Below are 57,442 nucleotides of genomic sequence, written 5' to 3' on the forward strand. Positions count from 1 at the left end.
CGTTTTACTACACGGAAAGATTATCGGTTATATTGGAGCAACAAAATTCAAGAACACTCCCCTTTCAATTTGCGAATGAACAGGGAACGGCTAACGACATCTTATTCAAACAAACGATGTGCGAACGATGTGTAAAAGACAAACGATAAAAATAGATTCAAAACCTATTAAACGACCAGCGACCAATCGTTCGTCGTTTAATCGTTGTCTACTATTACACTTAAAGATAATCGTTCAAATACGACCGATTGAACGATTATTCGAACGATAATCGCTTCGTGTAATACCACCCTAACCCCAGGGGGGATAACCCTAACCCCAGGGGGGAATAACCCTAACCCCAGGGGGGCTTCTAGTATAAGTGTAAAAGAAAAAAAAAAGTGTTGCTATAAATAAATAAATCCTCCCCTAATAAAAGTTTGAATCACCCCCCCCCTCTTTTCACATGTTATAAATAAATAAATAAACATGTTTGGTATCGCCGCGTGCGTAATTGCCCGAACTATTAATTAATCACATTCCTGATCTCGCACGGTAAATGGCGTAAGCGCAAAAAAATCCCAAAGTGCAAAATTGCGCGTTTTTGTTCGAACCTAGATTTCTGGATCAAACCTAGAAAAAATGTAATAAAAAGCGATCAAAAAGTCGTATATGCGCAATCAGGGTACCGATAGAAAGAACACATCATGGCGCAAAGAATGACACCTCACTCAGCCCCATAGACCAAAGGATAAAAGCGCTATAAGCCTGGGAATGGAGCGATTTTAAGGAACGTATATTTGTTAACAATGGTTTAAATTTTTTACAGGCCATCAGATACAATATAAGTTATACATGTTATATATCATAGTAATCGTAACGACTTGAGGAATACAATAAAAAAAATGCTTTTCTTTTTTTTTTTTTTATTTCACCACACTTTGAATTTTTTTCTGGTTTCGCAGTGTACTTTATGCAAAAATTCAGCCTGTCATTGCAAAGTACAATTAGTGACGCAAAAAATAAGTGCTATGGCCTTTTATGCACAAGGAGGAAAAAACGAAAACACAAAAATGCTAATTAGCCCTGTCCTTAAGGGTTTAAAGGGATACTCCAGCCAAGACCCCTTTTTTAGCAATACCTGGGGGGGGGGGGGGGGAATTGTAACAGCCGGGGAGGTAAACTAAATGAATGTTACTGTTTTTTTTGTTACCTCCTCCCCGGCCATTGCCAAAAAAGTGGTCCCTGCCGGAGTACCTCTTTAATGATTCATATCAGGATGAAGGAGCTTTCCCACATTCTTTCAGCTCCTTAGTATGAGCTACACGTCCTACACTCCAGAAGGCCGGCATAAAGAGAGGATCCTTGTCAGGGGGGTCCTGTGTCTGAGACCCCATTCACACGTTTTTACTGTCAGGAAATCCTGATCAGGAGGCCTCAAATGGCATCAGGAAAGCATCAGGATTTCCTGACAGTAATCCATTTTTACCTTCAGGAAACCATCAGGAAACCATCAGGAAAAAAAAAACAACAGATTTCAATATGGTCTAGTATGCCAACATACATCACACGTACCCACACAGCCCCTCGTGTACTGTGCCACCATGTCCCCCTCATGTGCCGTGCCACCGTGTCTCCTTCATGCCATATGTCATCCTCTAATCTGTTGCAGAACTACAACTTCCACTACGAACTGCCAATAGGACATGATGGGAGATGTAGTTCTGCAACCTGGATGGCCATCCAGGTTGCAGAACTACATCTCCCATCATTACCTGTCAGCAGGGCATGATGGGAGTTGTAGTTTTGCCATCTGCGACCATCCAGATTGCAGAACTACAACTCCCATCATGTCCTGCTGACAGGTCTTAATAGGAGTTGTAGTTCTGCTGCCTGGATGGCCAATCGGTGCAGGAGGACGGGGACTGCCTTCTTCACTGGTCCAGTGAGTTTCAGAGGGTTGGGGGGTGGCGCTTTAGGGGTACCCTGCTATAGGCAATAACCGCACTGCTATACACTCATTTTGATAGAAAGTAGTTGCCAGTAGCAACCAATCATTCCATTGCTTTCACTTTACATAGGGCCTCTGGCTAATGAACTATGCAATGTGATTGGTTGCTATAGGCAACGACTGCACTTCTATAACCAACCAATCCTATCGCTGCTTTCCCTTTCCATAGGGTCTCTGGCTAATTAGCAGTGTGAGGTGACTGGTTGCTATGGGCAACAGCTCCTTATCTTTCCACTAGTTTTGGGAACTGGTCTCAGTGTATATATGGCCCCTGCAGTACAGGAGGAGGGATGCGGTTATTTCCGCACAGTGTGTACAGGAGGAGGGATGCGGTTATTTCCGCACAGTGTGTACACGGCCCCCCGCAGTGCAGGAGGAGTGTAGCGTGCGGTACCGCCTCCTCCCCGTCCATCTTCCCTCCCTGCAGCTCCAGGCAGAGACGTCAGAGAACCGGGGAAGAGCCGTGTGACCGCCGCCTGTCCCCTCCATGAAGCCCGGCGACAAGGACGGCTGGAGGACTCGTCACTGAGCAGGTGTCCCGGCTGTAATGGCGCCGTGTGCCCCTCCATAGCCGCCATACTGAGGAGGAGGAGGAGGGGGATTACAGGGCTGCATGGGGGGATTACACTATGTGCCCTATGGCACACTACAACTACTACACCCAGCATGCCATGATGGGAGTCACTGGAGATCCCTGTGTACAGTATAAGGGGCTCTGCACCATGTTACACATGTCACCCCTATAGCCCCTTATAGGACAAGTCTATATACCAGGAATAGTGGGGGCACAGGGGGCATCTTACTCCACTACATATGGGGGCAAAGGGGGCATCTAACTCCACTACATATGGGGGCACAGGGGGCATCTAACTCCACTACATATGGGGGCTCAGGGGGCATCTTACTCCACTACATATGGGGGCACAGGGGGCATCTAACTCCACTACATATGGGGGCACAGGGGGCATCTAACTCCACTACATATGGGGGCACAGGGGGCATCTAACTCCACTACATATGGGGGCACAGGGGGCATCTAACTCCACTACATATGGGGGCACAGGGGGCATCTAACTCCACTACATATGGGGGCTCAGGGGGCATCTTACTCCACTACATATGGGGGCACAGGGGGCATCTAACTCCACTACATATGGGGGCACAGGGGGCATCTAACTCCACTACATATGGGGGCTCAGGGGGCATCTTACTCCACTACATATGGGGGCACAGGGGGCATCTAACTCCACTCCACTACATATGGGGGCACAGGGGGCATCTAACTCCACTCCACTACATATGGGGGCACAGGGGGCATCTTACTCCACTACATATGGGGGCACAGGGGGCATCTAACTCCACTCCACTACATATGGGGGCACAGGGGGCATCTTACTCCACTCCACTACATATGGGGGCACAGGGGGCATCTAACTCCACTCCACTACATATGGGGGCACAGGGGGCATCTTACTCCACTCCACTACATATGGGGGCACAGGGGGCATCTTACTCCACTCCACTACATATGGGGGCACAGGGGGCATCTAACTCCACTCCACTACATATGGGGGCACAGGGGGCATCTTACTCCACTCCACTACATATGGGGGCACAGGGGGCATATAACTACACTACATATGGGGGCACAGGGGGCATCTAACTACACTGCACTACATATGGGGGGCACATAGGGCATCTAACTCCACTACATATGGGGGCACAGGGGGCATCTAACTACACAACATATGGGGCACAGGGGGCATCTAACTACACTACACTACATATGGGGGCACAGGGGGCATCTAACCACACTACACTACATATGGGGGCACAGGGGGCATCTAACTACACTACACTACATATGGGGGCACGGGGCATCTAACCACACTACACTACATATGGGGGCACAGGGGGGCATCTAACTACACTACACTACATATGGGGGCACAGGGGGCATCTAACTCCAGTACACTACATATGGGGGCACAGGGGGCATCTAACTCCAGTACACTACATATGGTGGCACAGGGTGCACCTAACTACACTACATATGGGGCAAAGGGGGCATCTAACTCCACTACACTACATATGGAGGCACAGGGGCAACTAGCTACATTACACTATATATGGGGGCACAGGGGGCATCTAACCACACTACACTACATATGGGGCACAGGGGGCATCTAACCACACTACACTACATATGGGGGCACAGGGGGCATCTAACCACACTACACTACATATGGGGGCACAGGGGGCATCTAACCACACTACACTACATATGGGGCACAGAGGGCATCTTACTACACTACATATGGGGCACAGAGGGCATCTTACTACACTACATATGGGGGCACAGGGGGCATCTAACTCCACTACACTACATATGGGGGCACAGGGGGCATCTAACCACACTACACTACATATGGGGGCACAGGGGGCATCTAGCTACATTACACTACATATGGGGGCTACACTACAGGTGACCGCCATTCTTGTAATCAGACTGGTGCCCCCCATAAATCCCTCCATATACAGCAAGCCTTGTCAGGATGCCGGGAAAGCTGAGTGATCACCTGATGCTGGATGATAGATACACACAGTATATGATATATCAGGAGGTTGTTACCCAGATTTCCCAGGCCGCCATATATCCCCCATATCATAGAATAGTCAGATTTGTTATGCAGGAGCCAGGAAAAGCTGGGTGAGAATCCCTGGGACAAATCTCACATGTTAATTCTAACTCTATGTAGTTAGGCAGATTTACTTTTCAGGGCCCTGGGAAAGCTGTGGAGTGTAATAGAGATGGCTGAACATTAAATCTACCTACATAATACTTTCTTGCTGCAGGTAGATTTGCCTTTCAGGAACCCAGAAAAGCTAGGTAACTTGCACACTATATAGAGAATGTATATAGCTCCATCATGTATGTCCCATTTACCTAGATACCATCAATGAAAAATACTCCCTGCCTAAATAGGTAAGACTGACATTCAGGAGCCCAGGAAAGCAGGGTGACACTGTCAGTAGGGCTGCACTGGATGCTGCAATAAGTGTAAACTAACAGTACTATATAGCATACATACACATAGGGGCAGATATTGAAGTGAATGCTGACAGCACGGATGGGTCAGTAGCTCTACCAGTCACCTATCCTAATGCCGCCCCCTGCTAAGCAGTCTGGTGGCTGACACCAGGGGAATCCATGGATTTATTTAAAGGGTCACTCAAGTGAAAATCTTTTTCTTTCAGTTATATAGTATATAGTTATACAGATTCTTTATTTACTTCTATTTAAAAATCTCAAGTCCTCCCAGTTATTTCTTATCCTCAGCATAGGGGATAGCTGGCTGATCGGTGCAGGACTCCAACTGAATTGAGTGGTAATGCCCATGTGCGGCCATCTCTCCAGTCATTCCTTATGGGGCTACAGCACTGGCTGGACTTTTGTAATGCTGCTCAGGATCTGTGGGGGTCCCAGCAGTCAGACCCCCTTCTTATCTACAGGATAGGGGATAACTTTTTCCATAATGAGAATACCCAAGGACGCATTGGTGTGAATAGAGCCAGTGGTAGCCCCCATGGTCTCCTAGTACACTACCCCTTCCTATACCGTGACATGAGAGATATGCCAACACATACTGGTACAACATATGCCAACAAGACTGGCATATAGTGTGTGAATGAAGCACATAGATATAGTATAGGGTTGGTACAGATGCACAAACATAGGCATTGATTTTTAGAGATCACTCCCATTCAGGAAGTCATTGACCTCTATGGAGAAGCGGTGTGTGGTGCACAGGTAATACAGGGCCAGGGTACCAGACATGGCAGCAATCCCTGGCTGCAGGATGCCCTCTGAGCAGATGCCAATAGCTAGTGCACCCTCACAGTCTACATACCCACTCTGCCTGACCATGGCTGCTATCCCCTTACTAGCATATAGTAATGGGATATGTATACAAAGCATTGCACAGAGTTCCAGCAGCACCCCTAAAAAGGCCACGAGTCCCCTCAGTAACACAGGTGCTGCCACTGACAGAACACATGTCCTGGGTGCTGCCACTGACAGAACACAAGCCCTGGGTGCTGCCACTGACAGAACACATGTCCTGGGTGCTGCCACTGACAGTACTGACAGAACACATACCCCAGTGCTGCTACTGACAGTACTGACAGAACACGTCCTGGGTGCTGCCACTGACAGTACTGACAGAACACATACCCCGGGTGCTGCCACTGACAGTACTGACAGAACACATGTCCTGGGTGCTGCCACTGACAGTACTGACAGAACACATACCCCGGTGCTGCCACTGACAGTACTGACAGAACACATACCCCGGTGCTGCCACTGACAGTACTGACAGAACACATGCCCCGGGTGCTGCCACTGACAGTACTGAAAGAACACATGCCCCGGGTGCTGCCACTGACAGTACTGACAGAACACATGCCCCGGGTGCTGCCACTGACAGTACTGACAGAACACATACCCAGGGTGCTGCCACTGACAGTACTGACAGAACACATACCCCGGGTGCTGCCACTGACAGTACTGACAGAACACATACCCAGGGTGCTGCCACTGACAGTACTGACAGAACATATACCCCGGGTGCTGCCACTGACAGTACTGACAGAACACGTACCCCGGGTGCTGCCACTGACAGTACTGACAGAACACATACCCCGGGTGCTGCCACTGACAGTACTGACAGAACACATACACCGGGTGCTGCCACTGACAGTACTGACAGAACACATACACCGGGTGCTGCCACTGACAGTACTGACAGAACACATACCCCGGGTGCTGCCACTGACAGTACTGACATAACACATACCCCGGGTGCTGCCACTGACAGTACTGACAGAACACATGTCCTGGGTGCTGCCACTGACAGTACTGACATAACACATGCCCTGGGTGCTGCCACTGACAGTACTGACAGAACACATGTCCTGGGTGCTGCCCCACGTCTCCAATCACTGTCTATTACTCATTTACAGAATGGAATTCCCAGTATAGAAAAGCTCAAAGCTGTCGTGTGACCTCGGAAATATCCCATCAATCATTAACTCTTCTTATGTGACCATTTATTTTTATTATTGTAGACGCTAGATTGGACTCCTGTATGCTGCCCGGTGGGATATATACCTGCAGATACTGACTGGTGAATTCTACAGCATGCCTGGTACGTATCATATACCTGTGACGGAGTGAGAGGGAATCATTGATCGACTGGATTTGCACATAGAGCAGCGGTGCACAGCCTGCCGCTCTACAGCTGTTGCACAACTACAATTCCCATCATGCCTTGGTAGATAAAGGATGTCCGGGCATGATGGGAATTGTAGTTTTGCACTAGCTGTAGAGCCGCAGGTTGTGCACCCCAACGCACAGCACCAAAAAACTATTGGGGTGTCAGCCCATTGCCTGCTGTGGTGAAAAACATCAGGGGCCAGAAGAGAGATACATAGGGGGGGCAGCCATACTTCTGTTAGTTAGTTGTCCCCAGTTTTCATCAGATTTTTGTGTAACACTTTGTGTTTTTTATTCTAGTCACAGACCAAGCATACGTGACCCTCTGCACAAATGACATCTACTGTCAAGGTGCCTTGGTTTTAGGGAAATCCTTAAGGAAGCATGAAACATCCCGCAAGCTGGTGGTAATGATCACGTTTCAAGTCTCCCCTCGTATGAGGTAAGACCGGACACTGGCCGCACTACAAGCGCACTGCAGCCCAGTGAGCGCCATGGGCCAACAGCAGGTCTATTAACCAGAACTGTTATGTATATATAAAGCTAGTGGGCACCACTAATAATCATGGCATGCTAAACCAATGCATATAAGTAGTACATCATCCTCTCAAAAGAAAAAAAGCATATGCACAAAAAATGGTAGCACATCACGAAAATCTTTATTATAACACTGACATAGATACAAAAATACCACATAAATATATGAATGTACAGGAGTAGTAAAATGAGGGAGACAACACCCCAAATACTGCTCTACATTAAAAACACTAAAATGTCACCATAAGTCCTGCTGGTGTTCCAGCCGGGACTAATCTACCACTCTGACTCTGGACTGTATGTACAATAACAGAAATCCAACATCTCTACCTAGACAGAGACCCAGTAAAACAAAATATAACCACAAATAATGGAGCATAGGAAAAAATTGGAAAAGATCACCATGTGCAGTCCAACAGAATGAGAGTCAGATGGGATTGGATAGCTGCAAAAAAGAAAAGGAACAGCGCACGGCGCACATAGCGTGATACTGCAGAGCTGGACTTGTGCGTATCTATGAATAGGTGTTGCTCACCTTGGGGGGTCACGCTACGAGCCCGACACCGCCTGATGCTTTGTAGAAGTTTTGTTCTTTCCGCTCGCTGCCCGTCCGAGGATCCGAAGAAATCGGTCAGGAAATCAAAGAGAAGATTCACTCATCGGAGGCAGGATGTGTGGGGTACTCGGATGCCTGGCGCAGAGCGGCTTGTTCACAGAGTTCAAGATGAAGGATAGGAGTTATGGTACAAGATTCTCCCACTTCTTTATTGTAACGACGTAAAAAACAGTAATACGTTTCGAGGTGCAACCCTCTTCGTCAGAGAATTAAAAACATGCATACATGCCCTACATTCATAGTCATGTCTATGAATGTAGGGCATGTATGCATGTCAGAGTGGTAGATTAGTCCCGGCTGGAACACCAACAGTGTTTTTAATGTAGAGCAGTATTTGGGGTGTTGTCTCCCTCATTTTACTACTCTTGTACATTCATATATTTATGTGGTACCGCAGTACCGCACAGGATAAACTTAATTTGTGCTCAATTGGGCGCATCCTTGTGTGACCACATCCCAATTTACCATAGCATACAATGGAAAGTGTGGCCGGAGCCACATTCCATTGTGTGAAGCGCACATGTTATGTGCGGACGCTATTCAATGACTAGTGGCCGCACAAAACTGACATGTCTATTCAATGACTAGTGGCCGCGCAAAACTGACATGTCAGTTTTTCGTGGGGGCCGGTTGGAATCCTGGCCGGAGTGTATACTATGAGGGAGATTTATCAAACATGGTGTAAAGTGAAACTAGCGCAGTTGCCCCTAGCAACCAATCAGATTCCACCTTTTATTCCTCACAGACTCTTTGGAAAATGAAAGGTGGAATCTGATTGGTTGCTAGGGGCAACTGAGCCAGTTTCACTTTACACCATGTTTGATAAATCTCCCCCTATGTGTATACACTCTGGCCGGGATTCCCTCTTCTATGGCAATGTATCTTTTGTATTAATCACATCCATTGTTGCCAATCAGCAACAGCAGCCAGGATTAATACAAAAGATACGTTGTGTGAACATAGCCTCAAGGTGCTTCTGTCATTTGCTTTAACCTAATGAGATTGCAGATAGAATAACATAGGCCTTAGTAAAGGCATACATGGGGTGCGGGGAGGAGGCATGCCCTCCCCCCGTGCCTGATTTACCATAATTTACGCCTGGCAGAAATCTACACCTGCTCAGGAGCAGGTGTAGATTTTTGCGTCCGTTGAACAGCAGGCGCAGGTTAGGCCGGTTTCACTAACAGGTGTGTACCTCTTAGTAAATCCGGTGGCGTAATTGGATGGCGGGGATGGTCTTCATAAATATCCCCCAGAAACTTTGCCCCCCTGCTACCGCAAAACTTACTGACAAGCTCTAGTCCAAATCGTAATTGCAGCACAGATTGTCCCATAGAAGTCGATGGGAGTGTCTGTAATTTTTACGGGAAACATTTTTTGTAGATTGCGAACATCATATACTGTCCTGAAAAACTCCTGAACATGTGAATGCAGCCTTAGGCAATAGAGCAGATTGTCCACCGTACAGCAGCCATTGCTCAGTTTCCGTATATTCTTCTGTTCCAAGGACAATTCTCGGGAAAGTGTTTGATGAAGTTTTGGAGGTGGACATGCTGGACAGTGCGGATTTGGTGCGATTGTCTTTACTCAAACGTCCGGAACTTGGAGTGACTTTCACCAAAATTCAGTGCTGGACCCTCACACAGTATACGAAGTGTGTGTACATGGATGCGGACACTATTGTAAGTGTCATTACCTATGATGGTTCACATAATAATCTAACCATAGATGACTGTACAGAAAAGCTTGTATGGTACGAGGCATGGCGATCTCATGGTGTATCTTCTATGTGACAGGCTCTGTGTAACATTGATGAATTATTTGATCGGGAAGAATTCTCCGCTGCTCCTGACTCCGGTTGGCCTGACTGTTTTAACAGCGGAGTCTTTGTCTTCAGACCTTCGCTTGACACTTTCGGTCGCCTTCTACAGTATGCAGAAGACCATGGCAGCTTTGATGGTAGGTTTATAATCATAGAATACTGAATGTGCAGCACAGCATATTGACCTTTTCTTGAGTTTGAGCATGCTCGAGTCCAATCATTCGGCATTTGAATACCGGTGGCCTATGGCTGTATCCATGCTTTCCCAGACTCCCCAGGATCCATCCAACTGGTAATCAAATGCCGAACCATTGGACTCGAGCATGGTCGAATTGCGCTCATGAAATTATTTAAAGTCTCCCCAAAGTTATTAATAGTCACAGCAAAAAAACATGATAGCTTCTTATATGTTTCTCCATTACTTATTTGCAGGTGGTGACCAGGGTCTGCTGAACAGCTTCTTTAGTAACTGGGCGACGTCGGACATCAGCAAACATTTGCCTTTCATCTATAACTTGAGCATAAGTTCTGTTTACACATATATACCTGCCTTTAAACAGTAAGTACCAGTGATCAAGCTGAATGGTCTTAAGCCACATCCACACAATGTTAGTACGCATGTAATAGATATAATGGTGGCTAATACATACAGGAGATGTTTTTGTCCCCTTTCATATCTTACACAGCTTTATAGCCAGTATGTAATCCCAGTTCATGGTGTGGATTTAGTATGGTTGGAAGATGGCACTCCGCTTGTTGGTAGTGATTGTGTAAGAAAGATCCAGAGTCTCGGCACTCAGTGTAGCACATCAGCAGCAAATAATGAAGATGCGTTTCGGTGACCAACTGAGTTAAGTTGATGAAGGCCACTTGGTGAAATCTGTCTTCATTATCTGTCGGTGATGTACTACACTAAATGAAAAACAATAATCTATGCGTGCCAGGACTCTTCACTACATGGTGTGACCTTGGGGTATTCCCATCTCAGCTAATATAGTTATACTTGTAGAACTCATAACTAGAGATGAGCGAAGCTGGAGCATGCTCGAGTCGATCCAAACCCGAACTTTCGGCATTTGAAGTTGGATAAAGCCCTAAGGCTATGTGGGAAACATGGATATAGTCATTGGCTGTATCCATGTTTTCCAGACAACCTTAGAGCTTTATCCAACTTCAGCAGCCACCGCTAATCAAATACCGAACGTCCGGTTTCGGATTGACTCGAACCCGAACCCGGTTCGCTCATCTCTACTCATAACCAAAGAAAAAAAAACAAGATAGAAAAAACTATACACATCCCAATGTAACACTGTAATATACTTTATTGAAGATAGCAGACTAAGAACCAACTGTATATGAGAATGTAAAAATGACCTGAGGAAGGACACAATATCAGCCCTACATCACTAGCCAAGGACACGCTTACATGCAATGTATTGCCTCCCCCAGCCTGCTCCCCTTAATATCACATAATAATGTCACAGAGGAAGTGGGCACCATGCTATATGCACTAGAATTATAAAAAAAATAAATCATAAATACATATAGACCATAAGTGCATAAAGTGAAAGCAAGTACAATGGTAATGATATACACTTAGTTATTTTTAGTACAATAAAAAGCAGGTGCAATGAACAACCTCACCAATGGATCATAATAAACCCAGTAAGAGGAGGAAGAGTGGTCCTGGCACTACACTGCCCCACACTTTCCACCAGTATGAACCTGACTTCATCAATGAAGTTAGGTTCATACTGGGTTTACTCCTTTTACTGGGTTTATTATGATCCATTGGTGAGGTTGTTCATTGCACCTGCTTTTTATTGTACTCATATAACTAAGGGCCCTTTTCAACCGGACGATTATCATTCAGATTATCGTTAAATCATTTGGATCTAAACGATAATCGTTCGCTTGAATAGCAGTTAACAACTAACGACCGAACGAGAAATCGTTGATCGTTTAATAAGACCTGGACCTATTTTTATCGTTGCTCATTCCCAAATCGTTCGCATTGAATAAGAAGTCGTTCGGTCTTTCGCAGTAGTGACTAACGCAATAGCGACGGCAAGACAAACGCAAGAACGATCATAAGTAACGATTATCTTTCCATGTAAATGGGTGAACGGTTTCAGGTCTTTCGTAATAGCGGTCGTTTGGATCGTTTATCGTTAACGACTATGCGAACGATAATCGTCCTGTGGAATAGGGCCCTTAGTGTATATCTTTACCATTGTACTTGCTGCACTTTGTCACTTTATGCATTTATATATGACATATGTATTTATGATTTGTTATTTATAATTCCTGTGCATATAGCATGGTGCACACTTCCTCTGTGACGTTATTATGTGAATACATTGCATTTAGGCGTGTCCGTGAGGTAGGGCTGATATCTGGCCTTTTCTGGCACCAGTTGATTTGAAAGAAAAAAAAAATTTGGTCAACAACCCCTTTAAGACCGGCATTTTTTTTTGCATCAGTCTTAAAAATTTCCCAGAGCCTCTCTGTTAGTTGTAATGGGACTACTCCCTTAATGATGACCCATGTATTATCTGTGTTTATTTTTTTACTATAGATTAACCCTTCATGCAAAGCTCTCCCAGCTTAAAATGAGATTGGAGATTAACTGAGAAATCATGTGAAAATTTATACCAAATGCTGCAAATTTCTCTATGACAGGTTTGGGTCAGAGGCCAAGGTCGTTCACTTTATAGGTACCCCAAAGCCCTGGAATTGTAAATATAACCCCCAAACCAAATGGATTGTAGAGGAGGAAACAACAAACGGAGACCAGCACCTTTTATTCCTCGCCCACTGGTGGGAAGTTTACATTTCTGATATCTTACCTTTATTGACGGAACAAGAGGAGCTTGATGGTACAGATAAGGTAATTCAGCAAAATAATAAAAAAATACAAAAAACAAACATCCAGGCGTATTATGGCTGCTGTTAACGGTGGCAGTGCCCTCGCAATCAGAGCAATGTAATAAAAGGCAGAGGTGCTGAGGTTTCTTGCCTGTCTCATACATTTATGGTCACTGTCGTTTCAAACTATTTTTTAATGGATTAAGATTAGAGATGAGCGAACCGGGTTCGAGTCCATCCGAACCCGAACATTCGGTATTTGATTAGCTGGGGCTGCTGAACTTGGATAAAGCTCTAAGGTTGACTGGAAAACATATATACAGCCAATGACTATATCCATGTTTTCCACATAGCCTTAGGGCTTTATCCAACTTCAGCAGCCACCGCTAATCAAATGCCGAAAGTTCAGGTTCAGATTGACTCGAGCATGCTCCAGGTTCGCTCACCTCTAATTAAGATCCTAGCATTTCTATAAATCACTTAATTTAGAAAATGTGACACCTTTAAGGACAACTCCGGCATCAGTAAAAAAACAAAAACAAAGACACAGATCCTATACTCACCATCCCTTCTAAATTGATCGTCATTTGAAAATCCTGCCGCCCGCGGTCCCCGTCAACCCCCGTTCGCATCTTCAGATCTTCTTTACTTCCAGGTTCCCATGGCATGAAGGAGAGCGAAAAGGCTGCCGATGTGCGTGCGCATCGGCAGCCTTTTCATTGGCTGGATCGCATCACATGGCTTTCAACTTGCTCAGCCAATCAGAGCTGAGCAAGCTGGAAGCCATGTGATGCATTCCAGCCAATGAAAAGGCTGCTGGTGCGCAGCAGCAGCCTTTTTGCTCCCTTTCATTCTAAAGGAAGAAGGGGACCAGGCCCGCCCCCCACTTGTGATGACATTGTCACAAAATGGCGGCGGGAGAAGAGGACGGGGTCGACAGTAAATGAATAAGTATAGTTTTTTTTACTTCTGGAGAGGGGGGGGGGGGCGGGCGAGTGAGGAAAAGAGGCAGAACGGCTCCACGCAGATGACTAACACACATTACAAAGTTATATAACTTTGTAATGTGTGTTAGTTAATGGGGGGAAAAAACGTGGGAGTTGTCCTTTAACCCAGAAAAAAAACAGCTTTAAACTTTTGCCCATCAGGTGCCTTAGTTCTCTGCAATCGTCTGCCTGTTGTTAGGGAAATTTGTCTCTAGTAACATAGACAGAAAGACAGAACACATAAAGTACAGTATAAGGCTGGGTTCACACTACGTATATTTCAGTCAGTATTGTGGTCCTCATATTGCAACCAAAACCAGGAGTGGATTAAAAACACAGAAAGGCTCTGTTCACACAATGTTGAAATTGAGTGGATGGCCGCCATATAACAGTAAATAATGGCCATTATTTCAATATAAGGCCCCGTTCCCACTGAGGAAAGGTAACTAACGGCAGACTAACGGCATTCCGCGGTAGACAATTCCGTCGCGGAATTCCGCTACCTTTCCTCAGTGGGAACGGGGCCTAACAGCCGTTGTTTTAAAATAACAGCAAATATTTGCCATTAAATGGCGGCCATCCACTCAATTTCAACATTGTGTGAACAGAGCCTTTCTGTGTTTTCAATCCACTCCTGGTTTTGGTTGCAATATGAGGACCATAATACTGACTGAAATATACGTAGTGTGAACCCAGCCTAACAGAACACATAAACCTAAATTTAGGTTTTCTCTATCCTTCTGGGGATCTGTACTGGTCTGGAAAGGTAAATCAGGGCTTCCCTCTCATCTCAGCAGCATTTTCAGTGTTTAGTGTAACCCCTTCCTTGCAGTGTTGTTGCTGTATACACACAGTCTTTACATAGTCCTCTGTGTAATCCCGCCATTTAGTTGCAGGATTGTTGACAGCAACCGCTCAATGTAACCCCTTCCTTGTTGTGTTTTCTTGCAAAGCAAATGCATCAGTAACCACATCACCCCCAACATGCCATTTGTAATACTGGACTGTGTAAATTGTCAGCCTAACTCAGTGCCGGCTTGCTCATTGCACTTTCACAAGCACTATGTGCTGTGTTGGGATTGGACATTAAGGCTGGGTTCACACTACGTTTTTACAATCCGTTTTTGGAAGAAACGGATGCATGTGTGTGCATCCATTTTGATCCGTTTTTCCATTGAATTCCATTATAAAAAAACTCGGATCCTTTTTTTAACGTACACAGAAACTTAGTCGACCTTATTCTTGTGTCCGTTAAAAAAAAAATAATTTTTTTTTATAATGGAATTCACTGGAAAAACGGATGCACACACATGCATCCGTTTTTCATCTGTTGCATCTGTTTTCATCTGTTTGAAAAAAAAATTATGAAAAAATGGATGCAACTGTGAGCATCCGTTTTGATCTGTTTTTCCATTGACTTCCATTATTAGAAAAACAGATCAAAACATACACAAAAACGTGGTCGACCTTATTTTTGTGTCCAATGAAAAAAACGGATCCGTTTTTTTCATCAGTTTTTCATGCGTTTTTTTGGTTTTTGTTTTGCAAAAAACGGACTGCAAAAACATAGTGTGAACCCAGCCTTATTTTTTTAGGGGTTCAGTACCAGCAGTAAAACCCAAAAACCGCCTTGGTTTGTTAATATACCCAAATAACGCAGGTTTTGTTGACACTTATAATAATGGGAAAGTTTTATTAAGCAGAATGTAAAGGGATTGTGATGCATATTGGATATGTATAGGAGAGTATACGCCTCTGTATTACACACACAAGTCCCGGCTGACCATGCACCGTGTTCTTCCTGCAGCATCAGTTTGGAAGAATGGAACTTCAGATGAAAAATGAGAATCCATCCCCTGACTGCCCCAAGGAAACTAACCCAGACCATCCCGGGAACTCATATGTAAGTCCATACGCCTCTGGTGTTACCATAAAACATAATGTTTTGGACTCACTCGTGCTGTATGTGGTCTTTATATGGAATTAGAATCCATCTTACCTATTTACCTAGTAGTGTTTTGCAGTGTGCATGATGGATTTGCTATAGTATATATATAATATATATATATATATATATATATATATATATATATATATATATAGTGAAAGAGTAGTAGACGCTTAGAACAAACTTTCAGCAGAGGCGGTTGGTAAACCTGCCTGATATATACAGTACATATATCTATCCTAAGATAATAAAAAAAGGAAATAATATAGTAAGAAAGGAAATAATATAAGGGCAGACTAGATGGACCTGGGTTTTTTTTGCCGACAATCTTCCGTTTCTATTCAATGGCAGCAATTACAGATGTCATGGGGCAGTGCAGGGGTGTCTGCTATAAAGATGAGTGACATCTCATATACTATTTGGCATGATTTGGAGTAAAATACTTTGGCTGTGACAATGTCGGACTATGATGCTTTATTTTCCTTAATAGATCGGAGGTGGCGCAGACTTTTTTTTTTAATTGCCTCCCAGTTGCCTCATTTAGCGCCAGTCTTCTCCATTAGCATCAATGGAGCTGCGTCACAGAGGGGAGGGGATATCATAGGAGTCCAAGGGAAGGTGTGTGGATCCAGCACATCCAAAAATATATTTAAAAATTAAACTTTATTCCATATTTCAAAAAGATTAATAAAAGACATCCCGCTAGGCTAGATGATGCGTTTCACGTATACGTGTTTAATCATGTCATGACAAAATAATGACATGATTAAGCACACATATACGTGAAATGCATCGTCTAGCCAGTGTGTTACCCCCTAGTAGGATGTCTTTTATTAATCTTTTTGAAATATGGAATAAAGTCTAATTTTTAAGTATATTTTTGGATGTGCTGGATCCACACACCTTCCCTTGGACTCCTATTATATGTGGGTTGGCTACCCAGGATTCATGCACCCCCCTCTACATGAATATGGTTCCGGAACTACACAGGTGAGCTTTTTTAGCTACCTCTGCTGCCACCAGTGTTTGGAGTGAGAACTGCAAGACTGTAAAGGCCCTATTCCACGGAACGATTATCGTCCGTATTCGGCCGCTACGGATGATAATCGTACCGTGGAATAGAGTGCAACGATCAGCCGACATCGTTCATGTCGGCTGATCGTTGCAGTCGCTTGTTTTTGAACATGTTGAAAAACAAGCGACTGATATAGCAGCGATCTGCTACCGTCGCTCTGTTGAATAGGACCGTCGGCAGCAGACGCTGCTATATCCTATGGGCTGCCCGGACGATCAGCGATCACCCGGGCAGCCCCCCCACAGCTCCCCGCCGCCCCCTCCCGCACTCACCCGCTCGCTGCAGCCGCGTTGAATAGCGGCGGTGAGAGCGCTCGTTTGCTCCTCTAAACGACCCGTGTAATAGGCCCTTAAGCCCTGCAGTTCCCGATTCCCTGCTCTAATCTAGTGCTGCCGAACAGCGCCATACAGTATACTGTATAATTAGGTACACTGATTACTGTATATAGGTACACAAACATTGGGACTGTGTTGCCCCTTACTGCTGCCAGTCATCAAAAGTTGAATGATAGCTAAAAAAAAAAGATTCATTAATTTTAATAAAGTTATATTACAAAGTAATACAAAGTTGTATAACTTTATTAGGCAATGTATTAGCAAAAATAATAATAATTTCCAGAGTTCCCTTTAAACATCTGAACAGTGGGGTCTGGACGTTGGGTCCTCAGTGATTATATATTGATGATTATCTTCATGGTCAGTGGAAGTTTTGCAGCTCAACTCCTTGGTAATATCGGGTTCTAGTAAAAAAAAAAAAAAATAATAATAATAAATATGTAATATGATGTAAAGATAACTGGTGGATATAGGTTATACCTGTCACTGCTGTCTTTCTAGCAACCCAGTAGTAGCTCTCAGCAACGTGCACTTGATGAAAGTCTTCAAGGTCAAGACCTTCTCCCCTCCCAGCTCGGCCCCGAGCCTGTAACCCAAGACTCCTTCCATATGGTATTTCCATTGGCTCCTCCATCATCACCTGCTTCTTCTGCGCTCCTTATATATCATTTTATTTTGCTGTGCTTTCAGAATTACAAAAAGGAATCAAATCTAAGACGTCTCTCAGTATTCGCCTCTTTTATTCTAATTATTTGCTTTTTTTCATTGTAATTTTCTTCTGTATGTAGTAACACCATGAAATAAAATATTTTTATGTTAAAATATATAATAATATTTTTAGGTTTAAATCAACTGGTTTTAGAAAGTTGTATAGGTTTGTAATTTACTTCTATTTTAAAAATCACAATTTTTCCTATATTTATCAGCTGCTGTATGTCCTGCAGGAAGTGGTGTATTGTTTCCAGTCCGACACAGTGCTCTCTGCTGCCACCTCTGTCCATGTCAGGAACTGTCCAGAGCAGGGGAGGTTTTCTATGGGGATTTGCTGCTGCTCTGGACAGTTCTTGACATGGACAGAGGTGGCAGCAGAGAGCACTGTGTCAGACTGGAAAAAAAAACACCACTTCCTTTAGGACATACAGAAGCTGATAAGTATTGGAAGAATGGAGATTTAAAAGATTGGAGATTTCTATATAACTTTCTGAAATCAGTTGATTATGAAGAAAAAGATTTTCGCAGGAGTACCCCTTTAATCAGTCGAATGCACTGATACCTTAAAGAGGTATCCCACAAATAAAAATGTAATGGTGTATATAGGAAGGGTACTTCATATCATTCTGATTGGTGGGACCTCTACCATTCCAGTAAAAAGGGGGAAGGTGACAACTATGTAGTAAATGGGACAATTTAGTAGTCTTTTGGTCTATGTGTAATTGTTAACATACATGTATTTTATTTTTGGTGTTACGTATTACTGCTGCAAGCCATTATAGCTGTTTAAGGGGATGTATACTTTTAGAAGTTATATGTCACTCGTGCAATCTCTAACTCACTTCAATTTGTAATTGACTTCTATTTAAAAATCCAGTACTTATCAGCTGCTGTATGTCCTGCAGGAAGTGGTGTATTCTCTCCAGTCTGAGACAGTGCTCTCTGCTGCCACCTCTGTCCATGTCAGGAACTGTCCAGAGCAGCAGCAAATTCCCATAGAAAACCTCTCCTGCTCTGGACAGTTCCTGACATGGACAGAGGTGGCAGCAGAGAGCACTGTGTCAGACTGGAAAGAATACACCACTTCCTGCAGGACATACGGCAGCTGACAAGTACTGGAAGACTGGAAATTTTTTTACAGGATTGATTTACAAATCTGTATAACTTTGTGTGACCTGTCCATCTATACATTGATTTTAAAAAAGTATACGTCCTCTTATAGGAAGTAGCATAATTCTGTAATTAATCCTTTTCTTCCAGTGAATAATCACATTGCTAAAGAACAATAGGGATCAATCATCTAAATCTGATTATGATTAACAGTGATACCGCTCTATTGTTACAGCACCTAGTAGGACCGTGTAGCATTGTGGTTACAGTGACCTCAATTCACTGCTCACATTAAGGTCAGATATACGATATAGAAATGACAAGAGGAACAAGGATGTTCTCACTGTAGTTCACTCTTTTTCCTATAACTCCTTGTTGCCACATGGCAATCCAGGCTGCTTAATCCATAGAGCTCCATTAGCAAAAAAAAGTCTATGGTTTCTAAACTTTAATACTGTTAAAAAAAAAATTTAAGAGGTAATCCAGAGAAACAAAATTGTTTTCAGAACAACTGGTGTGAGAAAGTTATACAGATTTGTAAATTACTTCTATTTACAAATTTTAACTATTCCAGCACTTGTCAGCTGCTGTATGTCCTGCAGGAAGTGGTGTATTCTTTCCAGTCTTGACACAGTGATCTCTGCTTCCACCTCTGTCCATGTCAGGAACTGTCAGAGCAGGAGACATTTTTTATGAGCTACTGCTCTGGGAAGTTCCTGACATGGACAGAGGTGTTAGCAGAGAGCACTGTGTCAGACTGGAAAGCATACACCACTTCCTGCTGGACATACAGCAGCTGATAAGTACTGGAAGGCTTAAAGGAGAAGTCCAGCAACCCCCCCCCCCCCAAAAAAAAAACCTTATACAAATTACCAATATACACTTATTACGGGAAATGCTTATAAAGTGCTTTTTTCCTACACTTACTACTGCATCAAGGCTTCACTTCCTGGATAACATGGTGATGTCACTTCCTGGATAACATGGTGATGTCACTTCCTGGATAACATGGTGATGTCACTTCCTGGATAACATGGTGATGTCACGACCCGACTCCCAGAGCTGTGCGGGCTGTGGCTGCTGGAGGGGATGATGACAGGGTGACACTGAGCATCCCTCTGCCATCATCCTCCCCAGCAGCCACAGCCCGCACAGCTCTGGGAGTGACATCACCATTTTATCCAGGAAGTGACATCACCATGTTATCCAGGAAAGGAAGTGACATCACCATGTTATCCAGGAAGTGACATCACCATGTTATCCAGGAAGTGACATCACCGTGTTATCCAGGAAGTGACATCACCATGTTATCCAGGAAGTGAAGCCTTGTTGTAATAGTAAGTGCAGGAATAAAGCACTTTATAAGCATTTCCCGTAATAAGTGTATATTGGTAATTTGTATAAGTTTTGGGAGGGCAATACAATACTCTAATTAAATAAATTTTGCTGGACTTCTCCTTTAAGACACCACTTGATTTGATAAAAAATAAAAATTCTTCGGAGTACCCCTTTAAATAGTGTAAACTTTCCAGTCCCTAAATTGATACTTGAATATCTCACAGTTTATTATTGCCGTCTTATTACCCAGCCTCAACTCTCCAAGTCCGTTTCTGAACTATCTATCCAAGAAGCCGAAGAAGCACTGAGAACCGAGGAAGAGCGCAGGAAATGGGAGGAAGGCCACATCGATTACATGGGGAAGTATTCTTTTGACAATATCCAGAAGAAGCTGGATCGTTTTTTACAGTGATGTCTGTGCGGTTGTTTCTACCAGGGTGCTGTGTATGATAACTTTTTTCATTATTTATTGTGCAGTGGCAGGATTCCGTTTGATTGACTGACATTACTCACATTTTTGCCAATTAAAAAAGAAAAGAAACGACAGCTTTGTGTCAGTGACATGATTATTTAATACTGTGGGAGATTGTACTCAGGTCTGTGCAGACATTTTGCATAAATCAATATTGCAAGCGAATATTGCATAGATATCTTCTCTGTTTTCAAGCTCTTTTTTTCTCCCCCCCCCCACACACCTCACAAAGCTTTCATTCACTATTTAAAAAAAAAGTTAACTTCTATACTGTGTTTGACAATACAAACTAGCAGCTCACATAGATCAGGTTACATGCTGCCAGTACATGTCTATGTAGGGGGAGGAGTCCAGAGGGAGAGAGAGAACAACACAGAGAGACTATGCAAGGTAACTGTAAAGCCCCTATTACACGGACTGATATTGATAAGCAAGCGAGCAAGCAAGCAACCAGTGCTTGTTCACTCCTCGTTCCCTGCTGGCATGCACTGACAGCAAGTGAGGGGGCCGCGGGGAGCTGCAGGAGGGGCTCCCTGCACAATCTAGGAGATAGCGGTGGTCTGCTTCCGTCCCTCCTATTCCATGGATTGATGGCCAGCAGACCGTCATTATCGTTCAAAGATCTTTCAACATGTTTAAAGATAAGGATCAGCTGACATTGTGCCTTTTGGCAGGAGCTATTACACCAAGCGATTATCGGCTTGATTTGGTTTGATTCACAGCTTAAACTAATTACGACTGCTCTATAATGCCCTCCATGCTGCTTCTTAGAGTGGTTAGGGGCAACTGAAAATTAGAGGTGGAGCCTGCAGATCAGAAATATGGAAAAAATGGTAAGTAATAATATTTTTTGCAGAAATTAATAGTACGGGCGGGGGGGGGGGGGGGGGGGGGGTGAGGGAGATGAGGCACCAAAACAGGACAACAAATAATTAATTTACAGCTACATTACCGGGCTATCTCCTCTGAAGTCAGCACTGACCTCTCTGATCTCTGAATACCGGCTTTCATACAGGTCTCGCTGTGTAATCCTTTGTTCTCTGCTCTCTGCTGGCGACTAATCTCTTTCCTCCCCCCTCCCCTCTCCATAGACTCCAGAATTCCTGATAATGAGCAGTGAATGAGAGAGAGGGGGGGATACCTGGGGAAAGATAATGGCATATTTGCCTAATAAACCCAATTACAAGTTTCTTAAAATCGCCTGGACTATTGATTTCTGCAAAAAAAATAAAAAAAAACACGAAAGTGACACTTTAAAAAGTCATTTTATTGTTAGAGAGGAGAACTCTACATTCCTGCCACAACATGGAAAACTTTATTTAAAGTTGAACATTGTACTAATAACACTACATACAACAAACATATAGAAATATGACTGAGACATCTCAATGTGTCAAATCCCCCCAAAAAATCATAAACAATACAATCAAAAGAAAACAATACACCCCAGTAATACTATCCAACAGGTATGTACATTTCCTATGTAGATGGCACATCCAAAAAGTAGAATAGAACATATATAATCTCTGATAATATCCACTCACATATTTACAGTGTTTCACATTTACAGCAGAAGTTTATTTATTCCCTGTGAATACTTTGCCTTATGTATCGCTTATTGATTTGGGGCCATGTTGGTGCAGATTTTTCTATTAGATGCCAAACATAGTCAATAGAGATGAGTGTAAGGGTCCTATTCCACGGGCCGATGGGGGCCCGATCAATAATGTAAACGAGCGCTGATCTGCTAGATCGGCGCTCGTTTACTGGGCCTATTCCACGACCCGATAATCGTTTAGCGAGGGCTGCAGGGACATCATTACCGATGTCCTTGCAGCCCTTGTTTAAACACCATACATTACCTAAACATGTTGCAGGGCTTCTCCTGCGCTCCTTCTTCCTGTCAGTCCTGCGCGCGGCGGTCCTGGCCAGTGATTGGCTGAGCGGTCTGTCATCTAAGACAGGCCGCACCGAAGCTGCTGCTGAAGACGAGAAGATCTGCAACATGCTTAGGTAAGCAGGGTGCTTGTGAAATCGTCGGTCACCCGCTGCGCATTGCTATTCCACGCAGCGTTGCACGGACGGTGCCCAATGAATTTAGGTGTGAACCTAAATAAACGATCAGCCGCTGATTGTTGTCTCTATTACACAGAGCGATAATTGGGATTGGGATAATGATTATGGCACTGTGGGATAGGACCCTAAGTGGACCATGCTCGAGTCCGATCATTCAGCATTTGATTACCGGTGGATGAAGAGGTTGGATGGAGCCCAGGGGAGTCCAGGAAAACACAGATATAGCCTATGGCTGTTTTCCTGGATTCTAGGGCTGCATCCAACTTCTTCAGCTATCAGGATTCAAATGTCAAACAATAGGACTCGAGCATGCTCTGGTTGCATTCATCTCTAATAGTCAACTATACTTTTTTACTAAGTATAAATAAAGGAGACTGCATGGACGCCCTATTGGTCTTTGTGGGGTGAATGGGGGCCCATGGCTACGTTCAGCATTGTTCACAAAACACAATGTAAACAGAGCCATACACGGTTCAAACATTTCACATTGTCAGAGGAGCGAAATATATAAAACAAAGCAATAATAGACTACAGATGATACGGTCACATACCTTGTCTCTGATATGGGAAGGCTGCCATTGCTTATGGATACTAAAAGCTTCCTATGGGAATTGATAATAGTCATATGTACTATAAACTAAAGATGAAAGTGTTTCAGGCTTCAGGTAAGGAGAGGCAGACACGGGCTAAAATCTCATGGATTTATTAGTATTTACTATTATAGTGCTATTGAAACTCCTGCTTCTAAACTTTGGTACATATCAAATTATTGGGGGGTAAGAGGACAGCTATCACATTGTGAGAGTACCTACACACTCTCGCTACAAGGGCACCACTGAAGTGACTCTTTCAGGTTTGCTATTAGAGGGCAGAATATGACAGGGGGGGGGGGCTGCTATAAGAGGTGGTCATATAGTTTTCAATTATTTGATTTTCATGTAAAAAGTTGTTTGAATGCTGTCAGGGCCTGTGAGTCCTGCTTCCCCACCACTCATAGAGAAAGCCTGTGAGTCCTGCTTCCCCACCACTCATAGAGAAAGCCTGTGAGTCCTGCTTCTCCACCACTCATAGAGAAAGCCTGCAAGTCCTGCTTCCCCCACCACTCATAGAGAAAGCCTGTGCGTCCTGCTTCCCCCACCACTCATAGAGAAAGCCTGTGAGTCCTGCTTCCCCCACCACTCATAGAGAAAGCCTGTGCGTCCTGCTTCCCCCACCACTCATAGAGAAAGCCTGCGAGTCCTGCTTCCCCCACCACTCATAGAGAAAGCCTGTGCGTCCTGCTTCCCCCACCACTCATAGAGAAAGCCTGTGCGTCCTGCTTCCCCCACCACTCATAGAGAAAGCCTGTGCGTCCTGCTTCCTCCACCACTCATAGAGAAAGCCTGTGAGTCCTGCTTTCCCCACCACTCATAGAGAAAGCCTGTGAGTCCTGCTTCCCCCTCCACACATAGAGAAAGCCTGTGCGTCCTGCTTCCCCTACCACACATAGAGAAAGCCTGTGAGTCCTGCATCCCCACCACACAGAGAAAGCCTGTGAGTCCTGCTTCCCCCACCACTTATAGAGAAAGCCTGTGAGTCCTGCTTCCCCGACCACTTATAGAGAAAGCCTGTGAGTCCTGCTTCCCCGACCACTTATAGAAAAAGCCTGTGAGTCCTGCTTCCCCACCACTTATAGAGAAAGCCTGTGAGTCCTGCTTCCCCCACCACCCATAGAGAAAGCCTGTGAGTCCTGCTTCCCCCACCACTCACAGAGAAAGCCTGTGAGTCCTGCTTCCCCCACCACTCAGAGAAAGCCTGTGAGTCCTGCTTCCCCCACCACTCATAGAGAAAGCCTGTGAGTCCTGCTTCCCCCACCACTTATAGAGAAAGCCTGTGAGTCCTGCTTCCCCACCACACATAGAGAAAGCCTGTGAGTCCTGCTTCCCCACCACTCATAGAGAAAGCCTGTGAGTCCTGCTTCCCCCACCACTCATAGAGAAAGCCTGTGAGTCCTGCTTCCCCCACCACCCATAGAGAGAGCCTGTGAGTCCTACTTTCCCCACCACTCATAGAGAGAACCTGTGAGTCCTGCTTCCTCCAGCGAATGTGAAATTTGCTAAATTTGTGAAAATATAGAATTTTAAGGGAGTTTGGACTAGAACATTTTGTCCAATTCTTATAATAATATTATTATCAGATCAGTGAAGGGCTAAGCCTGTATCCCTGTTGATCAGCTGATTGACAAGATACTGACACCCAGCACACCCAGCGATCACCTGTTCAGTGCCTGCACTACACAGTAAATAGGGCTGGAAGCAGTTGTATTTATTCAGTGTAGTGGTGTCAGCATATTACTGCAGCTGAGTGGTGTCAGCATATTACTGCAGCTCAGTGGTGTCACCATATTACTGCAGCTCAGCGGTGTCACCATATTACTGCAGCTCAGCGGTGCCACCACATTACTGCAGCGTTCAAATGAGCAGCAGTTAAGTTGCAGTCACCAACCCCGGCCAATAAGCAGGTAGCTGCATACAGCTCCGTTTACTGTGTGGTGCAGATGCTAATAATTGATAGCCTATCCTGAGAATAGGCCATCAGTCATATTACTTTTCTACTAGAGATCCCCTTTCAGCAGCATCGAGCACCATGACTGAAATAAATCCTCGCTATTGCAAACTACCCTATACAACTAAACCGTGTAGGTGACAGGGAAGTCTAGGTCAATGGCGGACAGATGGGACTGAGAAGAATAGGAAGGGGGGATGTAATTCTGCATATTAGGGATATGTGAGTAGAGGGGCTGCCAGTAGGCGGAGGACAGAGATTTACAGTTACAGTACCATACAAACAGCAATGCCGCAGTGAAGAACATCCCCCCAGCACTCCCAATGGCGACAAAGACAGCAATGTCATAGGTGAAGTATGGCCCATATTTACTGTTCAGGATGTTGTTATAGAATATGACCCAGGCAGATGGGGTGAGACTCATGGCACCCGCTAAGCAAAATAGCATGCCAGCCACAAGATGGCAGCCGGCACTGTTGACGAGACACTTGGCAATCTTCAGAGTCGGAATGTTAGAGTTGAATGTGGTGTTGCAGATCCCGATCAAACATAGGATAAGGGCGGCGGCGCCTGTCAGGATGCTGAAGGGGAGGGCAAACTGCAGGACGCGGATGTCCAACTGGTCCACACTGGCATACCAGGCCGTATCATAGATCATACAATCCCTGCTCCACTCCAGCCGAGTGCACTTCACCCAGAGCCCCATGCTGACCGTCAGGTTCTTCTCATTCCTGTTAAATGTGTAAAGTTTCATCAACCTCCACTGGGGTAGAAGGGTGGCGGCAAAGAGACCGGATATGGAGGCCGTCCCGCATACAAACGCTAATAAGGTCACCGCGTGCACCTCCTGACAGCCCATGGTGATCGGGGGGAGAAGACTGTAAAGGAACAGCAAACATTTTCCATTACTTTTTTTTAAATCTGTAAAAAAACTTTTATATGACATACATACACCATGACTGGGACACTTAAAGGGGTACTACGGTCGGAAAATTGTTTTCAGATCAACTGGTGCTGGAAAGTTATACAGATTTGTAATTTACTTCTATTTAAAAATCTCCACTCTTCCAGTACTTATCAGCTGTTGTATGTCCTGGAAGTGTTGTATTCTTTCCTGTCTGACATAGTGCTCTCCGCTGCCACCCCATAGAAAACCTCTCCTGCTCTGGACAGTTCCTGACATGGACAGAGGTGGCAGCAGAGAGCACTGCGTCAGACTGGAAAGAATACACTACTTCCTGCAGGACATACAACAGTTGATAAGTACTGGAAGGACAACGCGTTTCGAAGTCTGTCTGACTTCTTTATCACACTTGATAAAGAAGTCAGACTTACTTCGAAACGCATTCTGTCTGTTATAAAATATTTTTAACTTCCCCTGTTGCTTCTCTGTTGGACCTGCACCCATTATACCCGTACTGGAGTGGAGGAAAAGCTGTCTGGTGTATTATGCCTGTCAGTGGCATAGGAGGTCAGAGGCATTAGGAAGGCCTCTGGTTGTCATAGCTACTATCGGGGCTGTGCAATTTCTTTGAAGAGTCCTGTTAGTGAACAGAACAGTGTTCTCCCTATATCACACTGACCGCAGCATCTACAGGGTTAACTGCCAGGATCCGATCACAACTCTGGTCCTGGCAGTTGTGGAAGGAGCCCGGCTATGACTCACAGCTTCTGTGTCATTTCATCCATGGACGTTACTGTACGTCATCGCCCCATCAATGGATGTACAGTAATGTCTATTTGTGGGAACGGTTTAATATATATCAGTATTATAGCAGGAGTGGGTCTAAAACACAGGAAAAAGGTGCAAATCTTTCCATTATAGAGTCTCTTGGCTTAAAGGGGTACTCCAGCCCAAACATATTTTTCAGATATGGGAGGGGCTGTTTATGGATGGGGGAGGTCACTTACCTCCCAGGTTCCAGCGCCGGGTCCTGGATCGTGGCGCCCCGTACCCCCGTCCCGCGGATGCTTCCTGGTCTGAGCTGCCGCACGAGACGTGACATCTCAAGGCAGCTCAGCCATTCACCGGCCAAGGCGGGACCCCGGGGAGGTAAGTGACCTCCACCATCCATAACCACCCCCTCCCTGGCCATATCTGAAAAATACGGCCGGGCCAGAGTACCCCTTAAAGCTGAAAATCCCCGAAAATAAGACAGTGTCTTACATTAATTTTTGCTCCCAAAGATGCACTAGGTTTTATTTTCAGGAAATATGTTTTATTTTCCGACGAAGAAGAATTCACATGTCACATGCACAGCAGGGACAGAGCGTACGATATGTCAGCTTCCAGCCACCAGGGGGAGCTCACCACAGCGCACTTGTACAGCACAGCAGGGACAGCGTACGGTATGTTGGCTTCCGTTCACCAGGGGGAGCTCACCACAGCTAACTCCTACAGCACAGCGGGGACAGCGTACGGTATGTTAGCTTCTGGCCACCAGGGGGTGCTCATCACAGCTCACTCCTACAGCACAGCAGGGACACTGTACTGTATGGCGGCAGAGGACAGGATAACGGCAGACTCTGTGCAGCTCTACATTTGAAGGTGGGGGACAATGGTGGCGGGCTAAAAAAAAAATCACATCTCCATGCCCTGGTGTTCTGTTCGGCGGGCATGCTTCCACACAAAACCTTGGCAAGGTCTTTTGGGGGAGGCCTTATATTTAGCAATTCAGCAAAGGGGATGTATATTAAGCTATTCAGCAAAAATCAGGGGATGTCTTATTTTTGGGGAAACGGTGTGTATATATATATATATATAAATATATATATACACACACGCGCACATTTATATAATCACTACCTGACTATAACACTAAATATAATCTGTGGCGCTGGATTTATAGGCTGATAACATATCGATGTTACGATGCAGGATATACAGGGCATATAATAAGCCCCCATTAATAATGATGAGACTCACCTTGTCAGGCCGCGCACATCGCTGAGTAAACAGCCGTCAGATCTTTTCAGACTCAGATTAACGATCTCCCTAAATTAAGATTCACCCTGCGCTCCAGGACGTGCGCAGTCACTGGGCTCTCGGAGAGGACTGCAGTATAATCCTCTGTCTGCACTGCTGCAAGCCCCAGCTGTGACACCACCGCATGCTGAGCTCTGCTACATCATTATATAGCTAGATAGAAAGATCAGCCATCACCTACCACCCACACAGCACAGGCTGCTAGGTCACACTGCACATGCCCAGCATCCCCACAGGGGCATTATGGGATGATAGTCTGTCTGTACCATGGAAGATGCAGGCAATTATGCTCCAAGACTGCATATCCCAGCATGCTCTCTGATGCGGCTTCGGCTCCAGACAGTGGCAGAGGCTATTAGTGGAGAGAAGATGCTGTCGTCATAGAGAGATGAGCTGCAGTGAATGGAGAACCGTTCTCCGGATACTTGCTTCATCTTAGCCGAATAGAAAAGAGATTTGCATTCTATTACAGAGAACAAAAGGATTACCAGATAATAATTCCTTACATAGTGCCAACCTATTCCGTAGCGCTGTCTGCACTTAAAGAGATTGTCCAGAGAAAATTAAAGGGGTTGTTCACCATTTTTTTTTCCTTTCAAATCAATTTGTAATTTACTTCTATTTAAAAATAATCTCAAGTCTTCCTGTACTTAGCAGCTGCTGTATGTCCTGCAGGAAGTGGTGTATTCTGTCCAGTCTGGAGAGCAGGAGAGGTTTTCTAGGGGGATTTGCTGCTGCTCTGGACAGTTTCTGACATGGACAGAGGTGGCAGCAGAGAGCACTGTGTCAGACTGGAGCAAATACATCACTTCCTGCAGGACAGACAGCAGCTGATAAGTACTAGAAGATATGAGATTTTTTAAATAGAAGTAAATTACACATCTCTAAAACTAGAATTATTATTTTTCTTTTTTTGGGAACAATCCCTATCCAGAGATAGTGGGCAGCCTGACCACTGTACCAGGCACCGGCTTCTGTATAATGAATAGAGCCGCGGGTATGGCACATGACCCGCGGCTCTATACATTCCTATGTAGCTGTCAAAAAGAGCAGAGTAAGCCAAAAAGTGCTGTACTTGGCTCTATCTGGAAGCTTCATAGGGATAAATAGAGCAGTGGGACATGTGCCGGCCCCGCAGCTCTATTAAAAACAAAGTCCCTGGCAGGCTTTATCTGCAACATTGTAGCTTCTTTGAAATTCTGGAGGGGTTAATCTGAGGTCAAGTTGCTGATGAAATCACCGCTTATTCCTCCGAGCATTAGAAAGTTGCTGAAAGAAACTTGTTTACATCAGTCATCTCAGAAGGGAGGAGGTAAATGTAATCACAGCAATAATTTCCTTTGATAGTAAAGGTCAGGGAATTGCATTTATAGGTGTTCTCCCAAGACATGTAACTTACCAATATGGTTATCATTGATTATACTGACAGTTACATGATTCACCTCTGACAGGAAATACAAGAACTGCACAGCATGTATTGTCTCCAGCTCTCCAGCTCCTCCCCGGCGAGACAACGCATCATCCTTAGCCGGGATCCAGAGTCTGTGCGCTATTCCCACCGCCCGCGAGTGATGTCATAATCTCTGCCCAGCCCTTCCATCACCATCTCCTTATCATATACATCTTTATTGGGACATGTAAAGAGAGTGAAGTGTGTTTACAGCATGCTGCCTTGTAGTGAATGATGCTACAGAAAGAGCAGACAGGGAGTGCATACAGCAGGTGCTGCAGCCTCATTGTGCAATAGTCTGCAGTAAAATGGTACTTATGTTATGCAACAGCTTTGGGCAGGGAACTGGAAGGAGTGCTGGGGGAGGGAACCAGGCAGGGTGGGAGGACTGTGATGAACCTAGGAAAACATTGCATTGGGAGAAATGAAGAACTGAGAAAATTCTCAACCAGGAAGTGCAGAACTAAGGGCCCTATTCCATGGGACGATTATCGTTAAGTCGTTCGAATCTAAACGATAATTATTCGGTTGAATAGCAGTTAACGATTAACGACCAAACAAGAAATCGTTGATCATTTAATAAGACCTGGACCTATTTTTATCGTTACTCGTTCACAAATCGTTCGGATTGAATAAGAACGATCATAAGTAACGATTATCGTTCCATGTAAATGGGTGAACGATTTCAGGTCTTTCGCAATAGCGGTCGTTTAGATCGTTTATCGTTAACGATTATGCTAACGATAATCGTCCTGTGGAATAGGGCCCTAAGACCCCTGAAACAAATGGATTTCTGGCAGAAAGGTTGGCACTTTTATTGTTTAACCTGATCAGAGTACCCCTTTAAATCACCTTTTCAATAATCAGAGGAAGGTTTGACTTGTCTGACCACCAGCCATCACCACTGTTCTTGCCAGTTAAACCAATACCTGGTTAGGCTGGGTTCACACTGCGTTTTTGAAATCCATTTTTTGCGAAAACTGGATGGAAAAAACGGATGCACGGACTTCCATTATAAAAAAAACGGATCAAAACGGATCCGTTTTTTTTAAAGGGACACAAAAGTAATGTCAGCTACGGCTGGGTTCACACTGCGTTTTTGCAATCCGTTCTTTGCAACAAAAAAAAACGGATCCATTTGTGTACATCAGTTTTGATCCGTTTTTCCATTGACTCCAATTGTAAAAAAACGGATCAAAACGGATCTGTTTTTTTGACGGACACAAAAACGTAGCTGACACTACTTTTGTGTCCGTTAAGAAAAAAACGGATTTGTTTTAATCCGTTTTTTTACAATTGGAGTCAGTGGAAATGCATCCGTTTTTAGCAAAAAAACGGATGAAAAAAAAATGGATTGGAAAAACGCAGTGTGAACCTAGCCTACATTTTTGTGTCCGTAAAAAAAAAAACGGATCCGTTTTGTTCTTTTTTTTTTTTTACAATGGAAGTCAATGTAAAAACGGATCAAATAGGATGCACACAAATGCATCCGTTTTTTTCATTTGTTTTTTTTGCAAAAAACGGATTGCAAAAACGCAGTGTGAACGCAGCCCTACACATATTCAAGAGCATCTCTCGCTATGGCTCATACTCCTATGTGGGACGTCCATATCACCTATCCCTGCATTGTCTGTAGACTGGAGGGACCAGATAATGAAGAGCTTTGACTTTCCGCTGATATTGAATTTTTATTAATTCTTCATATTATGTCACATAATGTACATTGCGTTATTTAAAACAATTCCATAAGGGCAGTAAAAGAATTGAATTACAGAAAGAAAAAGGAACATAAAAAACACAAAAATTGTGCCCAGTGGCTACCGACCCTCCGAGCACCAATTCGGCCTGCCCCCATGCTGGCCTCTCCATTGATAATCCATTGGGGGGGGGACTGGTGGCGGATCATTGCACAAGGGGTGGAGCTACACCCCCAGCTTCCCTGTTGGATTAGTGCTCGGAGGGGCATTAGCCACACCCCCTGTGCTCCTAATGGCTTACTGGGCACAACTAACAGCACAGGAGCGGCGCTGAGGATGAAGGTAAAAGACATACCTTCCTCCTCGGTGCCTTATGCCCACTAGGGAGCTGTATGGTTAGATTAATCTAACCTGCTCATAGTTCCCCTTTAAGACAATCAATTCCCTTCATATCTGATGCTGCTGTTACATGTCAGAGTTGCTGGGGGTTAGCATCCAGTGAATCTGACTACAGAGAAAAATGTAGTCAGACTTCACCAGTTGAAATAAATTTGTCAGCTGCCATCTATGCTGCCGACACTGCTGGATGAGGGGACACAGGTACCATTCATATGACTGTCTGTGCTTCCATAAAATAAAATGCTTCTATTCCCTGGTTCCAAATGTCGAAGAGGAATCCCCAAGTATTTGGAACGCCTCCTCACTCCCCCTCCCATCCCTATCCCCGTATGGCATAAAAGGGAATGTGTCAAGACAAAATGACTTCTTGTTTAAATGTTTTCATGTTGAACAGATTTTTAAAGAATTTTTGGGGACTTTATTTTTCTCATTTTTAATTTTTCTATCTTTATTATAAAATAATCCTGACATCTTGCATTTTTCATTCTCTCCACTGGGAATAAAACTAAGCTGAGACTTCCTGTTGTGTCTGTGGTGATAAGAGGAGGCTGCTGAAAAGTGATCTGTACAGCATTGCAGTGTCATGTGACACTAGCAGATAGAGGAGACAATAGCAGCTCCCTGTGGAATGACCTTTTCACAGGTCACAGAGCAGACAATGTCTCACATTAATCTCCAGGGGACAGAGTCTGGTCTATTGTTGTCTATGTCCATGAGTCTTCCTGTAAAGCATGTTACTAAATGCTGTTAAGAATAGCACAGGCAAGATGGCCGTCCCCATAACAATGTACAAAACGTGAAATAAAAAAAATAAAAAAAGTAAAAAACTAGAAACAGATTAAAACAAAAGAACACATTGAGGTGACACATTCCCTTTAATATGGTGTCGGTCCATAATGCAAGATAAATAGAGATGAGCGAACCTCGAGCATGCTCGAGTCGAACCCGAACTTCAGCAGCCACCACTAATCAAATGTCGAAAGTTCGGGTTCGGATCGACTCGAGCATGCTCCAGGTTCGCTCATCTCTACACCCTAAGGCTATGTTCCCACTACGTACTGATAAGCAGTAAGTATGATCATGAATAGAGATGAGCGAACCTGGAGCATGCTCGAGTCGATCCGAACCCGAACGTTCGGCATTTGATTAGCGGTGGCTGCTGAAGTTGGATAAAGCCCTAAGGCTATGTGGAAAACATGGATATAGTCATTGGCTGTATCCATGTTTTCCAGACAACCTTAGAGCTTTATCCAAGTTCAGCAGCCACCGCTAATCAAATACCGAACGTTCGGGTTCGGATGGACTCGAACCTGAACCCGGTTCTCTCATCTCTAATCATGAACATTAATTCCAGTTGGTTGCGCTTAACAGTTTGTAATGGGAACACGACCTCAAATACAGGGACCTCAAAATCCCATCTGAAGGGAGCTGCAGGCCATGCGTGTGCGCTGTTGTCCATTCATTCTCTAAGGAGCCACCGATTAGAGCCGAAAGCTGAATTTCACTCACTTGGGCTAGTCCATAGAAAATAAATGGAGTCAGACCCCCCCTTCAGCCCCTGATCATACAGTGAACCATATCCTATAGTATAAGATGAAATACCATCTTTCCACTCTTTGTCTGTAGGACGAAGAACAGAACAACACTCGTATGCAGTAGGTCTTTACTAATAACTAGATGGAGGAGTCTGCCATCTTTATCTGCCACCATTCTTGAGTCAACAGTCACAATTCTTGGATATAGTATAACATGATGCAGATTACAGACAAAGGCGGTCATCTCTACAACTTCACAAAACCTAAAAGTATCTGGTCTATAAAATCATATGGAAACCATCCTGGCCCCCTCTGCGAGTCGAGTGGCTGCGATTACGAATGGCCATAGGCGGTCTAGAATATATATCTGAAAGCCATCTCCTTCTGTCACTTATATGGTGGAACTCTACAGTCTCATAGGAACCGTGTACAGGGTTCAACGTCCACTTGTGTTGGATTAAAAAATAGCTTGTAAATCTACATGGCACATTATTCGTAGTGTTTAAGATATAAAGAGAGAATAAAAGTCATTTTTAGGCCAAGTCTGAATAGTGAGGCCATGGCGCTAGGGTTCTCTACCAAAAAGATCAGGGTAGACCAGGAATGGGGAACCTTCTGCCCTCCAGCTGTTGCAAAACTACAATTCCCATCATGCCTGGACAGCTAAAGCTTAAAGGGTTTATCCAGCTCTACAAAAACATGGCCACTTTTTCCCCTCTCTTGTCTCCAGATTGGGTGGAGTCTGGGACTTAGTTCCATTAAAGTAAATGGAGCGTAAAGGGGTACTCCGGCGGGGGGGGGGGGGGTTATTTTGGAATCTGGCCGGGGAGGAGGTGGCTGAGGAAAACGACGTCCAATCACCTCCCCGGTTCCAGTGGCGAGTCCCATATCGCGGTGCTACGGTCCCCGGCCGCTTCCTGGTGTCTGACGCGGGCTCAGCCAGTCAGTGACAAAGGTGGGATCTGAGCGGACTTAAACTGTGACGTCACGTCTTGAGCCTGCGTCAGACACCAGGAAGCGGCCGGGCACCGGGGACTGGAGCGCCGCGATACGGGACCCGCCGCTGGAACCGGGGAGTTGAGTGGACGTTGTTTCCCTCAGCCACCTCCTCCCCGGCCAGATCCCAAAATAGCCCCCCCGAAGTACCCCTTTAATTGCAAACCACACCTGAACTGGAGACAAGAGAGTGACCAGAAGTGGCCATGTTTTGGTAGCGCTGAATAACCCCTTTTAGCTGAAAGGCTGAAGGTTCCACATCCCTGGGGTAGACAATACTTCATCCTAAGGGCCGCTTCCCACGTTCCGGATACATGGACCAGAGTTCGGAGTTCCCGGCATCATGTATCATTACACTAGCCGTGTCAGTACAGGAGCGCAAACGTTTAAACAGCTTCGTATGATGCCGGGAGTTCCTCATTCTGCTTGGTAAGAACGTGTGACTGCCCCCTAAACGTGGATTTTCTGATGGGCAACAAGGTGAGAGCTGTGAGTAAATGTCTTTCCACACGTCATGCAGGCATAAGGCTTCTCCCCTGAGTGCGCCCTCTGATGAATAACCAGATTTGAGCGGTGAGTGAAGCTTTTTCCACAGTCAGTACAGACGTAGGGTCTCTCGCCCGTATGAACCCTCTGGTGGGTCACTAGGTTGGAGCTGATGCTGAACTTTTTCCCGCACTCTCCACAACTATACGGTCTTTCCCCCGTGTGCACCCTCTGATGGGTCACGGCATTGGAGCTGGTACTGAAGCTCTTCCCACATTCCATACACATGTACGGCCTGGACCCCGTGTGGACCCTGAAGTGGGTCACCAGGTTGGATTTCTGGGCGAAACTCTTCTGACATATAGCACAGGCGTACGGTTTGGTTTTCTCGATGCCCTGGTCTTGTTCACCAGATTCGTCCACTTCCTTCTTCACTTTGCTCTTGCCGGATGACGATCTGGTTTGGCCGTTCAGTTGGCTTCTTAATGACGGACGGCCTTGCGTCTCCTTTGTTTTATACGAGTGCTTTCGCGACGGCCTCTGATCCTTTGTCTTCTTGTTCTCGGGGGGGAGGTTTATGGTCCTACCAGATCTGGTCACTTTGGAGGAACTTCTCATCTTCTTGGATTTAGATTTGCCCCAGTCCTTTTTGCTCCTGTAGTCAGATGTCTCCATTTTTTGTGACCAGTGAGAATGTAAAGATCTAATGTCATCCAGCAATGGTTTACGCTGAAAGGAAGATGGACGTGTAAACGATGAGTAACAACCAATAGGTACAAGAAGTTATACGTACTGTTTCACCTCCGTAGTATCATAAGGAACACAACAAAGAACCTGTATTCTCTAGAACAGAGATGGGGAACCTTCGGCCCTCCAGCTGTTGCAAAACTACAATTCCCATCATGCCTGGACAGCCAAAGCGAAGCTTTGGCTGTCCAGGCATGATGGGAATTGTAGTTTTGCAACAGCTGGAGGGCTGAAGGCTCCCTATTCCTGCTCTAGAAGATCACACAAACTCTAACAGTAGGATTGTTAGGTTGGTATCCCACATGGCATGTTTTAAAGCCTGAAAGATATGACTGCAAGGGAATCTATCAGCAACGGCCAAAGAAGCCCGGAGCCCGGTGGGAGTCCTGGGGCGGCAATCCAGTGCTGGAGAGGCATGGGGAGAGGTGAATTGGGATAATTTGTTATGTTCCCCCCCTCTCCTTTAAAGTGAAAGTACCATCAGGCCCAGGCTGAAGCACAGGAGACGGGCCGACCCACCCCCACTGGACGGAACTCCCCCTCCCGCTATGACGCAGCCCTATTAGAATCAATGGAGCAGCATCATAGAGATATGGGGGGTTCTTCCCACTGGGGGTGGGTACAAAGTTCTCTGGAGGCGGCTTATGCCCCTGGGAACAAAAAGATTGGACAACGGACATCCAACATGCCTGATCCTTCTCTCCCCCATCATTACATTAAGCCAGGAGACTACTATACATCAGGGGCGTTAAACGTGCAGCCCTCCAGCTGTTGCAAAACTACAATTCCCATCATGCTAAAGCTTTGGCTGTCCGGGCATGCTGGGAATTGTAGTTCTGCAACAGCTGGAGGGCCGCACCCCTGTTTGTGACATAACTAGGCATATCTAAACCACTGTGCACCATGTAATAGTGGCCAAGGGGGCTGGCACCTAACTTTCTGCTGTCCCTTAGACCAGGGATGGGGAACCTTCGGCCCTCCAGCTGTTGTAAAACTACAATTCCCATCATGCTAAAGCTTTGGCTGTCAAGGCATGATGGGAATTGTAGTTCTGCAACAGCTGGAGGGCCGGAGGTTCCCCATCCCTGCCATAGACTATAGTAACAGTAAACCCCCATAAAGCTGTAGTATACATAGACCCCCTTTAAATCCTCCCACATTTGTGCCCGTGACAAGACGATTCCTCGTCCGTAATGACATCACATGACGGCATCATCAGCGGACGTGAGGTCATCGCACTTATGAGGTTTTAAGGGTCAGTACAGGATATTATAAAGTTTATTACATATTTATGGGGTAACATTGTGATATGAAGAATCCCTTTAAGGCCAGCACCAGCTTCTATATACTGATAAATGCTGGAGGTCCCCATCCCCCACACAGTGCACAACCCTCCCCCACTATCCCCAATGCAGACAATAAAGATGGAGGAGACGGGGAGCACAATGGTGGCAGCACACACACCGGCATCTCCTGCCCCGGGTGACAGTCCTACCTGCCGCTCACCAGCCAGCCTTTTGTGTATGCGCTCACATAGCACACGGGATGAAACTGCCAATTAGAAGGCTGGCCTGGCGCAAGGCATCCTGGGAAACGGAGTCTTTTCTTTTCAGAATACCAAAGCTCCGGGACTACAACTCCCAGACGTCTAAGGAATCGAGAGGAAGGTGAATGAGGTAGAGCGGCCAATCAGCGAGCGCCGCCTCTTCTACGTCACTGTTAGGTTCCACGGCGCAGCTGAGGGAATAAAGCGCTAGTGGCCTCTAGTGGTGAAACGGTATATCCTGAATTATAGATGAGGAATAGGGGATAGATAGATAAATAGATAGGAGATAGATAAATATAGATATAACGATTTACTAGTTGTATGTTATAGTGTAGGGTAGAAATAGAATTATATATATATCCATCCTACACTGTAACATACAACTAGTAAATCTGGCCATTATTTCCATATATACATGTATCCTACAATATAACATACAACTTATATTATATATATATATATATCACTAGATTTACAAGTTGTATGTTATATTGTAGGATACATGTATATATGGAAATAAGGGGCCACATTTACTAGGTGTATGTTGTACTATAAGGGTTTTAAAAAATATATCAGAAAAAATGTTAAAGTTAAAATTATATATATATATATATATTCTCTTGCTTCCTCCCCTGAGCCGATCACTTACCCCCAGTGACTGGCTATGCATGCAGTGTCACCAGGACCTAGTAATGAGAGGCAGGGACTGGGAGCCATCAGTACTGCAGGGGACCAGGGGAGGTGAGAATGAGTGTTTGAAGTGTTTTTCAAACTTATTTTAATTTAAATATTGTAATGAACGTACATGCAAACAATAGACCAAAAGACACATTTTATATAATCTATTAAATGGTCTTGGTCTTAATAAAAAAAATAAAAATAAAAAAATAAGGGGTCTGGAATACCCCTTTAAAAGTGAATGTGGATGATTTAGCGCAGAAGATTATGCAGTAAATCTATAAGTCTTTGCATTCATTTTATATAGGGCTATCACTATGTATGTGCTGAAATATGAGCTGAAATAAGCTGCTATATGATGAGACAGCTGCCACCTCTGTCCATGTCAGGAACAGTCCCAGAGCAGAGAGAACTGTGTCAGACTGGAAAGAATGCACCACTTCCTGCAGGACATACAGCAGCTGATAAGTACAGGAAAGCTTGAGATTTTTAAATAGCTGTAATTTACAAATCTATATAAACTTACTAAAACCATTTGTTTTGAAAGAAAAAAAAATCACTGGAGAACCCCTTTAAAGACTTCATGAAGTCCACACATAATATACATCCTATGAAGTTGGTCTCATATTTCCATTGATGCGTTTAATCTATTTTAATCCCCACATACAGCACAGCAGAGAACTTTGGAACACAAATTTTGGAAAAAAGTTTATGCACCTCCCAGTGATCATAAAGTCATAAGATTATTTCAAAGGCCTAAAGGTGTTATCCTACAACTATTGTTCTAGTGTTATATCCAGGTTGTAAAAGCAAGTTGGAGGCCGAACTAGGGGGACCCAGACCGGACCTAGAGCAAGGGGACCCAGATCCATGTTCTCTCTATAGAAATGTATTGGGCAACCATAAAGCTCACATTAATAAGAAACGCCTCTTAAGGGTGCGTTCACACCTACAGGATCTGCAGCAGATCTGCAGCAGATTTGATGCTGTGTTCAGTTATTTAAATGAAATCTGCTGCAGAAAATCAGCTGCAGATCCTGTAGGTGTGAACGCACCATAAGCCAGCATTTTTGCAGTCCGTTTTTTCATCCATCTTTTTGGAAAAAAAAACGGATGAAAAAAAAAAAAAAAAAAAAAAAAAAAAGGAGGTATCGCTGTGCATCCATTTTGATCAGTTTTTCCATTGACTTTTTACATGTTTTTGTGTACCTTAAAAAAAATGATGCTTTTTTTAAGGATTTTTTTTATGATGAAAGTCAATGGGAAAAAAATGATCAAAATGGATGCACAGAAATACATCCTCTTTTCATCCAGTTTTTGCAACAAAAAAAAAAAAAAAAAAATGAAAAAAAACAACTGACTACAAAAACTCAGTGTGAATTTCTGCCTCACATGGTAGATACCATATTTTCCACTGTGTAAGACGACAATGAACTTACCTGTCACCCGTTCCGGGCAGCTCCACCCGGCAGCCACGGGTCTCCCCTCAGGTGCCTGGCGCAGGCAGCGTGATGCAGAGACACTGCCTAAACCGGAAGTTCCCGAAGCCTCTGCCATTTGTCTGAAGCTCTCCCGGCAGCCGAGCACATCCATGCTTCGCCGATCCGGTGCTTGCCTCCCCGGGAGAGTTTTGGGGACTTCCGGTTTAGGCAGCGTCTCTGCATCACGGTGCCTGTGCCGGGAACATGACAGGAAACGCGCAGCTGCTGAGAGGCGCTGCCCGGAACAGGTGACAGGTAAGTTGAATTTTTTTTTTTTTTTTTTTTTTAATAGCGGTCGCCAGGGTGGGAATGTGGCCATTTTCAAGCTCCCCCATGGTATGTGGCGTCCATTCCCGGCGAATAGGACGATTTTTTTGGGGTTAAAAAGTTGTCTCATACGCTGGAAAGTACGGTATATACATTTTTATTTAAATCTTCACTGCTTAGATATAGGGCCCTATTCCACCGGACGATTGTAGTTCACATAATCGTTAACGATTAACGATCTCAAACGACCTCAAACCACCGCTATTGCGAAAGACCTGAAAACGTTCACTCATTTCCATGGAACGATAATCGCTACTTATAATAGTATTTGCGATTGTTTCTTCTTCGCTATTGCGTTCGTATCTACTGCGAACAACCGAACGACGTCTTATTCAATGTGAACGATCTGCGAACGTTTTGCGAACGAGCAAGGATAAAAATAGGTCCAGGTCTTATAAAGCGATCAACGATTTCTCGTTCGGTCATTAATAGTTAACTGCATTTCAACCGGACGATTATTGTTTCGATTCGAACGATTTTACGATAATCTGAACGATAATCAAACGGTGGAATAGGGCCCATAGCTTAGGTATGGCTAGTGTTGGGTGGAGAGGTTTGGCATTTGACTCCCCGTGGCTGCAGAAGTTGGATGCCGCCCTAGGGAGTCCTGGAAAACATAGATACAGTCTATGGCCAATTACTGTATGAATGTTTTCCCGGACTCCCTAGGGCAGCATCTAACTTCTTCAGCCACCGGTAACGAACTCCAGCATGCTCCAGCTTTCCTCATCTCTAGTGCTGACATATACCATAGCATGCCCCCACTAGATTCTCCCATTTAGATTTGCCAAATATAGTCCTTTCTTCATTTTTCCCCATTACCTTTAAATCCTCTTCAAGCTTTGGCTAAAATCTGAATCAAAAACCAGCACAAAAAAAAAGTGTGTGTGAACACCACCCCTAACCAATGGACCTCTCTAGGGCCTCAAGAATATAAAGTATTGATCCCGATCACCAAGAATATCGAAGGGATTGTTCTGTATTGTAGTTAAGAAAGTTATCCTTTATTTTTTAATCCAGTTTCAAACACAGTAGGAAATAAGTTATGATTGGGTTATCAATGCCTTTAAGCAGTATATTGGTGATATACTCCAAGATATGGGCAAAAAGGTTTACTGATATATATACCACGGCATACACAATTTTTTTTCCTTCAGATCATCAGGTGTCAGAAAGTTATACAGATGTGTAAATTACTACTATTTAAGAATCTTAAGTCTTCCAGTACTTATCAGCTGCTGTATGTCCTGCAGGAAGTTCTGTATTCTTTTCAGTCTGACACAGTCCAGAGCAGTAGCACATCCTCAAAGGAAACCCCTCCTGCTCTGGACAGTTCCTGACATGGACAGAGGTGGCAGCAGAGATCACTGAGTCAGACTGGAAGAATACACCACTTCCTGCAGGACATACAGCAGCTAAGTAGTACTGGAAAACCTGAGATCCTAAAATACAAGTAATTTACAAATCTATATAACATTCGGACACCAGCTAATCTAAAAGCAATTGTTTTTCTTATCCAAAGTGCCCCTTTAACTCACTTTGCCCACTACAAGTATGCTGTGGTATATATTGGCATACCTTTTTTTGCCTGTATTCTGACATATAGCTCAGATGTATTGCCTGTACGCAGTGTGACCCCAACCTAAGATAAGGTTAGCGCTTCTGACCTTACGTTTTTACGGTAGGTTTGCTGTATTTTATTTTGTGATATACAGGGTGGTCCAAAAGTAGGTGGACAGCAACCAATCGGATTCCACCATTCATTTTCCAAAAAGAGTCTGTGAGAAATGAAAGGTGGAATCTGATTGGCTGCTAGGGGCAACTGAGCCAGTTTCACTTTACACCATGTTTGATAAATCTCCCCCAACCCTATTACACATACTGCCCACCTACTTTTGGACCACCCGGTGTATATTATAATATTTTATAATACATAACATAGCCTTGAAACACTCATCTTTATACATATTTAATGGACATCCCATCATGAGCTTGATGTAGACGTTCACAGACAAGTGCTGTCAGCCATTTTGTTCTTCCAGGGCCGGCATCTGTGCTTCATTGTCCTATAAAGGAATCATCTGCGAGCTCTCAGGCCGAGGCTTGTATGGAAAACTGCTCCACGTCCTGCAGAATTACAGTCTGTCGAGAAGGAGGATAAGAGCGAGCTCAGGTGAAGGCCCACACCTCAAGGCTGTGGATACGGAAGTGCTCACTGCTGGACAGGACGCTGTTATTAAACGTTTCACACCATTGGCTCCTTCCATTATACAAATCCTCGTCCAACCACAGACCAAAGTTACCACTGGGAACGAGAAACAAAAAAAGAAAACAAAATATCATAAAAAAATTTAGTCATACATAAGAATTAAAAAAAAAAAAAGTACTCAGTCGGGGAGATTTATCAAACATGGTGTAAAGTGAAACTGGCTCAGTTGCCCCTAGCAACCAATCAGATTCCACCTTTCATTTTCCAAAGAGTCTGTGAGGAATGAAAGGTGGAATCTGATTGGTTGCTAGGGGCAACTGAGCCAGTTTCACTTTACACCATGTTTGATCAATCTCCCCCAGTGTGGTACATACCATTTACTTCCACCAAATGTCAATGACTGGATGTCTCCTCTAACAAAAAAGTTATTGTCCCCTGTCCATCGGAAAACCTAAAGAAGTAAAAAATATATACATTTGTTTTTTGTAGAATGCGTACATGTGTATTTGAGAAACCTCTTAAGGGTGCGTTCACACCTACAGGATCTGCAGCAGAAAATACGCCGCGGATACGGCAAGTGTGAACGTACATTTTATATATATTTTTTATGGGGCAGTCTGATCTGTTTATAACAGCATCTAGCGATCTGCTTTACGGCAAGCCCCATAGACAACGACGCAACAACAAACTCCAGAACTTATTCTTTGTCATTCTTCGTGGGGAGGGGGGGGGGGGGGGGAAGCAGAGCTCTCTTTGATTTTTCTATCTCCCTGTGTCACACCTTTCACTGTAATGCTGGATAGGTCACTTTTCAGCAACCTCCTCCTTATCACAGGCAAAAAAAAAACAAAAAACCTCTCTGCTTAGTTTCAGGCCTAGCGGCCAGAATGGGAACTGCAATATTTCATGGTCATAGTAACTATAAACAGTAAAGTGAATTTGAAAAATTAACCATATTTTTTTAACCGCTTACAGACCCATGCTGTATCTGTGCGTCATTAAGTTCAGGGACTCTATGAAGCGAGCTCAGGAGGGTGGTCCTCACCGTTAATGACAAGCAGTAGCGATTGAGCTGCTGTCTGTCACTAACCCCAACACCAACAACATTTTCCATGGTGCCCTCCTTAGAACAGATCACTAAGACCACTAAATCTAGTTATATCATAGAAGACAGAAACAAGAGCTATATGATAGTCACGTACCTTCAACTGTGGTGAGAAGCTAAATAAGAAAGTCTCTCCTGTGCCATAAAAAGTGGGGCTAACCTTGAGCTCATTGGAACAGAAGCTTCCAAACACCTGCAAGAGAAGTCATATATTAAAGGGAACCCGTCACCATGAAAATGCTACCTAAGCTATTGGCATCATGTTATAGAGCAAAAGGAGATGAGAGGATTGATATATAACTTTATGGGAAAAGTTTTTGCACACCTTGTAACTTATAGATTGAAATCTCTGATATTTCCATGCTAAAGAGTCCAGTCCATTGAGTGTCACTGCCCACTGGACTCTTTAACCCAGAAAGATCTAGGATTTCAAGTTATACTGAATTTTTTCCCATAAAGTTATATATATCAATCTGCTCAGCTCTTCCTGCTGTATAACATGATGGTGATAGATTAGATAGCATTGTCTTGGTGACAGGTTCCGTGTGTGTGTGTGTGTGTGTGTGTGTGTGTGTGTGTGTGTGTGTGTGTGTGTGTGTGTGTGATAAATGGTTACTCAGGATTAGAAAAAAAAAAACTAAAAAAACAGCTACTTTCTTCCATAAACAGCACCACCCCTGTTCTCAGGTTGTGTACGGTATTACATTTCAGCTCCATTCATTTCAATGGAACTGTGCTGCAAAATGTGTTTCCATTGGGGTGTGAGCCCCTTGTTGACAGATGGGATAACAAATCACTTTATGACCCTTATTACAAAACATCTATTGCTTGGGAACCATCTTACTTTTCCTTCATCATCCTTGATGACCAGTAACACCGGCGAGCTGATGGCTTTCATGGTCCTATACATGGTCCTCAGGCTAAAGCCATCTTTGTCTGTGCTGTATTGCAGCCTCCAGTTACGGCCGATGACTCTAGGCGGCAATTGTGGAGCAATCTAAAACATGGAAATCACATTGTTTTACATAGAGCAGAAGCATGGCGGCCGTCTGTATTATTCATCAGTCACATATATACGGAAACACTGAGCCACTATCCAACCAGACTGGTCAATCATCTGGGTTCTGGGGTAAGGGTACAAACCCACACACCATATACGCAGCAAATGTGATGGTGAAGATTTGATGCTGTGTTCAGTTATTTAGATCTAATCTGCTGCGTATTTGTTGCGTATCGCAGCAGTAAATACGCTGCATATACGGTGTGTGGGTTTATACCCTAATGGGAGTATTCGGGGCCAGTGATTTTCTTCCAGAAACAGCACCTCTCCTGTCCTCAGGTTGGGTGTGGGGTTTTGCTTCTAAGTTCCATTGTTCCACACAAAACCAGAGGATATAGGTGGTGCTGTTTATGCAAGAAAGTAGCTGTGTTTTTTTTCTAATCCTCGATAGCCCCCTGGTTGGGACAGCTAGTGGCATCATTTTATGGCACTTTTTTTTTTTTTTTTTTTTTTTGAGGATACGCAAAATACGGAGCACGATATGGGTGATATTTAGTGGATTATGGAGAAGAAAAAAATGATGACCACCAATTTCATCCTTGAAAATATACTGACATGTAAGAGTAGCCTTAGGGCCCTAATACACAGACAGATTTATCTGGCAGATTATTAAAGCCAAAGCCAGCAATGAATTTAAAAAGAGGAGAAATATCAGTCTTTCCGTTAGGATCTGTTCCCTGTTTATAGTCTGTTCCTGGCTTTGGCTTCAATTATAATCTGTCTATGTAATAGGGCCATTCATTGAATACAGACATTCTGTGTGATTGCTGTGTAGCACATGCTTAGATACGAGGACTGTGGTACACTACAGAACAGAATCCCTTTGTTACAGTCCGGTGACATTATCATCATCTTGTGCAAGCATGGACCTGTTTGGGAGCTCCAGACTGGGAAAAATCGAGGTACAAAGGGGTACGGTATATCAGGGGCATTGCTGAATGGGGAGGGTACAAGAAAGGAGAAAGGTGCCAGGTTCTGCCCAACTACCAAGACACGGTAATACCCAAGTGGCAGATGGTGGTGCCAAGGAAAGAGTCTGGACGCCCGAGGACGTATTAATAGTGTGGTGGCCTGTCTGCTGTGTTCTGCCCTTGCTAGTCTACTATCTATCACTCCCTTCCATCCTGCTGCTCTCCGTGTATCAGGACAAAACCCAAGTTCAAGTTTGTGGGGGGCAGTATGAGGTATCCTACCATACCAATGTCTGATCATGCTCTGGTCACTGTGCAGGAATAATAATAGTAGTATAGTGATAATAAATACAGTGATGTTTCCTGCATTCACCCCCCAACCCCCACATTGCCTGCCCTGGTAGTGAGGTCGCCGGCATCACAGAGTGCAGAGACAGCCGGCCAGGGATACCGGTCAAGTGAGTGCGTTCCCGAAGGCAGGGGAAGAGGGATATCAGCAGCAGGACAGAGAGGAATATTCAGACTGTCTAGGGAGCACAGTCAAGACTTAAAGGGGTACTCCGGGCTACTACTGTATTTTGTACTCCGGGCTGTATTTTGAGTGTACGGCCGGGGAGGAGGTGGATATAGAAGCCACCAGTCACTTACCTCCCCGGTCCCGCCTCGGCCGCTGAATGGCTGAGCTGCCTTACGACGTCACGTCTGCTATGGGCTGCCTGGACAATCTAGTGATCACCCGGGCAGCCCCCCCGCAGCTCCTTGCGGCCCCCCCTGTACTCAGCCGACACGTGTAATAGGGCTGGCAGCGAGCTGGGAATGAGGAGCGAACACAGAGTGCTCGTTTGCTCCTCTCCATCGCCCCCTGTAATAGGGGCTTTAAGGAAGGAGACTGATACGGTAATAACTATTGAACAGATTGTTAGGGCCCTATTCCACCAGACGATTATCGTTCAGATTATCGTTAAATCGTTCGAATCTAAACGATAATCGTTCGGTTTAATAGCAGTTAACGATTAACGACCTAACGAGAAATCGTTGATCGCTTTATAAGACCTGGACCTATTTTTATCGTTGCTCGTTCGCAAAACGTTCGTAAATTGTTTGCATTGAATAAGACATCGTTCGGTTGTTCGCAGTAGATACGAACGCAATAGCGAAGAAATAGCGAAGAAGAAACGATTCGCAAATACAATCATAAGTAACGATTATCGTTCCATGGAAAGGAGTGAACGTTTTCAGGTCTTTTGCAATAGCGGTCGTTTGAGATCGTTAACGATTATGCGAACGATAATTGTCCGGTGGAATAGGGCCCTAATGGTCCTTTTACACGGAGCGACAATTTGCCCAATCGCACGATTAACGATTTTGAATGAACGATAATTTTTTTATAACGATCAGCGTTTAGACAGAATGATACATCGTATGGAAAAATCGTATGGAAAAAAATTTTGTGATCGCTTAAGCCTATATCACACATAGGTGAAATCGTTGAAAGACTGTATACACGGAACGATCTGCGAATTTTTTGCGAACGACCAACGATAATTTGAGAACATGTTGAAAGATCAAAATGAACGATTTCTCGCTCGTCGTTTGATCGTTTGCTGCGTTTACATGTTCGATTATCGTTCGAATTCGATCGTTATCGTGCAAATTCGAACAATAAATCGTTCCATGTAAAAGGTCCATTAGTCTGCAGAAGAGGGGATCATAAATATCTATTTTACATAACCTGATAACCCCTTTAAACTCTTGAGGGGCAGATGTGACTGTGACCCTTGCACCCCTATACACCCTTAGGGCCCTATTACACCAACAGATTATCTGACAGATTTTGTAAGCCAAAGCCAGGAGTGGTTTTAAAAGAGGAGAAATCTCAGGCTTTCCATTATTACCTGTTCTCTGTTTATAGTCCATTCCTGGCTTTGGCTTCAATAATCTGTCAGATATTCTGTTGGCGTAAAAGGGCTATGCTCCTGCTCAGTTTTGGGATATTTTACCTCCTTTTGGTCTGCATTATAGTAGAAAAACTTTGTGTTTTAGACCCACTCCTGGTTTTGGTGATAGTGGGAACATAGCCTTATCTGTAGTTATACACTATACAGCAGGGGGCTATATACTACAGGGGGAGATAGCACAGGGGGGCTATATACTGCAGGGGGAGAGCGCACAGGGGGGCTATATACTACAGGGGGAGAGCGCACAAGGGCATCAATTCTGGATGTACATAGTTCAACAACTACATAATTCTGGGGGAGAGCGCACAGGAGGGCTATATACTACTGGGGGAGAGCGCACAGGAGGGCTATATACTACTGGGGGAGAGTGCAAAGGGGCGCTATATACTACTGGGGAGAGCGCACAGGGGGGGCTATATACTACTGGGGGAGAGCGCACAGGAGGGCTATATACTACTGGGGGAGAGATCACAGGGGGCTATATACTACTGGGGGAGAGCGCACAGGAGGGCTATATACTACTGGGGGAGAGCGCACAGGAGGGCTATATACTACTGGGGGAGAGCGCACAGGAGGGCTATATACTACTGGGGGAGAGCGCACAGGAGGGCTATATACTACTGGGGGAGAGCGCACAGGAGGGCTATATACTACTGGGGGAGAGCGCACAGAGGGGCATCAATTCTGTATGTAAACAGTTTAACAACCTTTGTGAAAAGTTAAAACACGTTTACTACTGATGTTTAGCTCAAACCTTCACCTGAGAATAGACCCCGGTAAGTGGCCCCTCACTAAAAATTGTTGAGTACCCCTGCTATTCAGTATTCCTCCCCAGTCTAGACATTGTTGTTTTTCTGTATTTTATATAGCAGCAGTGAATTATATAGTTACATTTATTACTTGGGTTGGACTAGCTCTGTCATTGCCCAAGAGTCTCTTACATAAAGTGTAGCCTCCTTATAGCATCACCCAACCCACCTTGGCCCCCACCCAGACTAACATATCCCCGATAGGTGGGGGTCTCAACACCCAGACAACAACCAAGAGTTTTTTCAAGGGGTACTACAGCGATTATTTTTTTCTTTAAAGTCAACTGGTTTCACAAAGGTATACAGATGAATTACTTCTATTTAAAAATCTCCAGTCTTCCAGTACTTATCAGCTGCTGTATGCCCTGCAGGAAGTGGTGTATTCTCTCCAGTCTGACACAGTGCTCTCTGCTGCCACCTCTGTCCATGTCAGGAACTGTCCAGAACAGGAGAGGTTTTCTATGGGGATTTGCTGCTGCTCTGGACAGTTCCTGACATGGACAGAGGTGGCAGCAGAGAGCACTGTGTCAGACTGGAAAGAATAAACAATTTCCTGCAGGGCATACAGCAGCTGAAAAGTATTGGAAGACTGGAGATTTTTAAATACAAGTAAAATACAAATCTGTATAATGTTCTGAAACCAGTTTATTTAAAAGAAAAGGATTTTCGCCAGAGTACCCCTTTAAATGAGTAATTCCTACTATTACAGAGGATCACTCACCTGCTTGACATAATCGTTCCCCAGAATTTGGCTACTTCCAATTAACACTGGCTCTTCTACTTCTTCTTTGGGTTTGGCGCATACTTTTTTCTGTTTCTTAACTTCGGAGTCGGAGTCAATAATCTCAAAATCGGAGTCATCGCTGGAGATTGCTTCATGCAGGTTATTTTTCTGTTAGAAAAGACCGTGATGTTATAAATGACTTCATGTTTTGTACAGATCGGGGGAAGCTTTCATGGTTCACAAGCAGCGTAATGCAGGCACCAGTATCATGGCCACAAATCCAAACCTGACTGGGAGCTTAAAGCAACAGTACCATAGGAATCTGTAATACTGTTGGTTTAGGGACAGGGAACCTTCGGCCCTCCAGCTGTTGCAGAACTACAATTCCCATCATGCCTGGACAGCCAAAGCTTTATGGGGATTTGCTACTGCTCTGGACAGTTCCTGACATGGACAGAGGTGGCAGCAGAGAGCACTGTGTCAGACTGGAAAGAATACACTACTTCCTGCAGGACATACAGCAGCTGATAAGTACTGAAAGACTGGAGATTTTTAAAAAGAAGTAATTTTAAAAATCTATACAACTTTTTGACACCAGCTGATTAAAAAGAAAAAAAAAAAAAATCACCAGAGTACCCCTTTAAGAGAAGAGAAAACCTACAGAGTCAACGTTTTATCTATATTGTTGGCAGTTCATCAGGAGATTATGACAGAGGGTGGAGACAAAGATGATCATCCACTTGTCCTTTTGCGTCAGGGTACAACCATGTCCCAGCTTCTTCCTTCATCTCTGTAGTTAATAAACTACTTACTGTAAAAACTATAAACTGAGGCTGTAACACTCCTCGCCTCTCCTGCCTTCAGGACCCTAAACACGGCCAGGACGTTGTTTGCACCATATGCTGGATCAGGACCTTGTATAGGCCATTGGCCTATACAAGGTCCTGGATTTGGACAAGAATATACTGGATTTGAAGCCAAAGCCAGAAACAGACTATAAACAGAGATCAGGTCATGAAGGAAAACCTGAGATTTCTCCTCTTTTCAAATCCATTCCTGGCTTTGGCTTCAAATCTTTGGCAGATAATCTTTCTGTGTAAATGGACCCTAACACATTAAAAGGTATGGTATTCCTATGCCATTACTTTATCATCTGTGAGGGTCCAATATCTGGGACCCCGACTGGGAAAGAAGGTGAGGCAGTAGTGTAGACTTTGCACCCACTGTTTCAGGACAGTAAAGCCCCTATTACACGGGCAGATTATTAGCAGCCCTTTGGATGATAATCTGCCTGTGTAAAAGTGACAGCGATCAGCCAAGTACCAGGAAAACACCTTGTATAAATTACACTGATCCCATCATTTGTGCAGGTCATATAACGTATGGCTGATAATATAACGTATGGCTGATAATATAACGTATGGCTATCAGCTATACGTGTACAGGCGATATAAATTGTTATCGCCCGTACACATATGGCTGATAGTGATACATTATATTACCTGCATGAACGATACAGCCATTGTTTGTGTGATCCAGCCACCCAGTTGATCGTATCTTCCAAGGACACTGATCTTGCTGATCGGCTTTCACTTTCGTCCTTGCACGGCCCATGTAAAAGGAGTCTACCTGCTGCATGGCTGCAAATATATATATGGGTTGGCTACAGACCCCTACACAGCGGCTAGGAGCGCCGCTGTGCAGGAATAGTCAGAAAGGAGCTACATCGCTAAATCTGAATGTGGATTCCCGAAGTTTGGGTGTCCAATCATAAATTGATGGCATATCCTATTAAAGGGGTACTCCAGCGGGAAAAAACTTTTTAGGAAGTGCCAAAGATTCGTAATTTACTTCTATTAAAAAAATCTCCAGTCTTCCAGTACTTATCAGCTGCTGTATGTCCTGCAGGAAGTGTTGGATTCTTTCCAGTCTGACACAGCGCTCTCTGCTGCCCCGTCTGTCCATGTCAGGAAGTATCCAGAGCAGCAGCAAATCCCCATAGAAAACCTTTCCTGCTCTGGACAGTTCCTGACACGGACAGATGTGGCAGCAGAGAGCACTGTGTCAGACTGGAAAGAATACACCACTTCCTGCAGGACATACAGCAGCTAATAAGTACTGGAAGACTGGAGATTTTTTAAAATAGAAGTAAATTACAAAATCTCTGGCACTAGTTAATTTTTTTTCTGGAGTACCCCTTTAATATGAGGCTATTAAGATGGGAATACTATACATGCCTTATAACTTTCACATTAGAACATTCTGGAACTTTATACATTGTAAATGATTTGATGCAGGATCAGACAGGTGTGTAGAGCGGCACTCCCTGGCCTTGCAGTACAGGATCTGACACTATTGGCAGTAGATGTGGTAATCACCGCGTTCCTGCCCGGCGCTGGGACCTGTCACACTGTTGGTATAAACACGTTTTGTAATGGTTTGGTGTTGGCTAAACACGTCCCCCCGTGTAGTGTAAACAGCGCACCTACTCACCCCTTACAGAAATGTTACATCTCCTATTAAGCTAAACTCCAATTACAAGGCTGAAAGGTCTGCCAATACCTCAATGGCATCATTATGGGTGCACCAGGCAAATCACAGGTAAATGTTTTGGGTTATTGGGTCCAACAGACGTTTAATGGTCCGTTAATCTGATGACGCTCATTTTCTTAGATGACAGTCAGGTGACGGTCAATTTAAAGTGTAAAAGTAGATAGCATTTACTGCTGCCTCGAATAGGAACTATATACAGGTGTATACCCTAGTAGTAAGAGTAGACCCCCCCAATGTCTGGCAGAATGACTAATAGTAAAGTTGTTTTGCAATATTTAAAATAAAAAGAAAGTTTTTAAATCAATTAGACTTGTAAATTACTTTTATTTAAAAAAAAAATTCTCCAGTCTTCCCATACTTATCAGCTGCTGTATGTCCTGGAGGAAGTGGTGTATTCTTTCCAGTCTGACACAGCGCTCTCTGTCGCCACCTCTGTCCATGTCAGGAACTGTGCAGAGCAGGAGAGGTTTTCTATGGGGATTTGCTGCTGCTCTGGACAGTTCCTGACATGGAGAACAAACTATTACAACTACATAAGTGATACCAATAAGCTGTATAGTCTGAGGTAGTGTAAACTAATGGCCAGTTTACACGGAGCGATAAAATTCGCCCAATCGATCGTTTAACGATTTTGAAGCAACAATTTGGTTTTAATAAGGATCAGCATTTAGGCGAAGAGATAAAGCGCTAAAAAAAAAAAAAAAAAAAACGTTTTTGCAATCGTTTTAAGATCACGTAGGGTGAATCTGTGAAAGACTGTTTAGACGAAGCAATCTGCAAATTTTCAGCGAACGACCAACGGCAATTTGAGAACATGTTGGAATGTTACGATGAACGATTTCTCGTCGATTATTGGCCAAATGCGATCGTTATCGCGAAAATTCGAACGATAATCGCTCCATGTAAACGAAGCATAACTCTGTATGGTCAGATAGTTGATATACGCCACCGCCAATCACGAAAGGGATTGCACAGGAAATGGGGCTATTTATTTTCAACAACCCACAGTTCTCTCTCCCGTCCTCTTCATACATGTGAATGATCGGCCCGGTGACCAACCAACACGCTCAACCCTTCCCCCCACCGACATCATCTGTCAGGATCCTCTGTACACCACATACTGTCAGCCTAACCTGCCTGTCAATGGTGGCCAGATTAGTATAAGGTATATTATATATATATTAGTATAAGGTTTTTTAAATAAATTACAAGAAACTGAACCACCTGTGGTAGGAAAAAGATTTAAAAAAATAATTTTGCCAGTTTCCTTATAAGAGACTGTAATATATAGCATTTCACCTGGCTCTTGGGTTACGAGTCACTGAGCAGCTGCAGGTGCAGTCTGGTAATTGTCCTATAGTTACAATAGGCAGCTGGGAATCAGCCCATTGGGAACTATGGAGTAAATACGACGCCAGACAATAGGCCTCAGACAATGGTGGATAAATCATTGTCATCAAATAAGCAAATGCTAGCATCTCTGCATATATCAAGAGTGAATGTTTACTTCTGTTCTGATAATAAATATAATTTTTTTTTTTTAATTATTTTTTTTTTTTTTTAAATGGAGATTTATCAAACATGGTGTAAACCAGATTCCACCTTTCATTTTCCAAAGAGTTTGTGAGGAATGAAAAGTGGAATCTGATTGGTTGCATAGTGGTTGCATAGTGTGTGTGTGTGTGTGTGTGTGTGTGTGCGAACGGAACGAGCGACAGAATCCTCCGGAACTTATCTGTGCAGATTCCGTAGTGTGAACCTACCCTTAGGGTGGGTTCATACTGAGGAATTCTCGCGGACAATGTCAGCGGAATTCTGCAGTATGTCCGCGCGCCTTTCCGCCGGCTCCATAGACACCATTCTATGGGCCGGCGTATTCCGTTATCCGCCAAAAGAAGTGACACGTCACTTCTTTCGGCAGATAGCGGAATACTCCAGCCCATAGAATGGTGTCTATGGAGCCGGCGGAAAGCCACGCGGCCGTGCGTGCGGACATACTGCGGAGTTCCGCGGACATTATCTGTGAGAATTTCGTAGTATGAACCCACTCTTACACAGAAAGACAAAGATTTGAAGCCAAAGGTAGAATGGATTTTAAAAGAGGAAAAATCTCAGGCTTTCCTTTATGACCTGATCTCTGTTTATAGTCTGTTTCTGGCTTTGGCTTCAAATCTTTGGCAGATAATGTGTCAGACAATCTTTCTTTGTAAATGGACCCTAAGGGTGCCTTTACACAGAAAGATTTTTGAAGCCAAAGCCAGGAACAGACTATAAACAAGGAACAGGTCATAAAGGAAAGACTGAGATTTCTCCTCTTTTCAGACCCATTCCTGGCTTTGGCTTCAAAAATCTGTGTGTGTAAAAGGACCCTCAGCTGCTACAAGACACCTCTGATGGTCTTTCTCTTGCTTAAATATTAAAAGGATACTTGTTTTCCAAAAGTTATATTGATTTGCATATTACTTCTATTAAAAATAATAATCTCAAATCTTCCAGTACTTATTTGGTACACTAAAAATGGACAAAACCCTACAATTTGCTGCCAGAGACACAGAGTGTACCTATCATTATTAAAAAAAACTTTTGACATGTCATAGAGGCATGTCAAAAGTATTGATTATGCAAAAGAACACTGCAGAGACACCATCACGTGTCTCGAGGTCAGTGAACTAGCCAGACCTTCCTCCGGGAAGGAACAACAAAGCCAAGGAATGTCTCCAATTAAAGAAACCACCTAAGCAAGGTATCTCCACAGACAGCTGTTTCGGGGGTTTTGCCCCTCATCAGTGTGGAGTAGGTTTCTGGCTAGTGGGAGGTATTGATTAGTCCGGGTCTGAGTGCTCAGCCCCGTACCGATCGGGAGAAGACCCCAGCGGCAGAGTGTCCGCTCCCCATTCTATGAAACGTCAAAAATTTTTTTACAACAGGTACACTTTAAGTAAATTATGCCCAGTATGTCAGGACAGTAGTGTGAAGATTTAAAGGAGAAGTGCCGCGATTTTTGAAATCCAGCAGCCAGCAGGGGGGAAATTAATAACGAGTACTAACTTACCTCTCCCTGTGCCTGCGGTGAGTGGTGGGATCGGCCTCAGGACCCCAGCTAGAAGGCACTTTACCCCCCCAGTTATGATGACGTCATGACTTGGAGGGGGGGGGGGAGCCCTGTCCTGGCTGACGGACAGCCCGCTCAGCCAATCAGTGACTGGAGCAGTGTCCCGCCCCAATCACGGACTGGCTGAGCGGCCACTCCATCAGCCAGGTTATGACGTTTTAGTGCCGGAGTTCCCAGAGCCTGGCGGGGGTCCCAAGGCCGGTCCTTCTGCTCCAAATTCAAATTCCCCCCGCCCCTGCCAGTTGCCGGATTTTATAAATCGCCGGACTTCTCCTTTAAACAGTTTCAAAGATGATGTGGATGACCTCTTAGGTCGGCAGGTTTTGGAACTATGGAAATCAGACAAGCTATATACACGATAATATGCAAATAATAAAAACCCATGCTATTATAAGGTTATTAGTGATTATTGGGTTATTAACGTCCGCTGAATGCACTTGGGCATGCAAATCAATATCCATGGCTGGCAGCTCCCTGGGTGATTGGGAGAGCACTCCGGAGACTGAAGTCTTTCAATCTTTCTTGAAACGTCTACCTACATTTCCTCACCTTCATGCTCAGCCCGGCGAACGTTTTAAACGACCATGTAACAACCGCAAAAAAATCGTTACACTACAGATATCGTTCACGTTTCCGCACGTATTATGTGTTATCGTTCGCTTAAAAAAATCGTTAAGTGCTCGTTAACGAGCGGTCGTTGGAGCGAGTCTATGAACGATAATCGTTCCGTGAAATAGGGCTTTAAGTGACTTCAGCATGGCAGAACACTCCTGACACAACCATTAATAACCTCATGCCAGGACATGTAAGTACCTGTGTTTCACACATGGCACTCTTACTTAATACTGAATGAATCAAGATGTTTTAAATATTTCGTTTTAATTTTTTAAATCTTTAAAAAGGACCCCAGCAAATAAATAGATAAATAAATAATAATAATAAAGAAATTGGTGCCAGTAAGTGCCAGAGAATTGTAATTTATTTCTATTTAAAAAAAAAATAAAAATTCTCCAGTCTTCGTGTACTTATTAGCTGCTGTATGTCCTGCAAGAAGTGGTATTTTCTTTCCAGTCTGACACAGTGCTCTCTGCTGCCACCTCTGTCCATGTCAGGAACTGTCCAGAGCAGCAGCAAATCCCCATAGAAAACCTCTCCTGCTCTGGACAGTTCCTGACATGTACAGAGGTGGCAGCAGAGAGCACTGTGTCAGACTGGAAAGAATACACCACTTCCTGCAGGACATACAGCAGTTGATAAGTACTAGATATTTTTTAATAGAAGTAATTTACAAATCTCTGGCACTTTTTAACGCCAGTTGATTCGAAAGAAGAAAAAAAAAACACTGGTGTACCCCTTTAACATGTCTAGCTATCCTTTTATTTCCATAATTGTCTTTTTTGTAGTCACAATGTCATTGTTGAGGTGTGTGTGTGTGTGTGTATACTACTGTGTATAACGGGGAACCTGCGGCCCTCCAGCTGTTGCAAAACTACAATCCCCATCATGCCTGGACAGCCAAAGCGTAGCTTTGGCTGTCCAGGCATGATGGGAATTGTAGTTCTACAACAGCTGACGGTTTCTCATCTCTGGTATGAGAAATAAGACATCACCATTATAAAATCCATTAAAACTATTGGATATAGAAACATATCAGTTTCCAAAAATAGTGGAGGGACCCCTCCCCCCAAAAAGCCCAATCAATGTAGAGATGACAATATGACGAGTCAATCGTAAAAGACGTAGTGCTCTATATACTATATAAGAATACATGTATCCCCCCAGCTCTGCTGCTATAACAATAGAAGCCATTGCAGCGCCCAGATCCCAGTGCACCATTGATTGATATAGTACATATAAAGCAGCTACATAATAGACAAAGAAACAATGCTGCCTTATATCTAGAGACAGATAGAGCGGCCTATACTATCAGAGGGTTGCAGGACATGCTGGTATGTGTAGTGTCACTCACCAGGGGGGTGTAGGAGCAGCGGATGGTTCTCATCCTCCCCAGGCTAGCTTCAGTTCTGTGTAACTAGAAGAGCAGGCTGCCTGGCTGGAGCTATGTGACACGTTCACACCCACTACACAGCATGCAGCGTCTGCACCTATCAGCAGAGAGGGCACCTGTGCACACCCAGACCTTTGCCCATACACTATTATGAGTATATGATATGTCAGGCGGATCAGTCCTGCAGGCATGACAAATAATTTAGGACATTTGTTAAAGAGCGGCTGTCCATGTGCCTGTTCAGACAGCCCCTCTGTGTTATGTGCAGCCCCCCATACCTAGCGGATCGCATCATAGGAAATAGATGAAATAATCATCATAATAATAACCACGACCCACTATTACTACTACAAATAATAATTATTAAATAATATAAATAATATATTGATTGAATTTAAACGATAATCGTTCTGTGTAATTGCAGGCAACGATCGAAAAATCGTTTGTATGTCGTTGATTGTTGATTTAGATCTGAACCTAAAATAATCGTTAATCGTTCGCTGTAATTCCACATTCCTTCGCTCACATTTAAAATTTGCTCACTAATCCTTCAGTGTAATTGCACATTGTTTATTGAGTAAACAATCATAGTAACGATCATAACTTACGACCATCGTTCTGTGTAATATGGTGAACGATTCCAGGTTAACGATAAACAATCTTTGTTTGTGATCATTTATTGTTATGCTGCGTTTACACGTAACGATTATCGTGCGAATTTGCGCGATAACGGTCGAATTGGAACGATAATCGTACGTGTAAACGCAGCGAACGATCGGACATCGTGATCTTTCATCAGGTCAGCAAATCGTCGTTCATCGTACGCAAAAAATTCGCAAATCGTTCCGTGTGAACAGTCGTTCGCCGATTTAACTAATGTGTGAGATAGGCTTAAACGATCGCAGTGCGAATTTTCGTACGACATATCGTACCGTCTAAACGCTGATCGTTCTAAAAAAAAA

The 57,442-nt window shown here is 44.2% G+C and overlaps 4 protein-coding genes across 5 annotated transcripts; 1 reads left to right on the forward strand and 3 right to left on the reverse strand.

Annotated features, from left to right (window-relative positions):
- The first annotated feature begins 2,193 nt into the window (after nt 1-2,193).
- LOC138773104 (glycogenin-1-like) lies at nt 2,194-21,148 on the forward strand. 2 transcript variants are annotated; one of them, XM_069954074.1, is made up of 10 exons: nt 2,195-2,523; nt 7,118-7,197; nt 7,566-7,707; nt 9,926-10,100; nt 10,215-10,377; nt 10,673-10,799; nt 12,923-13,130; nt 15,902-15,997; nt 17,954-18,064; nt 20,862-21,148. In XM_069954074.1, exons 2-10 carry the CDS (start codon nt 7,191-7,193, stop codon nt 21,021-21,023), a joined length of 1,191 nt encoding a protein of 396 aa, XP_069810175.1. In that variant the 5' UTR covers nt 2,195-2,523; nt 7,118-7,190; the 3' UTR covers nt 21,024-21,148. The 2 variants fall into 2 exon arrangements, with proteins under 2 accessions (XP_069810176.1, XP_069810175.1); XM_069954075.1 differs by lacking the exon at nt 17,954-18,064 and having other exon boundaries at nt 2,194-2,523.
- Nucleotides 21,149-24,435: 3,287 nt separating this feature from the next.
- Nucleotides 24,436-28,888, reverse strand: LOC138772094 (claudin-12-like). Its single transcript, XM_069952221.1, has 2 exons — nt 28,630-28,888; nt 24,436-26,581 (listed from the first exon to the last, which is right to left on the reverse strand). The coding sequence occupies exon 2, from the start codon at nt 26,560-26,562 to the stop codon at nt 25,828-25,830; it is 735 nt and encodes a 244-aa protein (XP_069808322.1). The 5' UTR covers nt 26,563-26,581; nt 28,630-28,888; the 3' UTR covers nt 24,436-25,827.
- A 6,316-nt stretch (nt 28,889-35,204) lies between these two features.
- On the reverse strand, nt 35,205-37,699 carry LOC138772525 (gastrula zinc finger protein XlCGF49.1-like). Its single transcript, XM_069952990.1, has 2 exons — nt 37,495-37,699; nt 35,205-35,981 (listed from the first exon to the last, which is right to left on the reverse strand). Exon 2 carries the CDS (start codon nt 35,925-35,927, stop codon nt 35,217-35,219), a length of 711 nt encoding a protein of 236 aa, XP_069809091.1. The 5' UTR covers nt 35,928-35,981; nt 37,495-37,699; the 3' UTR covers nt 35,205-35,216.
- Nucleotides 37,700-40,997: 3,298 nt separating this feature from the next.
- LOC138771736 (TLD domain-containing protein 2-like) lies at nt 40,998-56,526 on the reverse strand. The gene is made up of 6 exons (XM_069951693.1): nt 56,442-56,526; nt 48,805-48,975; nt 44,190-44,342; nt 43,443-43,538; nt 42,615-42,691; nt 40,998-42,336 (listed from the first exon to the last, which is right to left on the reverse strand). The coding sequence occupies exons 1-6, from the start codon at nt 56,472-56,474 to the stop codon at nt 42,201-42,203; spliced, it is 666 nt and encodes a 221-aa protein (XP_069807794.1). The 5' UTR covers nt 56,475-56,526; the 3' UTR covers nt 40,998-42,200.
- Nucleotides 56,527-57,442: the final 916 nt, after the last annotated feature.

The sequence above is a fragment of the Dendropsophus ebraccatus genome, chromosome 14, assembly GCF_027789765.1.
Source record: "Dendropsophus ebraccatus isolate aDenEbr1 chromosome 14, aDenEbr1.pat, whole genome shotgun sequence".
NCBI classification, from domain to species: Eukaryota; Metazoa; Chordata; class Amphibia; order Anura; family Hylidae; genus Dendropsophus; species Dendropsophus ebraccatus.

Bases quoted from the DNA above. Each gene is read 5' to 3' on its own strand.
- LOC138772525 (XM_069952990.1), bottom strand. From the start codon at position 35,927: ATGGAGACATCTGACTACAGGAGCAAAAAGGACTGGGGCAAATCTAAA.
- LOC138773104 (XM_069954074.1), top strand. The intron at 10,101-10,214 runs GTAAGTGTCATT...TCTATGTGACAG, and splicing joins ACATGGATGCGGACACTATT to GCTCTGTGTAACATTGATGA. The intron at 15,998-17,953 runs GTAAGTCCATAC...CTGTCTTTCTAG, and splicing joins ACCATCCCGGGAACTCATAT to CAACCCAGTAGTAGCTCTCA.
- LOC138771736 (XM_069951693.1), bottom strand. From the start codon at position 56,474: ATGAGAACCATCCGCTGCTCCTACACCCCCCTG. The intron at 44,343-48,804 runs GTGAGTGATCCT...TCCATGTTTTAG, and splicing joins GGAACGATTATGTCAAGCAG to ATTGCTCCACAATTGCCGCC. The intron at 42,337-42,614 runs GTATGTACCACA...TCTCGTTCCCAG, and splicing joins ACATTTGGTGGAAGTAAATG to TGGTAACTTTGGTCTGTGGT.
- LOC138772094 (XM_069952221.1), bottom strand. From the start codon at position 26,562: ATGGGCTGTCAGGAGGTGCACGCGGTGACCTTATTAGCGTTTGTATGC.